At 35.7% G+C, this 72,089-nt stretch overlaps 1 protein-coding gene across 1 annotated transcript; it reads left to right on the top strand.

Moving 5' to 3' along the window:
* The first annotated feature begins 25,973 nt into the window (after positions 1 to 25,973).
* NPTX2 (neuronal pentraxin 2) lies at positions 25,974 to 48,385 on the top strand. The gene is made up of 6 exons (XM_052000708.1): positions 25,974 to 26,072; positions 26,207 to 26,751; positions 29,131 to 29,347; positions 39,162 to 39,406; positions 41,850 to 42,029; positions 46,891 to 48,385. The coding sequence occupies exons 2-6, from the start codon at positions 26,272 to 26,274 to the stop codon at positions 47,116 to 47,118; spliced, it is 1,350 nt and encodes a 449-aa protein (XP_051856668.1). The 5' UTR covers positions 25,974 to 26,072; positions 26,207 to 26,271; the 3' UTR covers positions 47,119 to 48,385.
* Positions 48,386 to 72,089: the final 23,704 nt, after the last annotated feature.

Below are 72,089 nucleotides of genomic sequence, written 5' to 3'. Positions count from 1 at the left end.
GTGCAAAAAGATAGTTTATTTGGGGAGACAACATATACATGAAAAGATATAAAGAGATCAAGGGTCTTGTCCAGAGTCTTAACTAATATGGGGGCAACAGGAACTTTGCCCAAAGGTGCCAACATAGTATGGAGGCAAAGTGGCAGTGGTTCTTCATGATTAGAGTGGTCTTCCTTTTGGCAGAAGCAACTATATCAGGTGGGCTTTATCATAACGTCTTTGACTTCTCTGGGCTATTCCCATGTTTCTCTCTCTCTTTCTCTCTCTCTCTCTCTCTCTCTCTCTCTCTCTCTCTCTCTCTTCTCTTTCTCTTTCTCTCTCTCTCTCTCTCTCTCTCTCTCTCTCTCTCTCTCTCTCTCTCTCTCTCTGTTTCTGTCTCTGTGTTTGTATCTGTATGTCTTTGTCTATCTCTGCCTTTGTCTCTCTGTCTCTAATACACACATGAGTATGTGCACATACACACACACACACACAGTTTTCAGAGGAGGGAGATTAAGGATAGCTGGCTTGACATGGGGTATAAGGCCATATATAACCTCTTCCAGCTTGACTGACTCTTAACTTAAACTGTCTTCTGTATTGCCTGCATCTTTTCCAACTCCAGCTTAATTTGTTTTAAGCCCAAGAATTCTTGGTTACAGGTTTGGGAATCAGTTAATGATAATAGGGAATAGTGGGAAGAAGTTCCAAAGAACACAACAGAGCAAATGAAAAATAGGTTATAATCAGATGAAGAGTAAAACCGAGGTTGATAGCAAGGGGAAACGATATTTATTTCAGGAGATGGTTATTCTGCAGGTTGCAAGAATTTCTGGCTATGCATCTGGGCCAATAAATAATACTTGGTGAAGAGATTCCCTTAGGCTATACTGAACTCTTTCTGCAGTACCAGCTCTGTAACTTCATTCTAAGTAGGGAATAGCATAATGCCTTAGTTTCCCTGAATTGCTGGAGCCCTATAAAAGTCTCTGGAATTATTTGCTCAGTTGCTGGATGCTTTGAGACAAGAGTCCTATCCAAGTTGTTTGGCTAATATGGCTTCACCAGTCCAACTTCTCCATTATTAAAATATTAAAACCCTCTAAATCTGTCTTGCCTCAGTTTCTCCAGCATTACAATAGGGAGAAGAGGTGGAGGGAAAGATAGGGTTTATTCAGAAGGTATCTTTCACAAGGATTAAGGTTTCTTGTTCCTGGTCAGAGGAAATGGCTAGCCTTAAAATATCTTTGTTGCCAAATAAAATGAGTATTGGATTTAGGGTTTAGAGGACCTGAGTTTGAATCTTTGTCCTGGCAGTTATTACTGCTGTAACAAAAGGCAAATCACCATATCTTTCTAGCTCTCAATGTTTGCATCTGTAAATGAGTAGCATTTGAGGACTTTTTCATATTGAAATCTATGATCTTATAGTCTATATTGGTATTTTCTTTGTAAACTTATACTATGATAACATTCTTAAACATTTTGGTTCCAGAACCCTCCTTTTTAAAAAATGTGTATTATATCTATAGATATTAACTGTAGAAACAAAACATATTATTATATTATGATAATAGTTATCTCACAGACCCCCAAAAGAATCTCAAGGATCACACTTTGGAAACTACTGTGCTACTAGTTTATTATTATATAAGAAGTTCAGGATTTTATTCAACCTCCCCCCCAAATTAAGGTCTAAATCATTGTATCTTAAATCTTTTGTCTTCACCTCATTTCAAAATTTTTAAATTAGGCTCAAATTTTCAGTCTTGGCCTTTTGCTAAAACACAAAGAGGAAATGTTCCCCTGTATAAGTTTATCTACTAAGTTTGGAAGGTATTTTCTCCAAATGTAATCTTAGTGGAATTTTTTTCTTTTAAATGTGCCCAGTTGCCCTTCCCCAGAAATTACCTTGTGAACTTTCACATCCTAGAACAAATTGCGAGTTCTTTGAGCAAGGGTACAGTGAAGGTACTGTATCTCCATTTTCTCATTTCTATTCTACTTGTACCATTTAAGAGCTGGATACTTATGGAGTAGGGGTTGTAGTTCCCCCAAATGGTTTCAGTATCTTTATTGTTCTTTTCACAATCTAGGTAAGAAGCAAAACTAGGATAGTTCAGGGACCCAGGAATAGTCTATATTCCATTTATCTCTAGTTCAGGAAGTCAAGCTGCAGTGAAGGTTTTAAAGAACAAGAGATTTTGATGTCTCATGGCCAGTTATTGATTGAATGAAGTTGAATTATCAAAAGGATAAGCATCTGTATTGGAGTGATGAAAAATAGAGGAGAGTATTAGGAAATGAATGTCACTACTCTAGAAGGAAAGGAAGAAAGAAGAAAAGAAGGAAATGAGAAAGAAAGGGAGGGAGGGAAGAAAGAATAAAAGAAGGAAAGAAGGGAAGGAAAAAGGAAGGAAAGAAGAAAGAAAAGGAAGGGAAGGAAAGAATGAAAAGGAGGGAGGAAAGGAAATAGGGAAGAAAGGGAGAAAAAAGAGAAGAAGGAGGGAAGAAGAGAGGAAAAGAAGGGGAAAAAAGGGAAGGGATGGAGGAAAAGAAAAGAAAAAAGAGAAGAGGGTGGGGAGAGAGGGAGAAAGGGAGAAAGGAAGGAAGGAATTGTTTGTTAAGTATTTAATATGTGCCAGGTACCATTGTAAACAATGGGGAAACACACAAGCAAAAAGACAATTCCTAACTACCCTTGAAGAAGTTATATTCCAGAAGGTCAGGAACAGGATGTATACCTTTGGTAAGGGAATGAAGACAGGTTGCTTTTAACTTCTCTACAAAAAGGATCCCTCAGGAGGTATTCACTAGTAGGAGAAGGGAACAACCCTCCCTTCCAAACTACTTTGCATTTAATTACTTTGTGTCTAACATATCTATTTATTAACTTTATAGTTACATGCATTGTCTCCCACATCAGAATGTAAACTGTAGGGATTATTTCAGGGATTTTTTAACTTGTATTTCCAGTGCACCATGCCTGGTACCTTGAGAGCACTTCATAAAACATGATCAAAAACATGTGATTAGTACAGTTGCCACATATATTTATATGCATTTACTGTCTCCCACATCAGAATGTAAATTGTAGGGATTATTTCAGGGTTTTTTGTACTTGTACTTCTAGTGCCCTATGCCTGGTACCTTGAAAGCACTTACTCCTCCCTTTTTTTCCTCCCTTCCTTCCCACCCCCCCATATTTCTCCCTTAGTTGGAGAATAACTGCTTAAGTTTTATAACTTAGGGCTTCCATAACTGCCAAAGGAAAAAAGCAATAGGCTTGGTATTAGGATATGTAGGTTTTAATTCCAAATTATTATTTTTCAATGGGTCCAATAAGACAGGGAAGTCAGTGTGGCAATTGAGCAACTTTAAAATTAACCTAAATGGGGCATCCAGGTGGCACAGTAGATAGAGCACCAGCCAAATCAGGAGGACCTGAGTTCAAATCTAGTCTCAGACACTTAACACTTTCTAGCTGTGTGACTTTGGGCAAGTCACTTAACCCCAATTGCCTCAGGGGACAGAGAGAGAGAGAGAAGAGAGAGAGAGAGAGAGAGAGAGAGAGAGAGAGAGAGAGAGAGAGAGAGAGAGAGAGAGAGAGAGAATGAGAATTAACCCAAGTGCTGATTTACAACAGGGGAGGGAAGTTTCCACAACTCATGAAAAAGCAGGTCAGGACAAAAAAATGGATTATAGATTTAAAGTTGGAAAGAATCTTTTTAAAAATTTTTATTTTTTATTCTTAAAATTTATTTTATTTTTTGTGGAAAAAACTTTAAAGACTATTTTATCTGACTTTCTCAATTTATAATATGTAAACTAAGATTTAGAGAGGCTAATTATTAGTTGGTATAATGGGTAGAGTGCTGGACCTGGAGTCAGAAAGTTCAGATCCAGTCTTAGACATATTTCCCAGTTTTATGAAACCCTGGGCAAGTCACTCAACCTTTGTCTGACTCATTTTCCTTATCTGTAAAAATGGGTCTAATACAATACCTACCTCCCAGCGTTGTTCTAAGGATAAAATGAGGAAACATGCAAACATTATAGTAATAAAATAAAATCAATGAAACCAAAATTAAAAGGAAAGCAGAAAACTGGGGAAAATATTTCACATCAAATATCTCTGTTAAAGGCCTCATTCTCAGAGAACTGAATCAACTTTATAAAAATACAAGTCATTCCCCAACTGATAAATGGTCAAAGGATATGAACATATAATTTTCAAAAGAAGAAATCAAAACTATCTATAGTCATAGGAAAAATGCTCTAAATCACTATTGATTAAGAAAATGCAAATTAAAACAATATTAAAATTTTTGTCCGCCTGCATTTTTTATTTCCTTCACAGGCTAATAGTCCACTATTTCAAAGTCCAATTCTTTTTGCACAGCAAAATAACTGTTAGGACATGTATACTTATATTGTATTTAATTTATACTTTAACATATTTAACATGTATTGGTCAACCTGCCATCTGGGGGAAGGGGTGGGGGGAAGGAGGGGAAAAGTTGGAACAAAAGGTTTGGCAATTGTCAATGCTGTAAAATTGCCCATGCATATAACTTGTAAATAAAAAGCTATAATAAAAAAATAAATTTAATAAAAAGCTATAATAAAAAAATATTAAGATACCACCTTATACCTATCAGATTAGCTAATATAAAAAATGATAAATGATAATGTTGGAGGAGAGGTGGGAAAACTGGGATATTAATGCTTAGATCTGTGAACTAATCCAACTCTTCTGGAGAGCAATTTGGAACTATGCCCAAAGACTACAAAACTATACATTCCCTTTGACCCAGTGATATTATTAGGGTCTATATCCTAAAGACATTTTTAAAAAGGGAAAAGGATCTATTTGTACAAAAATATTTATAGTCATTCTTTTTGAGGTGACTAAGAATTGGAATTGAAGGATGCCCATCAATTGGGGAATTGCTAAACAAAGTGTAGTATATGATTGTGATGGAATATTGTTATAAGAAGTGACAGGATGACTTTAGAAAGCAGGATGCCTTCAAAAAACCTGGAAAAGCTTGCATGAACTGATGAAAAGTGAAGTGAACAGAACCAGAAGAATGTAACAGCAATAATGTATGATGAAGAACTGTGAATAGCTATTTTCAGCAACACAATAATCCAAGACAATCCCAAAGAACTAATGATGAAGCATATTATCTGTCTCCCGAGAAAGAACTGATATTGTCTGAATACAGGAAGCATTTTCTTCCTTTCATTCTTTTTATTTGAGTGTTCTTATACAAAATGATTCATATGAAAATATTTTACATGATTGCATATGTATAATCTATATCAAATTATTTATCATGGTGGGGGAAGGGAGTAAAGAGAAGAGGGATGGAGAGAGGGATAGAATTTGAAACTTAAAACTTCTAAAAATGTTTTTAAAATTATTTTAACACATAATTGAGGAAAAATAAAATATTAAAATGTTTTTAAAATTTTGGTCTATATGTAACAGAAAAATAAAATGAAAATTAAATCTTAAAGAAAATGACACAGAGATAGTTAATAATAGAGTTAAGATTTATGCTCTGGTCCTCTGATAGCAAACCTAATGTTCTTTCCATTGAACCACAGAAAGCACAGGTGGGGCATTCTATTAGAAGCAATATGCACAACAATGATATGGTACTTGATAGTCTTCTATACTGAATAAGTCATGTAATAAGGGGTTTCCTAGAGGCTGCTCTATCTTGGAAGAGTTTACTGCTAAATTTTCAGTGTAAATGTTTATGCCTCATAAATGAACAATATCTACAAATCCAGGCTTGATTTATTATTATTATTATTGAATGTCTAGAAAGTGTCACTAATGAAGATTAAACTTAGATGTTTTGTTTGCATAATTTTCACCCTCAGACCCTGGCTATTAAACATTTCCCAGCACACCCCTGTACAGTTATGTAAACATTGCTTGTGCTCAGCAGGAATGCAATAAAAGACTCAGGGTATGAAGTTATCCCTAGATTGGAAGTCTGGTGACCATAAGCTGTCATTGCTACTAACAACAATAACAGTAACAATAACAGTAACTGGTATTCATATACTCGTTGAGCAGCTAAGTGGTGCAGTAGATGGAGTTCTGTACCTGAAGTCAGGAAGATTCATCTTCCCAAGTCCAAATCTGGTCTCAGACTCTCACCAGCTATGTGACTCTGGAACTTTGCTTCCTTAGTTCCTCATCTGAGTTGTAGAAGGAAATGGCAAACTATCTTGGTTTCTTTGTCAAGAAAACCCCAACTAGGATCACAAAGAATTGAACATGACTGAAGCAGCTAGATAACAATAAATATAATATTTCAAAATTTTCAAAATGTTTTACATCTATTTCCTTATTTGTGAGGACAAGGACCTTTCATGAAATTCAGTATGAGAAAGCTATTTCTAGAATAGAATTCAAAAGATGGTGAAATTCTGGTGTATCAAGATTTTTAAAATTGGGCTTAAAACCTTACCTCAAAGTCAGAATGTAGTCATTATAAATTGACAGCATTAAAAATGGGCACTGATTCCCATGAGTAATCTTTCATCTCATAATACTTTTTTGAACTCCCAACATCATATTAGGTTTTTTTTTTCTGTTATTCAAAGAAAAACCTGTCACATTGCAATATGGCCCAGCTGAACTACTAAATCTTTAAGCTATTTGACATGACCTCCAGGATCATACACCACAGACAGCAATTTTACATTTATTTTCCCAGTGCTTCCATAGGTACTGAAAAAGATTTGAAATTTTGCTGGGCAGACCCTCCTTCTCGCTCTGTCGCTTACAATTCTAATTTTTGCTCTCTGCTTTGGACAGCATGATGTGTTGTGAAATTGAGTTTCAATATAATTCCCTTCAAATCCATCAGTCCAGACGCTGAACATAGAACAGGTCAATGTAAAATTTATTGGCAAAATTATCTCTCTTTTCAAGGTTTTTCTAAAGGTAGGTATTTTTATGTGAAGATTTAAGGTCAACCTCATTCAGATCACCTCCAATTCAGGTTGGACTTTAACATTGATTAGTTACCAATATTAACTTACTTAGATTTAGAACTAGAAATTGTTCTTCTCAAACTTAGTTCATCTATCTATGGTGTTAATATCCCCAAATTATGTGCTTAAAATGAAGTTTTTAAAGATAGGAACCAGAATAATATAGTAGAAGAACTGTGGAGACCATAGATTAACATGGTAGTGCTAACATTTACTAGCTGTTTCACATGGGAAAAGTCACTCTTTGAACTCCAGTTTTTGTATCTTTTAAAATGGGGACACATTAAACCTTAAGGTTCTAGATAGATATAGTGCAAATGATGGTTGAAAGATTGTTTTTGTTTATTTCTTTATACTTTTGAGTTTAAACCTCCAGTCTCCATTTGTGTGTATTGTCTCTAGTGGGAACAGAGGGTGGGTACTGGAGTTGAAATAGAAATGGAAAAGAAGATGAGGGTAGAAAGGAGAACTAAGAGGACAACATGCATTACAAAAGAAATTAGGAACAATTTAGTACTATGGGCACTCAGAAATAGTGGTGTTCTATTAAAAAATGGAGAGGTAAGAATCTATGGTCTCTCTCCCTTTTTCAACCAATGTTATCATGGGCTGAATTTTCCAGAGGATTGATTAAATTGGCTGTTAAATTTTGGCCTGGCTGGGCTGACACTGGGCAACTGGACTGTGATAAGGCTCGAAGGAACATTGGATGATATGGAAAATATACTCCCATCTCACTTTTCTTTCTCTCCTTTGCATATTTGCAAAGAAGAAGGTCACAGGAAGCAGTCAAAATGCAAAATATGGATTAGTGACCCTAAATATGGAGAAACCTTGGACAATGCTGAATTGTTAGATGGCTGCTTAGTATCTTGTAAAAGGAATCCAGGTGTCCTTGAATGTCCTAACTAAAACAATGTAGTCATGACTCTGGCGTAAGTGGAGGAATAAATGAAAAGTGCTCTAAGATTCTGTGAACAGAAAAGCTCTCGATGCCTTTCATGATGATTAATGCCTTACCTGAATCAATGCCCCTTCTTTGAATGATTCTAGAGTCATCTAGAAAAAGAAAAACATTTTTGCATCTCCAATTCCTTACTGTACATCTTCAACTAGACATACTGAAACATCTTCAACTCAACATATTCAGAACTGAGTTCATTTCTTTCCCCTTCCTGTCTTCTGAACTTTTCATACTGTAGAGGGCAATACCATCTTCTCAGTCACCCATGCTTGTAACTTAGGTATCACTTTCAACTCCTCACTTTCATACTACAAATCCAGTCAGTTGCTAAATCCAAGCAATTGTGTCTTGGCTTTTGTATGTGCCCCATTCTCTCCCTTGACAGTATAACCACCTTGGTGCTGACCCTTATCACCTCATACCTGGAGTACTGCAATAGTCTTCTGATTGAATTCTCTTTCTCAAGTCTCTGCCCATTCCAGTCCATCTTCTACTTAGGAATCAAACATATCTTTCCCATTAAACTATGATCTCCTTGAGAACATGGACTGTTTTTTGCTTTTCTTTGTATTCCCAGTATTTTGCATAGTTTCTGGCACAAGAAAGAGTTTAATAAACATTTATTAACTTAACTTTCCTTTTTCTAACTTGCTATGGAAATAAACAATGTGATATTAAAAATACAACACATTAATTTACCCTTCGGGGTAAGAGAGACATTTTCAAGCTGCCAGAAACTCTTCAGGGTTAGGGAGTTGGAAGCCCTGGGTTAAGCCATTAATCCGCCTCTCTATTTTCAGAATCATATTTATTATATAATTAAAAAATGCAACCAGTGTTGCATGACAACGCATCCTTAATTTAACAGCTGATATAACATTTTTCCTGCCAGTCTTCTTCATGAAAACAACTCTAAGCAAAATTTGAAATATCAAAGATCATATTTATGAAATTATTTGAGAAGTTTTTGATGCATAACCATAGAATTCAATGATAGTTTCCTTTTCCCTCCTTTGGTCTGAGTAGATTTCAAATAATTGGTTATGAAGGTATTTATTTGTTTAAAATAAAGATTAAGCAACATAATATCAGAAGCAGTTTTAAGTAGCACATTTAGTGCATGTTTATCTTGTTCAGGGGGGTTAGAAATTAGAAGAAGTCTTTCAATCTTGAAGAAGCAAAGAAAACTATAGAGTATGATAAAGAAAATGAGTGTTAGTGTTAGACCCAGCATATCACATATCATAAGACTTAGAATCTGCTATCTTTTACATACAAAGATTTTTTCGGGGGGGGGGGGGGAGGTTGCTATCAAATTGACCTTAACTGCCAAACACAAAGACTCAGGACTGTGATACAGCATAATATCTTAGTTCTGGTAACTCATTTACTGCTTTATGTTATTATTAGGAAATTAGATATATATTTTTTCCATTATAATGTAGCATTATTTTCCCCTAAAAGATAGTTCTTTGAATGTAAGTTTCTTTTTTTTAAAATATTTTTCTTGGGAAAAAATGTATCCTACATAGGGATTCACAATGGAGAGAGCACTGGCTCTGAAGGCAGGAAAAACCTAAGTTCAAATCTAGTCTCAGACATTAGCTGAATCATCCTTGGTAAGTCAATTAACACTGTTTGCCTCCGTTTTCTTATTTGTAAAATGAACTGGGGAAGGAAATGTCAAACCATTGTGCTGTCTTTGCCAAGAAAACTGCAAAGGATGTCCTAGACTGTTGGACATGATTGAAATAATATAAACAAGCAGATACTGAGAATAGTGTCCTCTGCAGCAGAACCAGAAACATATGTATGTATACAAGCCAAGATTGTCCTCTCAGCTCTTCCCCCAGAAATAGACCTCCATCTGTAACAGTTCAGGATCACATCCTCAGTAACTTGTTGCATTTCTCTCAAATGGTGAATTATTGACTTGATGACCCATTAGATAGCCATACCTGAATTCAAAACTCAAAACAATATTAATTATAGTCCTAAGATAGCAAATTTCACTAATCACAGCTTTGAGTTAGAAACAATATACACATGTACACACATATTACACATGTATATACATATACATATGTACATATGTATGCATATTGAAATATATATTCCAATGTAATGTTTATTTTTTAAGGGATAGACTAGAGATAACATGAAAGCATTTGGTATATAGACTTACATCTTTTCCAAATGGGTGCTAGTATAGCTCTTCTTTGACTAGTTATCTTAATATGAAATTTATTTATGTTTCTCATTCAGTTAACAAGCTAGTCCAAGAATGACTTTAGGATTCTAGTGGGGATGGATGATTTAGTTGAGATAAAAGAACTGGATAATCATCTTTATTCAAAACTCAAGGCTAAATTGAATATAATCTTTTGAAGGTTTCAAAGATAAATTCACTAAACTGAAAGATTAGTTAACTCCGACACTTTTCTTCTAACTTCAGTTTTTTCTTAGGAAATGGGAAAGCTAAGAAATCTTCAAAAAACCTATTATATTGGAATTTCTTATATAACTCAGTGCCATAATATAAAGCTTACAAATAACAGTGATCAAAAATAACCCAACTCAATACAACAATAATGAAAAGACCCACTCTATTGTCTTAAAATTTCCATCTAGATCTCCAGATGGAATTTTTAAAAGTCTGGAATATGTAGATATTTTAGTAATTAATTTCAAATTTGCTTTATTCAGTTCACAACTTAACTTTTTTTTTCTGTTCAACTACTGTGTTTTTTTTTTAATTTGGAAAATAACTATTCCTTTTCATACCATGGCCAAGACTAACATTTTCTCTCCTTTTAGGCTCATATAGCAGTGAATTCCAATGGACCTGATAGACATATAGACAAAAAATAAATATATCCCTAAAAATAAATGATGGCTTAGCATGAGGGATTGAAATCTTTTCACTAAGGTTTCAACTTCTTTTATCCTCTTTACTTTCTATCCCTCTAGCTCCTACTGATCCTTAAGAGCTTAGTTTAATTTTCACCTCCTTTAGGAAGTCTTTTTTTTTTTTTTAAATCTTTTTGAAACATAGTAATCTCTCCATCATATGAATCTAAAAAACTTATTGTCTGTGATGCTCATTTAGTATTTAATCATGTTTGTCTTGATGATGCTTTTTATACAGCATTTTTCAAAAATCTTAAACTTCAGTCTTAAAAGTTTTTGTGTTGAAAACTGAATTAATATGGGACTTTTTGTCTTGTTAAACAAAGTTATTTAACTTTTCATGTGTAAATGCATTGACTCCTTATGTAAATTATGAATTCTTGCGGGGCAGGAGCTTATACTTCTTTGTATCCTCATCAGAGGCTAATAAAGTTATTGCTTCAAAGCTCATCCAACCATCTACCCTGAACATTTTCCTGCCATCCATTATCATTACCCAGGTAAGGAAATTACCAGTACTTGAATCGGTCCTTTGACTTTGCTTTCCAAAGGCCTCTGTTAAATGTACCTATTATTAGATTGAGACGAAATGGTTTGACTTTCCATTCCTTTCCATGAACATACTAGTGTGAATTACTTTATCAGATTGAAGGGTTGGATTGGACATTTCTAAGGCCGCTCTTATAGCTCCAGTGCCAAGTTATTTATATAAGTAGCAAGATGGCTTCTTGTAATCTAGCAAAAACTGGAACCTGTTGTTGTTTTTTGTTTTTCACCAAGAGAACAGAACATGCTATCTGAATTTTATTTCTCGTTGGGCTTAAGGCAAACTTACTTACCTCTAAAATGAGGGAGTTGGGTTAAGTGATCTTCATAATCCTTTTAAGCTATAATTTTTGTAATTCTATGGTTCTTCCAAACTACCTGCATTTAATCTTATTGCAACTACAATAATTTCCATGGCTTATAACTATATTTTCTAAAGTTGATAAAATACAAGGCAATTATAATACTTCCAGAAAGAAGGAATCTTGGTAGAAGGCTTTTCATAGATGTCATACTTTTATCAGAATTGAGGGCTCCACAGTTAGGTTCAAAGTAAATTTTAGGACATTCTTATAAAATGAGTCATGTTGGGGGAGCCCTAAAACCCTGAACTTTGAGATAAATTTATAGAAACAGAAGCTCAGAACTTATACTTAGTTGAATAATTTAAATCCAACCTTGTTCTGCTATTAGAAATTGCTTTTATCACACCCAAGAGATCACAAGGGGATTCCCTTGCTTTTCCTATTGTATTGGATCAACAAACATTTCCTTAAACTATCATTCAGTGGTCATATATGATAATGTAATTTTTTCAGTGACATACCTAAAGTTCCAAATCTCAAAACACAGTCTGTAAAAACTGAATTACAAGTATGTCAAGATGAATACAAATGCTTTTAAGGGAAGATAGTTAATATTTTCAGGGGCATAAATCAGAAGAGAACCTAGAGCAATACAGAGTCAGAATCCTTGAAAATTGAAGTATTCACTACACTTTAATGCAGCAGAAAGGATCCATACATTATTTTAGGTTGATGTGGGAATGAGATAATAGATAAATGGTACCATGAATAAAACTCTAGGAGTAGAGTCAGTAAAATTTGAATTCAAATCCAGCTGCATTTACTTACTAGCTATGTGACTTTAGATGGGGATAATAATAAAACCTACTTCCTAGGCTGTTGAGAATTAAAGGGATAATATTTTTGAACACTTAGCACAATACCTGGAATATAGTAGGTGCCCTTAAATGCTAATTATTATAATTATTGTCTGGAAGAGACCTTAGAAACCATTTGGTCAAAACTCTCATTTTACACATGAGGAAACTGAGGCCCATAAAGGCAATGCATTTTGAATGCATATTTTCATTCATATGAATGTACTGTACTGTACCATACTAATTCCTAGGTGAAGAAAGGAACATTTAAAAATTATTTAAGCTAATATTTCATTAATAAATGTAATAGCTATCTTCTTTTATTGAAATAAAAAACAAAATGCTTTTAGTTTGGGCATTTATTTTTTAATTTATTAAAGCTTTTTATTTACAAAACATATGCATGGGTAATTTTTCAACACTGACCTTTGCAAAGCCTTCTGTTTCAAATTATCCCCTCTTCCCCCCTCCGATAGCAGGTAGTTCAATATGTGTTAAATATGTTAAAATATATGTTAAATCCAACATATATATATATACATATTTATACAGTTATCTTGCTGCACAAGAAAAATCAGATCAAGAAGGAAGAAAAAAAAGCCAAGAAAGAAAACAAAATGCAAGCAAACAACAACAGAAAGAGTGAGAATGCTATGTTGTGGTCCACACTCAGTTACCACGGTTCTCTCTCTGGCTGTAGATAGTTCTCTTCATCACTAAACAACTGGAACTGGTTTTAATCAATTGTTGAAGAGAGCCACGTCCATCAGAATTAATCATTGGATAGTCTTGTTGTTGCCGTGTAAAATGATCTTCTGGTTCTGCTCATTTCATTTAGCATCATATAGTTCATATAAGTCTCTCCAGGCCTCTCTGAAATCATTCTGCTGGTCATTTCTTACAGAACAATAATATTCCATAACATTCATATACCATAATTTATTCAGCCATTCTCCAATTGATGGGCATCCATTCAGTTTCTTGTTAATTGACACTACAAAAAGGGCATTTTTGTACATTTTTGCACATGTGAATCCCTTTCCCTCCTTTAAGATCTCTTTGGGATGTAATCCCAGTAGAAACATTGCTGGGTCAAAGGGTATGCACAGGTTGATAACTTTTTGAGCATAAGTCCAAATTGCTCTCCAGAAAGGTTGGATCTGTTCACAGTTCTACCAACAATGTATCAGTGTCCCAGTTTTCCTACATCCCCTCCATTGTTTGTCATTATCTTTTCCTATCATTTTAGTGACATGTGTTTAGTAGTATCTCATAGTAGTCTTAATTTGTATTTCTCTGATCAATAGTGATTTAGAGCACCTTTTCATATGACTACAAATAGTTTCAATTTCTTCATCTGAAAATTGTCTGTTCATATCCTTTGACCATTTATCTACTGGAGAATGGCTTGAATTCTCAGAAATTTGAGTCAATTCTCTATATATTTTAGAAATGAAGCCTTTATCAGAACTTTTGAATGTAAAAATCTTTTCCCAGTTTATTGCTTCCCTTCTAATCTTGTCTGCATTAATTTTGTTTGTACAAAAACCTTTTAACTTAATATAATCAAGATTATCTATTTTGTGATCAATAATGATCTCTAGTTCTTCTTTGGTCACATATTCCTTCCTCCTCCACAGGTCTGAGAGGTAAACTATCCTATGTTCTTCTAATTTGTTTATAATATCATCCATTATATCTAGATCATAAATCCATTTGGATCTTATCTTGGTATATGATGCTAAGTGTGGGTCAATGCCTAGTTTCTGCCATACTAGTTTCCAATTTTCCTAGCAGTTTTTGTCAAATAATGAATTCTTATCCCAAAAAGCTGGGAGCTTGGAGTAACAAAATGCTTTTTAAAAATAGAAAACTAGGCAATCTCTCTTTTCCTGAAAAAACAAAGAGATTATCTGAAGTTCTCTTCTGCCTTTTCCCCAAGGAGGTTGGACTGCACCCATTTGGCCTCCCTCTTCAAGTAGAAAATTGTTTTTCAAGAAATATTTGCTTTTTCTTGTCTTGATTAACATTAAAAAGATATAGTAGATAATCAAATTAAGGAACATCTCCCTTTGCTTTATCTTTTCTTTTGAACCAATAATAGATTCTAATTTTTTAAAGAAACATCCTTAAAATATCCCAGCTCTGATCTACACTCGACTACAAATTCAAAGGAATTAATTAGCTTAACCTGATGAAAAAATCTTGTTTGAGAAGGATTCTAGTGTCTTTGTAAGTCCTAAGAATAGGATAAAACTATATTAGTTGGGGATTTTTGAGCCTTCATATTCTATTGTTTTTGCACAGTTGAACAAACAACTGTATTTTCCCTTTAAATTGAAATTCAGCACTGAGGACCGTTCCTTAATCACGTTTTTATAGAACTGGATGAATTGTCCTTGGGCCAAGGGCTATCAGCTTTCACACCAATTCTTGAATCTCCTCCCCCAGACTCTACAACATATAAGAAACAAATTGGAAAACTTAATCTGGGCCCTTTGACAACACAGTGGAAATTAGCACACATCCCATGAGACCAAAATAAAAATGCACATGAGAAAAAACTGGGACCAAATAAAAAGAATACAACAGATGGGACAATAAAAGAGGAAAGAGAATGAGCTAATGAGGTTCCCCTATGCTTGGCTTTGGATTCATATTCTTAGACTGACCTGATGTTAAGGATAAGTAATAACATGAGTGGCTAGCTGTTCTGAGACTATAATCTACACTTGTCATGACAAGATCAGTTTTGTAGAAAGACTTGATGAATCTGCTTTAATGGGGCAAATCTGCATAGGAGCAGCAGGAAACCTAACAGTACTGGTCTTTACAGTTTATAAAGTGATTATCCTAAGATATGAGAATAAGACTTGAAAATTCAATCAATAAACCAACAAATAGCATAGGAAATCCAACAATAACTTTTTTAAAAGCTTCTTCCCTCAAGAAACTTTCATTCTAATGATGGATACAACATCATATAGGTAGAATAAATAGAATTGGGAAGGAGTACACTTATAGTTGAGGTGGGAAATTAAATTTAGTTAGAAGGTAGTGATTGAGCTATTATATACTTGAAGAAAATCAGGGTTTCCTAGAAGCAGAAGTAAGGAAAAAATAAATTCTGGGCATGAAGAATGGCCAATGCAAGGGGGAAATAGTCACAGGAATCAAAGATGATTCTGAGGATTTGATGATGGTATTATAGGAATAATGGTGATGCCATTAGCAGAAGTATGAAAGTTTAAAAGAAGGAGGATTTGGCAAGAGGACAAGGGAAGATAGTAAGTTCTGTTTATGGCTTGTTGAGTTTGAGAGATCTATGGGAGATTCATTTTGAAATATCAATAAGCAGCTTATGATATGGAACTAGACCTCAGGAAAAAGACTGAGTGGATATATAAATCTGAGTGTCATTGGCATAGGGATAACAATGGACCCTTGGGAGCTGTTGAAGATGCAAAATGACAGAGTATGGAGAGGAAAGAAAAAAAGAGCATTGAGAAGAGCCTTTGGGGAAACATATAATTAGTGGGAATGGCATAGATGATGAATAAGCGAAGGAGATTGAGGAAAAATTAGACAAATAAGAGAAGAACCAGGAGAGAGTAGTCTTACAAAAATCCAGAGAGGGGAAATATCCAAGAGAAGAAAGTAGTTAAAACTGCTTTGAAGACGTTAAAAATGGAGATTGAGAACAGACCATTAGATTTAGCAATTAACATATCATTGTTAATTTTAGAGAGCTGTTTTCATTGAGTGATGAATTCAGAGGTTAATTTGCAAAGGATTTAGAAGAGAATTATAAGATAGAAAGTGTAAGTACCAAGTGTAGACAGCTTTCTCAAGGTTATCCTTGAAGAGTCAGTCAATCAATATACATTTATGAAGTACCTACCGTGTTTCCCTGATAATAAGACACTGTCTTATCAAAATTTTTTTTTTTTGGACAGAAAAACACCAGAGGACTTATTTTCAGGGGAGGGCTTATTTTAATGAACATTGACAGCAATTTTAATAAACAGGTAAATGTGAACCAAAAAAAAGTACCTTTATTCAATAATGACCATGTCATCTTCTTCAACAACATCATCGTAAGTGTCCATACCCTGAATTCCATCCTGGATGTTTTGCGCCTCTATTTCCTTCAGAAGAAGTGGACCCAATCTGTCATGTCCAGCAATATAGCTCTCTTTAAATGAACATGTCTTGTCCAGGTAACCTGCTTGTAGTGCCTTGGCGACACAGCTGTCAGTAATTTTATCCCATGACTTCTTCACCCAAGTCACGACCTCTTGCAGACAGGGCTTCACAAAGTTTCCACGCTGATTTCTTTCCATTCTATTTTCAATGTAGTCATTGACTTCCATGCACAAATGGTCCTTGAATGGCTTGTTTATTGCAATATCAAGGGTCTGGAGATAGGCAGTCATTCCTGCAGGAATCATTACTTGATCTATTCTTCTCTCTGCAAGGAAGTTCTTCATTTCTTTAGCGTGGTGAGTGCTGGCTGAGTTCTTCTTTTATCCTCCATCATGCCCCTTTTATCCTCCATCATGCCCCTTTTATTCTCCATCATGCCCCCTCACTCCCACTTACATACCAGGTTTTTATGTTGTCCTGCCTCAGCTCTCCTCCGCGGCACTGCTCTCAATGGCGCTAGCAAGCAAATCACTGGGGAAGAACAGGATGACGCGCTCGCTGCTGCAGCTCTGATTGGATGCAGCTCGGAGCTCGGCGTGCGTTTCACCCGGGAGGGGGGAGGGGGGACGGGGACGGTGCATACAGAGGGTACCATAATGTGGTGTGTAGCGCAGGGGATCACCTTCACTACAGTAGCAATCTCAATAGGGCTTATTTTCGGGGGAGGGCTTATTTTAGAGGAATCTTATACAGTAAGGGGAAGGCTTATTTTCGGGATAGATCTTGTTATCAGGGAAACACGGTATTATGTGCCAGGCACTATGCTAAATTCTAAGGAATATAAAGAAAGGCGAAAGACAGTCCCTACCCTCAAGGGGTTCACAATCTAATGGAGAAGATGATATAATAATATACTACTTCTGTGTGTATATGTGTGTGTGTGTGTGTGTGTGTGTGTGTGTGTGTGTGTGTAATATAGCACGGATAGTAAGATGAAATTAGTTTTTTTTTAAAGGAAGGGGAAGATATGAGTGTATTTGTAGCAAGGAAGAAACTAGTAGATAGGGAGAGAATGAATAAATAGAAAGAGAGACAGAGAGGGAGAAAAAGAAAATGATAGTGGAGATAATCTGCTAATAAGACAGGAATAATAGGATCAATAATGCATGTAGAGGAAATGAGAAGAGACCTCTTCCTCTGAGACTTGCAATTGGACTGATAATCTAATTTGTTTTGTATTGTATTGTCATGTATATAAATTCAATATGGTTTTCATATGATTAGGATTAGATTGGAATAGGAGACTATCTGTATGCCACTTCAGTATCCAATCAATTCAGTCACTATCTTACCCCTTAGTCTATTTGGTTGCCAGATAGCTATTTCTATCAATGGTGCCATCATTCTATCACCCACCCAGTCTCAAAACCTAAAAATCATTTGTGTTTCTTCCCTCCTCTTCTACCACCCACATCTAATCAGTCATCAAGTTCTTTGTAAATTCGCAGTATCTTTGACATATTTCCTCTTCTTTTCATTTCTCCGCCACCACTCACATCTTTATTTGTCACCTGAACTGTAACAGTCTCTTAATTGGTATGTCTTATGGGCAGTGACTCAAAACAAAGATGATGATGATGATGATAATAATAATAATAAGCATTTATATGCTTTAAGATCTTTTGTACAGTACTTCATTTTTTTATCATTTATTTTTATTTTTTAATTTAATTTTATCATTATAATAGCCCTGTAAGATAAGTGCTATTATTATCCTGATTTAAGAATTGAGGAAACTAAAGCTGGTAAGGGTTTAGTGATCTGCCCAGAGTCATACAGCTAGTAACTGTTTGAAGCTGGATTTGAACTCAGATCCTCCTATCTCCAAGCTTAACCTTTAAGGGGAAAAGACAAGTAACATCCAAACTACAAAGGCAGAGTTATTTCTAATTGTCTTTAGAGAATGTGAACTATTTTATTCCTATAGCAATTAGTGCTATAAATTTTAAAGTAGGTACTATTCTACCATGCATTAGTGGAGGGAGGTTCTTCACCTGGAATTTCCTGTAACTCTATGTGTGTGTACATATATACATATAAACATAATACATTTGTATATACATACATAATACAATGTTGCACTGTTCTGTGATAATCTTATAGAGAGTTGCATATAGTAAATACCAAATAGAACTTGCTGAATAAAATAGGCATAATTATATAATATGTCTTTTCTTTTAACATCTTAGTAATATGAATACACAGCTATATAATCTTTACACACACACACACACACACACACATATATATATATATTTCCTAGATTTACTGCGTCCCCCCACTCTTACTTCAGGCTATAACTTCCTTTAGCATATACAAAAGATTTGTAAAATTAGTTTCACTAAAATCCTTGGCATTGTCAAACTATTCAACATCATAAATGTATAAGGTTTTATCAATGGAAATGATACTAAATAAGATATATTATGCCCTGCTTCGCTGCTATACCCTAAGAACCTTTTCTTCTGACTTGTAGATAAAGTTTCCTATATCTATTTTCTCCCTTATTAGAATATAAGCTCCATGAAAGTAGAAACTCTGCTTTTTTTCTTTGTATCCCCAGTGCTCAGCAGAGTTGTTTGACTATAGCAAGTGCTTAATAAATACTTTTCCTTTCATTTATTTGATGATACATAATACTGTTAAGAGTATTTGATATTACTGTATGCCATGCACAAAGAAAAATTATTCTCTCTTTCTCTTAGTCTTCCTAACAAGAAGAGAATCAAACTAATAATATCTATTGCACCTGGGGCTCTCTAACACATATGGACCCTCAATGATTCTATTCTAGATTCCAGGTCAACATATCCACTCAAATTTATAGCTTGCAAGCGCTCACTGATGTATTACTTTTACCACCCAACCCCACAAATTCAAAACTAAATATATTTAATCAATCAATACAGTAAAATGACAAGAATCTTGTCTTGTCAATATCCAATCAATGCAGTCAATTTCTTTCCTCCCTCCCCCTTGCATATATAAATGTACAGTCTAGTACAAATTAAAACACTACCACTAGAGAAGAGTAAGCACACAGATAATATGTGTGATCCATATATGGAGGAAACATGGGGAAGAGGTGCTCTCCAGAAATCCATCTAGTCAGGATATACAAATGAAAAGTAAGCATGTGGCAAATTTACTTGTATAATGCTGTCCTATTTCCTTTAAACATATTTTGGGGACTCTACCTCCCCTCTCACTTCCAATTTAGGAACTCTGTTAAGATACTAACAATGACTATGAAGTCAATCTTATTTCCAAGATCCTTAGTGACATTTAATGAAGCTAGAAATAAGGAAAAAGCCAAGAGAAACAGACAAGATCCATGTTCTAGCCATTATTATGTACATTAAAAAAGAAAGAAAACAATCTATGATGTCATTGTATATTCTGACTAACCCAAACCTTCCTGGTCTTCTTATGTTTCATAGTATAGGATCATAGCATTTTAGAGTTGTAAGAAACCTGGGATATCACCTAGCTCAATTCCCTTATTTTATAGATGTGGAAATGAGATCTGGAAAGGTGGTGATGATGCAAGTCATATTGTTTAGTGGCAGATTTAGGAATAAAATCTATATTTTTCCATCTTATTCCAGTGCTCTGTTGATTTTACTATTTATGGTAACAGAATTTTTGTTAAACTAAGACCCCATAAAATGATACCAAAATTAATGTTCAAATAAAAAAATAGTTATTTTGAATACCTTGGATTTTCATTCTCTGCCCCTACATTTTGAAAAGTTCCCTATTTATTTCTAACATGGTTATTTCTTTGTGAAAGTTTGGAGGATTTTTTTTTGAGGTCACTTTTATTTATAGTACTTTCATACACTGAAAGGAATTGTGGGGAGATGCATATCATCATGTTCTCTGTGTGATAAAATAGGATGAGATAACACTTATATGAGAAGTAATATTATGCCATACCATGTGATGAAGATTTTTCTAACACCTATGTGTGTTCAACACCAAAAATATGGATTATAACTTAAAAATTCAGACAATCACCTGGGCATCTCCAAGTAGGAAGTTTGGTATTAATCTGAAGAGATAAACCAAGATTTTACATTTTCTATGATGTTTCACAAAAATCTTACACTGCTATCTTAGCATGACATAGAATTGAGCTTTAAATTCTCAAAATTTTGAGTTCTGGGTTCTTAAAACATATGATAACAAAATGCAAGCTTTTACTAAACTAGAAGGCTTTTTACCATTCCCTAGGTGCTAGGAGGTAACTAGATGGTTCAGTAAATAGAGCATGACTGGAGTCAGGAGGACCTGAGCTTAAACCTAGCCTCAGACACTTATTAGCTGTGTGACATTGGACAAATCACTTAACCTCTGCTTTAATCTACTGGAAAAGGAAATGGCAAACCATTCCAGTACTTTTGCTGTAAAATTCTTATGGACAATACTGAACCAGGTTTCTGGTGGATAGAGTATACCCATTAGGAATCAGAAAGACCAAAGTTTAAATCCTGCCTCAGATCCTTACTAGTTGTATAGCCAACAGGCAAGTCATTTAAATTTTCTCAGCCTCAGTTTCCTCATTGTTAAAATGGGAATAATAATAGAATCTAATTCACAATGTTTTTGTAGGGATTTTGTGAGATAACAGGAAAATGGTTTTGCAAAACTTAAAAAGCTATATAAATTCATTCATTTGAATGTTCTCTAGAGTCTTTGTCAAACTGCCATTTTTCATACTTGATAAATTACTTTTTGAAAATACTCAAAAATAATTAATTGATATTTAAGAAGTATTAGAAGGCTGTTCAGCACTACTCAGAGGAGGGGAATAAGTATTCTTAAACAAAATATAATCTAAGTGTAAAGAATAAAGTCTTTCCCTTCATCTCTATTCTCTATAGTCCTTTGTAAGTATCTGCATTGTTGTTTATGAAAATTTTAGATGGTATAAACTATTTTGACATCTTCCACCTCTATGTTTTTGTCTGCATTTTCTTCTCACCATCTTTTAAAGTCTCCTACATAATGCCTTTCCTGGTGCCTCTAATTGTTAGTGCTCCTCAAAATTATTTTGCATTTATTTTGTGCATAGTTTGCATTTTGTACATATACATGTTCCCCACCCTCTACCTGTCATACTTCTACATTATATTTTTCTCTTTTAAATCCTCTACCACAATGCATGGCACAAAGTAAGTATTTAATAAATGCTTGTTATTTATTGATCCAAATATCTATTGTCCTAGGATCACCTGACTTATTACAGTAAGATTCATCATCTATTACAACATGGCTCACTAAGTTATGAATTGATTTGGATATAATGACCCATGAAAGAGAAATGATTGTACCCTTTTCCCACATCCATAGAGATGTTATCAGAGAGATAGAAAGGGAGATATGTGTTAAGGATCACACATTTAAATATATGGATATTAATTTTACCCTTGTTACTTTCAATCTGTAATTAAAGTGTTGATGTGGTGTGTAAGGTGTTCAAAGAAGACTAGCACCTCTTTTTCAGGGCTTCACATCCACATTTGCTGTTTACTTCTCATCTAACTCTCACCTGGATCACTAAGAAGCTATAACACGTGCAACAGCCACACCCCAGTAGACTACCTTGGCAGATGGGCTAAACCAGATTAAGGGTAACTAATAAGATTAAACCCATTGGTGAGTTAGGACGATGTCTACCCCAAGCATATGAAGACTTTCCCCATGGTAGATGGAATGGGCAAATGAGAACAACTGAGAAGAAAATAAGAACAACTGCCATTAAAGCATCTGCAGCAGGTGTTGTAGAGTGCTTAGATAGAGCTTGGTCAAACACCAATGACACCAAGGTTATCAGCTGCATCATGGGCCACCATCCATGACTTTTGTCTTGTTTTGATTTTTGTCTTGCCACTGGATTTTGATGACTCTGAAAGAGGGAGTGAAACTGATGATGAAAGTGATGCAACTGCCTCACTTAAATCCAATTCACAAGCAAGTGGAGAGAACATATTGTACTATGATTGGTTCTTTTTCAAAACAATGAACATGATGATACTTAGATAAGAAGTATATAGGAAAAGAAGGCACAGTTGCTATTAATACTAGTGGAGAGAATATCCAGGGTTAGAATGACAGATTGATTAAATGATTCAATTATGGTGATTTCACAATTTACTAGTTGTTATAATCTTTTCTCTGGTCTCCATTTTACTTGAGCCAATCTGATGTAAGATAAAGGCAGGAAAAACTGGATGTAGAAGAAAAAAGACTGAAGACACGTCTATTGTTTCACCTTTGCTTTTGAAGAAGACCAAAGACATCATAAAGAAATATCTTTGCTCTTGAATGAATTGGATTTAAGTGAGGTAGAGGTGCACAAAATCATCAGCCTCTCTCTTTCTTCCAGAGTTACTGAAGTCCAGTGTCAAAACAAAAGAATGACTGACTATGTACTGGGATGTAGTGGATGACCTTGAACATATTTATAATGGTAAAGTTCTTCAACTCTCTATGATTTGTTTTTCAGGTTTCAGGTTCTGGAGAATTTTCACCATGCAAATCTTTTTATGAATAGTTCTTTTTCCCCCACAGTAGTTTGAAATACTGTCCTTGGAAAACCCACAATTATTTACATAACAAAAGCTATTGTTTGAAGTGCAAAGCAGGTCAAAGTTTGGTTCTTGGAGATTAATCACTGCAGTCTGGTTTATATTATAATCATTTCATTTATTTCAATAAACTTTGCTTTCTGAATCCTCATTTGCTTTCATGTAAAAGTGACAAATCCATTTATTTCTGGCATAATGGATAATGTGATCAATGACCTTGCAACAGGATTTCTTTTTTTTAAAAAAGAACAAAAAAGAAAAGCAAAAAACTAGAGGAAAAACAAAAACAGAAACATTTCTATTTATAATACAATTCACCAGCCCAAGCTATAGTTGTACAGTAAATCCTCCCTAGATTTGACTATATAAACAAGTGTTCAGGGTTCTTATAGTATTGGAATTTCACTTAGACCTTTTTCCTCAAGAGCCTATCTAAGACTGGACAGAAGTTTGAACTGAGAAAACTGCATTCTAATTTCAGCAAGAGCCAAGGGACTCTGTTTGACTCTGTGCCACCTCACCAGCACAAGTATCAACTGCCCATAGCAATGTGCTGGGTAAAAGAGTTTATGCCATATAAATTGTTCACGTTGACAGTGACATGGTCTATTGAGGATCAAGATAATAAATAATATGGCAGGAGAGATCTTCTTTATATTCAGGGTACTACATTTTGTTAAGCTGCTAATCCCTCTTTCTAAAGTGCCTTAAAAAGCCTGTTGGTCCCTAAAAATCAGAGAGTTATTTTTAATTATTTGCAGAAGGTGGGATAGTTTTGAGATAGGAGGGAGTCAGTCAGTCATCTATTAATTGGCTAATTTATCTATTAATTAACATTTATTAATTGACTAATATGTGCCAGTCACTGTGTTAAGTGCTAGAGATACAAAAGAAAGACAGTAAAGGGTAGCTCTGGAGGAGCTTTTGATTTAATGCGAGAGGTGTGTTTCATTCCGTTCTGTAATCATGTTATGGAATTGTTAGTCTATTTTGGTTTTGCTATTTTAAAAATCTTCTTTTTACAGTAGAGTAGATTTGCTGATGAAAAGCACTCATGATGTTACAGAGAAAATAATACTACAAACATTTGTGTTTGAGCAAAAAAATATTCTGGTAGTACTAGTTTACTGGTTTAGGTATCAAGGATAACATTGGTTGTATTCCAGTAAGCTGTATTTATTTTTTGATTGGGGAAGGGAGAATCTTCTGGGGTTGTGAGAATTTATGGATGGGTAGGGAAAGCTGTGGATAAGTAAGGGGAAAGGAGGACTTCCCAAGATACCTCTAACCTCGTGATTCTTAATCTTTTTTTATGACATGGATCCCTTTAGCAGTCTGGTTTACTGGTGAAGCTTGGAGACCTTTTTTCAAAAGAACGTTTTTAAATGCACAAAATACATAGGATTGCAAAAGAAATTAATATAAACATAGTTAACAAAATATTCACGAAGGAAGTCCCGCAGAAACCCCGTGCTGGACAGTTGACTTTTTCCACACCCATGCTGTTACAGGGGGAAAATGTCAGGGTAAAGAAGTGACACTGTGAGATTTCAGGTCAAGTCAGTCTACGTGACTCCTCCCTATCCAAGTCAAACCCTTTATCCAGCTGCTCATTCTCGGTGCCGATGCCCGTGGCTTGAAGGCTGACGCTATCCAAAGAGGTGCGTGGGAAGCTTTACAGAGGCGAATATGGACTGGGTCCCACAGGGAAGAGTCCCTGGGTTTCCTTTCCTTCTTTCCTTCTTTCCAACTAGAGGTATCCAGGGTTCCACATCTGAATAACTGTTTTCCTTTCATCTTTACACAGAGATTTTAGCTTCTAGTGTTTTCCTGTTGAGAAAGCAAAGCCTAGAAGAGTGAAGGATAGGACGGGGGATGGGTTGGGGAATAGGAATGCACGGAATGGGGTAGAAAAGATGCTAAGAGGCTCACCCCCTCCTGTTTTTACCTTAGGAAATAGATTTTAAGACTAGTTGATCGTCTTTAAATGGAAGTGTCCTGATAGCGCTGGAGATGAGTTGCGCCTGGGTAAAGAGTTCTGTCAAAGAATATAGCTACTGGGCTGAAGCCCCCTTCTGCTTCTCTCCTCCGGACCTGAGTCAGTAGAATCCAGGCTGCAGTCACTGGTCTTTCCAACCCGCCTCCCCCGCTCCCATCATTAGCTCTGGAAAGAAGCAAACGCGCCACTCGGAACCTCTAGTACCAGTGCGCTACAGTTGCCTATCACCTGCTCCTATTCTCTTTCTTTATTCCCCCGCCCTCCTCACCGCCCCCAGACTGCCCTCCCACCACCATCAGTCCAGCACGCGCAGCCTGGGCCGCAGCCAATAGGAAACCCGGGGGCCCGCCACTCCATCCTTATATTGTCCGCCCCTCCCCAGCCCTCAGCTCTGGTCCTCCCAGCTCTGTTGTGCACAGGGGACCCACATGACGCGCGGCCCCAGCTCGGGCCAATCAGGGCTCGCCAGTGACAGCGCCCCGCACGCCTTCCTCTAGCTTTAAGAATGGGAGAGCGCGCTGAGTCTGACTGGAGAGCACCGCTCAGTGCCCAGCAGCTAGAAGTCCAGCTTAAGACGCTTTTAGGAGCAAACAAGTAGCCGCGCAGAAGTGTGAGCCTCGGCTGGACTCTTGGTCTCTGCGAACAATTACGGTTCTCATTTGGAGGGAAGGGACAAGTCTCTTGGAAGAGGTAAAGCTTAGGACTTTGATGCTGTTTCTGGAAGATTTTGCAAAAAGCCTTTGCTCCAGCGCAAAGTGGCGCCCTCGGGGAGTACAGCGGATCTGTGCCTAACTTCTCCATCTCTTTCCCCTCTCTTTCCCCAGTGCTACGCGACACCACAGTGGAAGTGTGAAGTGAGTTGTGCTCTCCCTCAGTTAGATCTGGAAGGATGCTGACGCTGCTGGCCACAAGCTTAGCGTTCTTGGTGGTCTCCGGAGGTAAGTGGGGGATCGGCGTGAGGAGTCAGGAGAACCCGGCGCCTCCCGGGAGCCGTTTCGTGTGTACTTCACTGCCCCTGGACGCCACTAGCGCGGGCTGTCCACTCCCAGCAGTCCCTGTTCAGGGCGGTGCTCTGACCCCCGAAGAGGAGCTCAAAGCTACTGTGTTGCAGCTGCGGGAGACCATCCTGCAGCAGAAGGAGACTATTGGCAACCAGCGAGAGACTATCCGCGAACTGACCGGCAAGCTGACCCGCTGTGAGAGTCTGGCGGGCGGTGCGGACGGCAAGTCCGGCCCCTGGAGGAAGGAGTACAGCAAAACTGGAACCGGCAAGGATACCATGGGTGATCTTCCCCGAGATCCCGGTCAAGTCATTGACCAACTGAGCCGGACCATGCAGAGTCTGAAGGACCGACTGGAAGCCCTCGAGGTATTAAGAGTTGGGATGGAGATGGTATCCTGCGAGATGTTAGCTACCCAGGGCTGAGGTTGTTGTGGGGGGATGGGAGGGAGGAGAGGGGAAGGAAAGTCCCCTGAGCTCAGCCTTGAGGCGGATTGGGGATTGGGATCCTTACCTCCGACTCAAGAGATTAGTCTCCAGGTGCTAAATCACCCGGAGGTTTCCCTCTGAACTTGAGGGGAGCATAAAGAAGGGAGGGAAGTGGAGAAAGGATGATTTATGTTGGGAGAGTTGTGGAGGTGTCCCTGGCAGCACGGACAAGATTGTGTACGTGTTGGGGTTGCAGTTGTGTGTGAAATTAACTTATAATGTTCGTACATGTGTTTATATTTGTATTCACCTGCTTGTGTAACAGAAACAAGACACTGAAAGAGGGAAGGAGGACAGAGGAAAAAGAAGAAAGGAATTGAAAAGAGAAGGAACGCTATAAAGGGAGGAGAAGAAAAAGCGGGGAGAGGAGGATAAGCGGGGGAGAGAAGAGAAAAAGAACGACACGGAGAGAGGGATAGAGAGATGAGGAAAGGGAACAGATATGGGCTAATAGGGAAAAGAGATGAATAAAGGAAGAAAGACAGAGACGGAGAGATGAAGAGACACTTAGAGATTGGTTCCTAATTGAAAATTGTATCGAACAAATTGCCATTTGTGCGGTTTGGGGATGGGTCGGAGAAAGGGAAACTCAGTGCCTCGATGCGGATCCATAAATCTAGTCTCGCCTCCTAGCTGCCATTCTGAAGTTACATTTGGTTCTCTAAATGGTGCTTGAGAAAACTCTTTTCTTTCTTCCCCTTCGCCCTTCTCTGATATCATAATTTCAATAGACCGAATCTTCTTTTCACTGTCTTCTTGAAAGAGTTAATATTCAGTTCCCTACCTTTACTGTGATAATCGAAGTATCTTGTTTTGTTTCCTAAGGACTCCAGTGTTTGAATGTAAGATGCTTTTTTTTTTTTTTAAAGACTATATTTTTGGAATTTCTTTTTCTGGTTTGAGGGATTTTGTATATGTTTCTGGGTTTCATTAAAAAAAAAAAAATTCCTTGATCTCTCCTATCTGAGCCCAGACTCTCCTTTAGGTTTGTGATACTGACATGTGGGATCACATGACATTGGCATATGGTGTATCCTTTAATAGAGCAGTAGAGGGCTGGAACAGAAGTGGTAAAAAAAAAAAAAAAAAAAAAAAAAAAAAAGATATTTCAGAAATATGTGAAAATGTGTGTCTGTGTTATTTCACACACTTCACACTGTACTTACTAAAATTAAATTGGAAGGTCTTATGAATGTACCTACCATGAATGGATTGCCAAGACTGGGATTGCTAAGAGAACTCCATGTAGAAAGAAAATTATCTCATTAATTTCAAAAGAATGAATGCTAATATGTTGTGAAATCTAACAAGTAATTTTAAGGTGTGATTCTTGATTTCAAAGGAGGGAAAGAAGCCATCCATTCTCATTTAAGAAATTATCCCTTAATCTTCAGAATAGTTTTGAACTTTTATGGAGGGAAAAAAAAGGCTTTGGTCTCTAATATGACCTTAATTTGCTAGGGAATTTGTCTCATGGTTCAATTGAGGTTTAAACCTCAGATGATAATATCCCAAATAAAATTCCCAAATAGGAATTGGAGTTTTCTGCATTTCAGAATAAATAGAAAATTATTGACAGAATTTCTCTATCAACTACACATAAGATTCAAATTACATTGAATAATTAGCATAAAATCACTTCAGAGCTTTCTTGGGAATATGTCTAAATATAAGAGGAAATGTAGCTATTTAATACATCACTTAATGATGGTAAGGAATTCAATAGAAATAAGGATTGAGATTCTTAATAACATTTAAAATATTAATTTCTAGGATTTAAATTCCAAATTACAATAATGTCTTCATAATGCATATTCATCTATTTTTGTACAATGTTCAAGATTTAGGCCTGTTGTTATAATTTCTGTATTAATTTTGAATGAATTTTGATTACCAATTTAAAAAATAATTGCTTCTTTGGTGGGGAAAGGGGGCAATTATTACCCCAAGAGGTTGTGGTAAGCAACAATAGTTGATTTAGAAGTTTGCCTGTTTAGTGAGACAAACAACTCAAAAACTTTTGCAAGAGATAAAGAGATTTATAAATTTCAAATATTGTAGGAAAAAAAAATCTTACCCTGATGAAAGTCATTTTCAACAGAGCATAAGTAAATCATTACCTTCCCACTGTTGGTATAATTGAATGCTTATGTTTTGGAAACTCTTCTCCCTGGTGGTTGTGCCATTGGATCCTAATTTCACAGTTTTTCTTTTTAACTGTTATAAATACTTTTTTCTCTCTTTTTCTTATTTTTAAAGCACCAACTACGTGTCAATGTGTCATATGCAATTCTGCCTAATGACTTTCGAGAGATGCTTCAGAGGAGGCTTGGGGAGTTAGAACGCCAGCTTTTGAGCAAAGTGGCTGAACTTGAGGATGAGAAATCTTTGCTTCATAATGAGACTTCAGCTCATCGACAGAAGACAGAGACGGCATTGAATGCACTCCTGGAAAGAGTTTCTGAATTAGAAAGAGGTAACCGTTTTTTACATCTTTTTCTTTCTTAGTACATAGGATTTGGAGCTTGGATATTATCATCTGAGGTTTAAACCTCAGTGCTCATCTCATTTGACTTCTTCAGTTTTGCAGGTGAGAGAAGTGACTTGAAGTTGAGTCCTTTCAGTCATGTCCAACTCTTTGTGACCCCATTTGGGGTTTTCTTGACATAGATATTAGAGTGCCTTTTTTGCCACTGCCTTTTTCATCTCATTTTTCAGATGAAGGGAACTGAAGCAAACAGGATGAAGAAACTTGCCCAGAATCCCACAACCACAAAGTGTGTGAGGCCACATTTGAACTCAGGAAGATGAGTTTTCCTGATTCCAAGCCCAGTGCTCTATCCACTGCATTGCCACTTAGCTTTCCAAGATAATTTTGCTCTAATTGTTATTCTAGGAAATTGCTTAGAAAGGGTAGATAGGACAGTTTTGAAGTCCTCGAAGGCCATCTTTGGCCAACATGACCAACATGATCATCTTTGTAACTTTTACTTTGTAGTGCAGATCCTTTTCACACAATAGGTATTTGGTAAATATTTGTTAAATTTATGAATGTGCTAGCTAGAATCTTTTTCACCATCTTTAATGACTAAGTTATTCAGAGTGGTGAAAATCTCCAACTTTTAAAATTGGAGAAAATATAGTTGGTTTTGAAGTTCACACAACTCAGTCTTTCTCCAATAAGGTGGTAAAACAGATAAGTGCACTGGGACTGGAGTTGAGAATTCCTGAGTAGAAATCTGACCTCAGATACTTACTATTTTTATGATTCTGGACTAGTCATTTAATCTCTATTTGCTTTAGTGTCCTCATCTGTAAAGTAGGGGCAATAGTAGTACCTACCTTCTAGGTTGTTATGAGGATAAAATATTTGTAAAAATGTTTAGCATAGTGCCTGGCACATGATAGTTGCTTAATAAATTATGTCTCCTTCCTAATTGCATTTAGTGAAGCTTCATTTATTTCAGAACTTGATTGGTTTCTGATTGATATAAAAGCCAAATAATTTTTTTTCTTTTTCTTCTATCAGTAGGGCAATTTTACTTTTAAGAATCCACTATGACTTCACAGGAGTCAAGTATAAACATGTAGTTTGACCTATAAGAGACTATCGGTATTGCTCTTATTTATAGGCCAATCCAAAGACTCAGATTCGTGGTAACCTTAGGGATCATTTAGTACAAGGCTTTATTCCCATTTTTCTCCTCTCTTTTTTTTCAATAGAGGAGGAAATCTAGGCCCACCATGAGGAAATTACTTAGCAATAGGCAGATAACTAGTTAGTGGGTGAACTGGCCTAGGTCCCAATTCTCTTGACTGAGTTCAGTGCTCTTCCATCCATCTATTCATCCATCCATCTAGCTTCTCCTTCAGTAAACCTTAATTAAGCTTCTATTCTGTGGAGAATACTTGTGCTAGATGCCACAGTGCCTCTTTTATTATTTATAATCAGATATTCTATTTGACTTTATTGTTCTAAGTGATCTCAGGAAACTCAAGTTAGGGGCTGCTATTTAGGCAAATGACAATAAGATAAATTATTGGCAAAATATTAAAGAATTATTGTCAACTTCTTTTGTAAAATGGATAGTAATAAGTGAAATTAATGGATAATGCCTAAACTTCATGTTGGTTAAAAATTTTAAACTTCTTCTCAACTGGACCAAAACTGGACTCAAGTTCAGATACTTTGCTCAAAAGCTGGCGTTCTAGCTCCCCAAATATAGCAAATAATATACTTCTTTTTTTCCTTTATTTTACATGTGAATGGATATGTTAATTAGCAATATAGAGGAACAAACATCAACAGAATGCCTGGACAATTCACAATATTATTCTTTAAATAATTAAATTAACTTTGAAATATAGGACAAGTTTCATGAATATAACAATTTTAACATATTAACTTTTTTAGCTTTTGTATCATAGACTTAGAAATAGAAGTGATATTCAAAATGATCTTGTCTGGACCTAATAAACTCAAATAAAAAGCAAAGCCACTAAAACACATATGGGCAGTTAGGTGATACAGTAAATCAAGGACTGAGCTTGGAATTAAGACAACTCACCTCGCTAAATTCAAATCCATCCTCAGACACTTAATGGTTGTGTAACTCTGGGCAAGTTACTTAATTCTATTTGCCTCAGTTTCCTAAAATAAGCTGGAGAAGAAATGACAAATCATTAGTTAAGAAAACCTCAAATGGGATTGTAAAGAGTTGGAGACAACCAAACAACAACTCTCATGTTAATTTGGAAAACCACATAGTGACAATATCTACATTTTATTTTATTAAAAAAAAATTTCCAATTACATTGTAATCTGATTTGGTATGCACTCTGGAGCATTCAGTAGATCTTGTGTTTGATACCTCTGACTTAGTTGATTTACTCATTTTACAGATGAAGAAATGAAGTTTTAGAGGGGATAAATGATTCAAATTCAGTTTTATTTGTCTTCTGTCCAGTCTTCTAGCCTACTTAGCTGCCTCTGGATCTGGGATTTCATGGTCCTTTTACAGGAAATTCCTGGCCTGACCTTGATACAAACTAATTGCATAAAAAAGGCTCAGCCTTTTTGATTCCTCAGTTTTCCATGCAAAATGTAATTAATTTTACTTTGTCTACCCTCAATCTACTCTCATACTTGCTGTTGTCAACTGGCACCATAATAAGAATTGCTCATATTTCTATAACATTTTATGTTTTTTATAAGACACCTTTTCTTACAACAGCCAGTCTCTGTGGGTAAATTGCATGAATTTTATTATCCTCATTTTATGGATGAGGAAAAAAAAAGCATTCAAAGAGGTACAAGTGAGGACTTAGACACTTTCTGATTATATGACCCTGGGCAAATCTCCATTCTTTAAAGTAAAATTTCCCTATTGATAGAAGAAAAAGAAAAAAAAATCAGAAACCAATCAAGTTCTGAAATAAATGAAGCTTCACTAAACTTCACTTAAACTTTCCATATCTATAAAATGGAGATGATTATAGTACCTGCCTCCAAGATTGTTTTGAGGATAAAATGATACAACCTTTATAAAATTTGTATAAATCTTAAAGCCCTATATGAATACAAGCTATAATTATTATAACAACATAATAATCTTATTATATAGTTAATATATAAAGTATGTAAAGACAGATTTATTATATGATTGTTATAATAATTATGATATAGTATTTATGTATATGTAATCATATATAATTATATATAATACATACTTTCTAATAATGATTATTATCTATTATCTAACTATTATCTAACTATATTAACTATTATCTAACTAACCCATACTTGAACAAGAGTATCTTCTATAAAATCTATGACAAATTGATATTCCATTATATTTTTAAACCTTCTTGAAGGTGATCCTTTAACCTCCTGAAGCAGGCTTTTCCACTGTTAGATTGCTCCATTTATAAAGAACATCTTCTTTACATGTTACCTAAAACTCCCCTTTTGCTATTTCAACCTACTGCAGTTTATAATTCTTCTTTCCAATGATAGTCTTCTGGATCTTTGAAGATACCTCTCATAATTTCCCAATCCCCCACCTAAATCTTCTCTTCTTGAGGCTTAAAATTCTTAATTCCTTTCCTTTCCATCAGTTTTTCCTTATATGCTACTACCAAAGGTCCCCCTACCTTCCACTTCCTCTGAATATTCTTCAAGTTCTATTTCTCTTTCCCTGGGCCTGTCCCTCCCTCTCTGTCTCTATCTCTGTCTCTGTCTCTGTCTCTCTCTATCTCTGTCTCTCTCTGTCTCTCTGTTTCTCTGTCTCTCTGTCTCTCTGTCTCTCTCTCTCTGTCTCTCTGTTTCTGACTGTCTGTCTTTCTGTCTGTCTCTGTCTCTCTCTCCTCCTCCTTCCTTCCCCACTCCCCCTTCTCTCTCTCTCTCTCTCTCTCTCTCTCCTCTCTCTCTCTCTCTCTCTCTCTCTCTCCCTCTCTGTCTCTCCCCCTCCTTCCTTCCCCTCTCCCCCTTCTCTTTGTGTCTCTCTGTCTCTCTGTGTCTCTCTGTGTCTCCTTCCCCTCTCCCCTCCCTCTCTTCCTCTTCTTCTCTCTCTGTCTCTGTCTGTCTCTTTCTCTCTCTGTCTCTCTTTCTGTCTCCTTTCTCTTCCTTCTCTGCATCCCCTCCTCCTTCCCCCTCTTCTTCTTCCACTTTCTCTGTTTCTGTGTGTGTGTGTGTGTGTGTGTGTGTGTGTGTGTGTGTGTGTGTGTATCTCTGTCTCTTTCTCTTTCAGCACATTTAGCAAATGTCTTAGAACAAATGTTCTGGCTTCTGGAATCTTGAGAGATTACCAGCCTTATCCTCTATTTTACTGTGTAACCATTAGGACGAACCTGTTCATATTTCCTGATATGAGATTTATTATTTGCCATCCTTCACCAAGGTCATCTAGGTGGTATGGTAGATAGGGCACTGAGCTTGGAATCAGAAAGCTTCATCTTCATGAGTTCAAATCCAGCCTCAGATACTTATTAGCTATGTGACCCTGGAAAGTCAGTTAACATTGTTTGTTTCAGTTCTTCATATTTAAAATGAGCTGCATAAGGAAATGGCAAACCACTCTAGTATCTTTGCCAAGAAAACTCCAAATGACGAGTTGAATGTGACTAAAATGACACAATATCCTTCATCATTACTCTCACTGGCATTTTAAACAGTGCTGTAAGATGGTCTATATTCTTGAAAAGGTTAGTGTAAATATGCCTTTTTCTTCTTTTTTCACTAAAAGTAGGGCATATAAACAAATGAAATTAGACTTATTGATAGTTGGTTTTAAGTTTTGAAAAGAGTTGGGCAAGATTCAAGGTCTTATTAGATCTCATAACAATGATCACCCAAAATTTTCTAATTTCATTAAGTGAAAACCCTCCTCTGTCTTTACCTTGTGGAAATTTGAATTCCCATTGAGTCTTTTCAAAATGAAATATGCCTGTTAAAAAAGATCCTAAACTCCATGTCTTTCAAATACATCATGAATGAAGAATTTATTTTATTTAAAAATGTCTAGTTGAGAATAAAAGTTTAGAAAGTGACCTCTGGTAATTATAATGACCAAGGAGTGCCCCTAGAGAATAATTAAGAAAAAACATTTTCCATCATCCCCTCAATTCCCTTTTTTTGAAAAGGTAGGGGATTGTGAGTGGGAAATATTGCATTTCCTGTCAGGCTTGACTGATGTGATTGGTTTTGTTAAATTTATTTTTTATTTTTAATTTATTTTTAATTTTATTATTATTATTTATTTTAAATTTATTTTTCATTCTTTGTTACAAGGGATGGCACACTGGGTAGGGAAGGATCAATGATAGATTCAGAAAAGGTGATGTAAAAACCAAAAGATGCCAATAAAAATTTTTGAAATAATATAAGAATAACAAAAAGATAATGAAGGAAGTTTAAAGAGAGATGACTATACTACAAAAGCAACAATGAGACATTCATAAAAGAAGAGAAAGAGGGTATACATGAACCATATGGCCAAGAGGAGATTATTCTGAGAGAAAAACCTTACTTGGTGGAAGTTATTCCCTCTTCCACCTCCTTACCCCAGGAATTTTAGGCAACTCTTTTGTCACATTTTCTGTTTTCTAGCCTAACTGTTGTGTTTTGTTTTTGACCTGACATACACGTGCCCATATTTTTCTACCTTTCTACCCTATAGAACTGCCTGGATGGAAAATATGTCACTCCCTTCCCTCAATAACAACAAAACCCAAAAAACAACAACCCATGGTGAGAGATCCCAAAGCAATCAAGCACTTAAGTTCCCAGAGAGTCTAATCAAACTAATTTCTCTTCACTGGAAATCCTGCTCCATCTGTGACTACATTTAGGGCAAACTGGGCACAGGATCTGCTGTGGGAGAGCCTGGAGCCACAAATGAGACTAAATTGTTTTTTCTTTGCTCCGCTTTCCTTCTCCCTGCTGGCCACCTGCAGCTTCTGATGTATCTCGCTGACCTTTTAATTTCTTAATTGGCCTTCAGTAGGTTTCTTTTGGACTCATAAGATTATTGTAGTTACATAAAAGGTACTGGCTATCATATCGTTCATGGCACCCCTCCCCTAACTGCTCCCAGCTCTAATTAAGCCTGTTTTCACTACATTACTGATACTTCAGATGGTGAGTCTTATTAAATTAGGGAGTCCACCCACCCCCTAGGGCAGGAAGAGTAATTTTTTTTTATTAGATGGCAATATCTTCATTAAGAACATAGTCATTTGTTCTTTGCTGTTAAAAAAAAAAATCTAAGGGCACATTGAATTAGAAAATCATGGTTTTGTTAAGGGTCCCTTCTTCAAAAATTAAAGGGATAGAGAATAGACCTGTGATTTATGACAGGGGCAACTTCAAGATGAGGAAACTCCTGTCAAGGCAAGTTAGCACCTTTGCAGTAACTTAGATAGTTGTTTTGGATAGTGAGATTAAGTGTGACTCAGGGTCACACCGCTGATGTGTATTAGAAAACAGACTTGAACCATGTACATATGTGTGTGTATTTAAATTTTAAGGCAACCTGGTGAATAGGGTACTAGCCTGTGATCAGGAAGATTTGAATTTACTTTTGACTTCTGATACTAGATCTTTTGGAAGTTACTTAACCTCTGCCTGAGTTTTCTTAATTGTAAAATGAGCATAATAATAATATCCACTTCCTAAGTATCTAGTAGGTGTTTAATAAGTGCTTATTTTCTTCCTCTTTTCATTTAAATCTGGAAATCAAGGTTATCTGTTCTCCTTTTTTCAGTCTTGTCTCAAACTAGCTTGGGGGAAAGTGATATCTTATTTCTCTGCCTGGATTTTTTTCACCTACAAAATCAAGTCAACACTCTTATCTTTCCAAGGGCTTAGTAACACTTTGCCACTAAAAAAAAAAAAAGACTTTTGTATAGGCATGTACCTAGCTTTAGGAAAAAGAGATAAATCAGAGAAGGTAGTTCATTTATTTAACAAATATTGATTGAGTGCAAAGCCCAGATTCTCCTATCACCAAAGGCTTCTTTTAAGCAAAAAGTAATCTTCCTCTTAAGTACTTGTTTACAGATCACTCAGTCCTTTGCAGAGTTTAGCAGCAACTCAACTAGCAGGAGATGTTCCAATTTAGATCAATTAAAAATGAAGATAATCTCCAAAAGAATAATGTAAATCAATGAGGGAAAGAAGCCATTCTCCAAAATTCAAATTTTGCAAATTTGAGGAACATTTCTGTTATCTAAAGGCTGACTGACTTGTCTTCTAGAATCTTAGAATTAATAGCCATTTATTAATCACCTCCTATGTGTCAGGCATACAGGGCAGCTAAGTATCAGTGCCAAGCCTGGAGTGAGCAAGACTCATCTTCATGAGTTCATATCTGGCCTCAGACACTTCTTAGCTGTGTGACTCTGGGAAAATCACTTGACCCTATTTGCCTCGGTTTCCAATCTATAAAATGAGCCAGAGAAGAAAATGGCAAACCACTCCAGTATTTTTGCCAAGAAAACTCCAAATGGAGTCATGAGTTGAAAGCCACTTAACAACAGTGTGCTAGGCACAGCGTTAGGGACTAAAGATCATAGATTTAGTGTTGTTCTAAGTCTGTTTCCTTTTTGTTGAATAAAGTAGATCTTCAGTGTTTTCTAGTTGACAAGACTTCCTTGACATAATGCTGTGCCTCTCTGTCCTTTGAAAGTGATGTTACTTTTCTTTATAGATATTTCAAAATGTAGTTTCCCCCCCTCAGCAAGTCAGACTGGCCTTCTCTCTCATTTAGTCCAAAGTACAAAAAAATTCTCATAGCCCAGGAAAAAAAAAATTAACTTTAGAAGTCATTTATTTCAATTCTTTTTTTTTTTTTAAACATAAAGTAATAGTTCTTATAGGGTAGTTGAGTAGCATAGTGACTACAGCACTGGATTTGTTTTTTTGTTTTTTTATTTTAAACATTCATTTTATTTTTTTCATAATTATAACTTTTTATTGATAGAACCCATGCCTGGGTAATTTTTCACAACATTATCCCTTGTACTCACTTCTGTTCTGACTTTTCCCCTCCCTCCCTCCACTCCCTCCCCCATATGGCAAGCAGTCCTATATATATTAAATATGTCACAGTATATCCTAGATACAATATATGTGTGTGAAGAACCAAACAGTTCTCTTGTTACACAGAAAGAATTGGATTCAGAAGGTAAAAATAACCCGGGAATGTAATGACTGCGTATTTTAAAATTGGGACCTCAGTGCATCAACTTGAGCTTCAGCCCATTACACGGGAAGAAAAACAAAAATACAGACAGTTTACATTCATTTCTCAGTGTTCTTTCTTTGGATGTAGTTGCTTCTGTCCATCATTGATCAATTGAAACTGAGTTAGATCTCTTTGTTGAAGAAATCCACTTCCATCAGAATACACCCTCATACAGTATCCTTGTTGAAGTATTTAATGATCTGCCCACGAAAATTTTCACTAAATTACAATGATAATTTCAATTGTATATTCTAAACGTTTGCATTCACTAACTCAATTAACTTGAACTCTCTGTTAACTGGAATCTCTCAAACTTCTCCTCCTGGCCATTTCTTTTAGAGCAAAAATGGTTGAGTTCCTAGTCATGATTTATTTGCTTATATTTGAATAAATTTTATTTTTTTTTTTTGTTTAGGCTAAATGGAATTTATTTCTTTAACTAATACCATGAATTTCTTTAACTAATGTGACTTCCAGACCTCATGTTATTCTGGTCATACTCTGGACACACTGTGGTTGTGAATAAATCTTTTAAAAGGTGGAACTCAGAATGGTGTGTGATCCTCCAAGTGTGGTTAGACTAGTTAAGAAAAATAAATGATTCAATTAATTGTTCCAGATACTCAATTTCTATCAATTCAGCTCTATATCCCCCAAACTAGTGTGACTAAACATTCATTCATTTCATTTAGTTTGTCATATTTATTGGCAAACAGTTGGGCAAAATAGCTCCTAATGATCGATTCAATTTCCCTTTCATTGGTAAATTCATCCTTTTCATTTCTGATATTTGCATTTTGTTTTTCTTCTTTCTTTTTTTCTAATCAAATTAATGAAAGCTTTATTTATTTGCTTTTAAAAAAATAAATCAGCTCTGTTTTATTAATTCAATAGTTTTCTTAATTTCAGTTTTATTCATATCTCTTTTGATTATCAGAATTTCTAATCGGAGATTTTTAGTTTGTTCTTTTTTTAGCTTTTAGAGTTGTACACCCAATGCTGATTGGTATTTTTCTGATCTCCTTTCTCTGTTTTATTCATGTAAGCATTTAGGGATATACAATTTTTCCTAAGTGTTATTTTGGCTGTAGTCCATAAGTTTGGCCATTTTGTCTCATTATTGCCATTTTCTTTGATGAAATTATTGTTTCTATGATTTGTTGTTTAACCCACCCATTTTTTAGGATTAGATTATTTAGATTCCAATTACTTTTTAGTCTGTCTTTCCCTGGCATGTAATTTTTATTGCATCAGGATCTGAAAAAGATGCATTTGTTATGTCTGCCTTTATTAATTTGATTGTGAGGTTTTAATGCTCTAATATATGGTCAATTTTAGGTAGGTGCCATATACCACTGAGAAAAGGTTTATTCCTTTCTATCCCTTTTCAGTGTTCTCTAGAAACCTATCACATCTAACTTTTCTAAAATTCTCTTCACCTTTTTAACTTCTTTCTTGTTTATTTTACAAACCAATGTGACTGAGAAATGAATTGTGGAAACTATGCTGTGGACTAAAAAGGTGTCTTCCTCTCCACAACTCTAGGTAATAGTGCATTTAAATCACCTGATGCATTTAAAGTATCTCTTCCTCTTCGAACGAATTACTTATATGGAAAGATTAAGAAGACCCTCCCTGAACTGTATGCCTTTACCATATGCTTGTGGCTCAGATCTAGTGCTTCCCCAGGCATTGGGACTCCATTTTCCTATGCTGTATCTGGCCAGGCCAATGAGATTGTGCTAATTGAATGGGGCAATAATCCAATTGAATTGCTAATTAATGACAAGGTAAGATCTACTTATGATTTTTTTTTGTATACAATGCAAGTAAAAAGTACATTCTGGGATGGTAGAAAAATAGGTTTAAAATAAAATTTAAGAAATATGAAAGACTTGTATACTATCATGGCAAAGAAAGAAAAAATAGCCTTGCTGGAAGAGTCTAATTATACAGCCATGTGTATAAAGCATCTCAGCCTAAAAGTCTCTCCTAGCTCTCTCCCCAGTCATGTTCAGAGGACCTAGGTTCAAATCTTTTCTGCCTTGGATAAATCACTTTGTCTCAGTTTCCTCCTCTGAAAAATGAGGAAGCTTGTAAGATCTCTTTTAGCCCTAGAGCACATGTAATAATAACTTTTAACAACATTCTGTCTTCTGTCTACAAAGAAGCTACCAGTCCCCTGTGAACAAAGTTGTTTTTATTCCAGTAATGGAAATGGGTTTGCTCCATGTTTTCTCTACCCCCCTCCTCTATTTCATCTTTCTTCCCTTCCTCCATCCTGTCTGTCTGACTAAAGTTAAAGTTAGAGTCTGAATCCATGAAATAGAGCAAAGCTAACTAGCCTATGTGGGAATGAAATCCCTTGTGCAGGTTCTTAACCAACTAAGCTAATCAGCCATAATGGTAATAACTTGTATTAGGCTAGCCATCTTTTCTGCTCACAAACTGTTGCTTACCCTAGATTAGAAAAACTACTCTTATTCTACATCAATCTATTTGGTGCATATCTGTGGGTACAAATGCAAATATAATTCTTGGTTTATTCATTATAAGAATTAATTTGACTTTATATGTAATGCCAGATACATTCCAAAAATTGTCTTCTTGATCAATAAGCATTTATCAAGTGTTTATTATGTGCCAGGCACTGTATTAAGTACTAAGGATATAAAGAAAGGCAAAAAAAAAAAAAATTAGTCCCTGCCCTCAAGAAGTGGACATTCTAATAAGAAATGCAGCATATAAATAACAAGTTACATATATGGAAGGCATATACTGTGTAAATGGAATCACAGAGGAAAAGGGGAGAGATGGTGATGAAGAACTGGGAAAGGCCCCCTCCAAAAAATGGGATTTGAGCTGAGATAAGAAGCTAGAGAAACTAGAATTAGGTGACTAGTTCTTTGATCTAAGTAGAATTCATCCATTAGGGTCCAATCAGCTTCTTAGAATATTAAGGATCCTTGGAATGGGAGTAATTTTAATTCTGCTTATTGTCTTATCTGAGTAATTTTGTGTATATGTGTGGAAGTGTATTTCCTTAAGGCTGAGATGTCATGGAATCTTCCCACTGTGTTCATTATTTCATAAGGCACCTTCTGGATAAGATATTAATTATTTTTAAAATAACATCATTGGGTGCATTCAAATTCACAGTAGGACACAGGACCTTGTTTTCTTCTCAATTTAGTCCTCTTGTAAACACCTAATCCCTGGGAGGATAGCACCAGAGGGTTGCTAGGAGACATACAGTAGCATTCAGATGTTTCATGGTCATTCTTGCTTGTTAAGAATACTTACAAAGATCTCTTACTAATGTGTTTTCTGAGTTGGAATTTACTTCCTTGAGTCAATTACAATTTAAAATCTCTATTCCCTCCTCTTAATTTAAAGACCCTTTTAGTCCATTATACCAATCATTTGTACAGGTGAACTTTCAATATTTATTGTTTGCTCATCAGGTTAGCTGTTTTTTTCATTTGGAGCCTAAGATACAGTGTTAGGATATAGAACTCCTGGTCAGGAGAGTAGGGGATTCATGCCAATGTTGGCAAAAAAAATTTTTTTTGGATCAATGAACAAAGGGAACTTTCTAAAAGAGAACTGCTAGGAATTTTTGAAATGAATTTTAGTGGAAAGGATGAATTACTTAGAATTATCTGACCAGTGGTTCATCTTGGCCAAGTAAAATGGTGGTTTTTCTCTGGGTAGACCATGCTAACTTTAGAAAGAGTATCCACTATATCCATCTCTACCATCTGCCCTATAACATAGAAAAGTATTACATAACTAGTTTGGGGTCAGAAATCAAGGTATCTAAAGGAAATCCTTAATGCTACCTTATATTTTTACACCATTCTCCCATCATCACATTTTTCAAGGTACAAATATCAGCTCTTTTTTTTTTTTCCTCTCAGTATTTTCTGTGGGGCAGACATTTTGATTTCTATTTTTCAGATAAGGCAACTCAGGCTCAGGATCAAGTGATTTGCCCAGGTTGACATAGCTGGTTATTGGTAGAGTTAGTGCTAGAATCCAGAACTCTTGACTCCTGACTAGTGTGCTTTTCAAAACAAATCATATTCTTTCTTATTTGTCCTTCCTTTCTTCTCCATTCTCTTTTGAATTATATTTGTATTGTGGATTCAGGACAGGCAGACATTATGCCAGATAAAACTTGATTATTGTTCTACTCCTTAAACTACATTCTCTTCTATTGTTTTAATACAGGTGGCTCAGCTCCCTCTATTCGTTAGCGATGGAAAATGGCATCATATCTGTGTCACCTGGACAACAAGGGATGGGATGTGGGAAGCCTTTCAGGATGGAGAGAAACTTGGCACTGGGGAAAATCTCGCTCCTTGGCACCCAATTAAGCCTGGAGGAGTCCTGATTCTTGGACAAGAGCAGGTGAGTATAGACAGGAGCATTTCTTTCCTGAGGCAAGGTATTGAAGAAGGAAAATTAGCAATTCAGCCACAGTTATTATTATTATTTCAAGTTCTCACTAACTTTTCAAGGGTTGTGTTGATGATGGCCTGTCACTTCTTCTATTTTAATCTTCAGGGAGCCAGTGTATAATTGGCATTTAGCATGTTACAAGGATCTCATTAAACACGCAGTGTTTTAAATATACAGAGTATAAATACTTTAATTAATTGCAAAGTAAATTTTTGATGTTAATGATATTTCTACCTAAGTTGTGCCAAATGTCGTGCATTTGGCACAACATTTTCAGTGGCATGACATTATAAAATGCCTCTACAGGAGGAGAATAATTGAATTGTCCAAATTTTAAGGGCCTCTAAAAATGAGTGGGGCCTCCTGGCCAAGTCCAGTTTGGCACTTGAGTCAGTTCTTTGAAACCCTTTTTGTTGTCATGCAGTACAAAGAAATCTAGTACAGTCTCTCTCTGGTTTTATTGCCTAGGATGAATGGAAAATTATGATTTTTTTCTTTAAAAAAGGACATAGGCATGCTTTATATTTGTTAAGATTTTTTCATGAAGTTTTTTTTTTTTCATTTATCAAGAATTTATTTTCTTTTCCTTTCATCTCTACCTTTCACTGGAAAAAAAGAAAAAGGAAAAAGAAAAACAAATCTCTTGTAACAAATATGCATAATCAAGTAAAGCAAACCCCCACATTGTACATATCCCCCAAAAATATGATGTATTCTATACCTTGAGCCCATCATCTTTCTGTCAGAAGATGGATAGCATGCTCTTCATTGATTCTATGGGATCATAGTTTGTCATTATATCAAATCAGAGATCTTAAGTCTTTCAAGCTATTTATCTTTATGATTCTATCATTGTTTTTGTTTAATTTTTTCAAATTTTCTATATCATGTACTTCACACATTTGGAATTTGGGAGCCCAACAGAGATGCTTTTCATATCCACAATGCCTCTTAACAATTTCCCTAGCCTTTAACCTCACCATGCTACCCATTTCATTTTTAAGTCCAGACTGTCAGAAAACCTCTTAAAATACCACTTTTATCATGTCTTTCCCTTACTCAGAAATGTCTAATTGTTTCTTCTTGCCTACAGAAGCAAGCTCAAGCAACTTAGGTTGATGGTAGAGATTTTCCACTATTTTCTCTTATTCTTCCTATCCAATTTTATCTCCACTGTTTTCTAATAAAAATGTTCTGCTTTAACCAAACCTCTTTCTCTGTTGCTCTCTAAATGTGACCATTAGTTTTTGCAAATTTTGTTCATCCTGCTTCTCCTTTTGCATATTCAAGTTCTACTGCTCCTTCAAGTTCAATATTCTTTTCCTCCAAAGACTGGGTATTCTGCTTCCTAGTGATCTTTTCTTTTTCTTAATGTCTCTAGCAGGAACTGTCTACACATTTCAGTACAAAGATAAACCCTGCCCTCAAGGAGCTTACAGTCTAATGAGGGAGGAAACATGTAGGTGGCCAGGGATGGAAATTTTGGATCAGAAAATGATATGAATAGAAAGTGGGGCTACTATTCATTCTATCCAGTAATATTTTATTCAACAGAACTGATGATCATGGTTCAGGGTTTCAAAACTGTGGGAGCAGAGAAAAGAATAGGGAAGGATAATTCAGAGCCAAGTGCCATATCATGCAAGTTAGACTTTAAGTGAAGAAGGCTTCACAAAGAAGGTTGGACTTACAGTGGTATTGTTGACACAGTGATATTTGCCCTAAAAATTATGGCAACACCTAACTCCATCCTACTCGTAATTTCTATCTTAAAAATAAATTACTGATGAATATATATATATATGGGGGGGGTGTATGTATGTAATGTCTCTCTCTGTGTGTATGTGTATATATAAATACATTCACACACATCATTTTCCAACAAACATACCTTACCTCCAGGGTACTTCTTGCTTATAACAAAATTTTGTTACAAAAACCAAATCAATATATTGCCCATCACATGCTTTATGGCCAATTCTCTGAAATCAAAGTAGGTGATCACATCAATTAGGATTTTGTTGTCTTTCATTGTGACTTTACTTTTTCATCATTGATGTCATTGTATGAATGTTCTCCTGGTTCTGTTCACTTTCCATTATATTCATTCATGCAAGTCTTTGCAAGTTTCTCCGAATTCTTCATAATGGCATTTCTTACTGTATGACAGAGTTGATTATCAAAAATTATTGAGTTATTCCCTGACTGATGATTAGCTTTCCTTTTTAAAATGCCTCAGATCATCAAGGGAAAGGTCAGTCTTGTAGGGAGGCAGCATGGTGCATTATCTAAAATGATTATCCACCCAAGTCTATTTCTACCAATGCTAGTGCTGGTGTAAGAGTTTGCTTTGGCTGGATAGCCCTGGATGGATCACAGAAATACACAATGCAGGGCTGATGAATTGTGACAAACGTCAGCAGATGTGCTTCTGGAATCTGTTTGTACTTTCCTTGCCTAGTGACATTCATTTTTTCAGGGCCATTAGCACTTACACGAGCTGCTTTTTGTGTTTGTTTTTTGGTTAAAAGCTATTTGGAATGAGACATGAGTTAGATGACCTTGGAAGACATTAGCTAAAGCTGAGGCAAGAACAGCTCTAATCTCCCGAGCTTTACATTTTTTTTCCCAGTGAAGTATGCTGCACATATATCTTAACACTCCATGTATTCACAGAGATGTGTTTGTGCCATTGTTAGGAGCTCCTCTCGTCCCTGGAACTAGATCTTGAGTTTTGACAACAAGACATTTTTAAAGGTGTTAAAGAAAGTCATCCTGGTGTCAAGGAAAAAATACTGCCTGGGGAATTAGGAAACCTCAGTTTTAATATTGGCTCTGTGACTTGCCAGATGTGTGACTCTGGCAAAGTAGTTTTGCTTTCCAATTGTTTCATCTATAAAATCAGATTGGATTCTGTAATCTCCATTAGACTGTAAACTCCACAAGGGCAGGGGAATAATGTCATATTTATACTTTGCATCTCTTCCTGACATAGATCTTTGTACACAATAGGTCCTGAACAAACATTTGTTAAATTGAATTTATTGAATCTCTAAGGCTTCTTCTTGTTTTTGAGTGAATTTCGACCTTTTCAAAGACAAAACAAATAGACAAAGCAAACCCCACTCCAAAAGCACCAGTGAAACAGCAGGGCTCTTGTTTTGGTTTTCGGCTGCATGTGATGTTTATGTCCCTTGTTTCCTTCAGTACTCAGCTCAGGTATCCCTTTTGACCGTGAAGTCTTCACTGAACCTCCAGGCTCCTGCTTAGTTGGGTGCATCAATCAATATTTATTGAATACTAGCTTCAAGATATAGTTGATGCCTTAAAGGCACTTGAAATCTCTTTGGCAATAGTGTGATTCCAAGAAAAAAATCAGTCAGATTGGTTGGTTGGCATTGTGTGGAATAAACAATTATAGCAACTATTTAACTGAAGTTTTTTCCCCAACTGATTTTTAATTTGCATAGATCCTACCTCAATCTTAAGGTAGAACAGGGACTACAAGGGAAGCAACATTTGGATTGTTCATGTGTGAATAATAGTGATTGTTAACATATACACACATCTCTACACCCCTATATGTATATATATATGGTATATGTATGTGTATGGCTTTAAGGTTTGCAAAGTTTATACATACACACACACACACCCCTATATGTGTGTGTGTGTGTATGTATAGCTTTAAGATTTGCAAAATGGTACACACATACAATCTCATTTGATCCTCACAACAATCCCATTTTATAGATGAGGACAATGAAGTTGAGAAGGTAGTATCTGCAGAAAGATTTGAACTTGGGTTTTCCTGATTTCAGGCCCAGCACTCTACTAAGTCACTTATCTATCAGTAAACACCTCAGAAGAAGCTGTCTTGTCTTTTTCTAACTACTTCCTTTCCTTCCTTCCTTTCTTCTTTCCTTTTATTCTTTCTTCCTTCTTTCCTTCCTTCCTTCCTTCCTTCCTTCCTTCCTTCCTTCCTTCCTTCCTTCCTTCCTTCCTTCCTTCCTTCTCTTCCTTCATTCCTCCTTTCCTTCTGTCCTTCCTGCCTGCCTTTCTTTCTTCCTCCTTCCCTCCCTCCCTCTCTCTTTTCCTTCCTCCCTCCTTTCCTTCCTTCATCCTTCTCTTTCTTTTCAAGAAAACTAGTATCCTTTTGCACTTGTAATTTAGACTTTGAGGTTATTCTCCAAAATCACATTAATTAGTAAATTGGGTTTTCTGAAGAAAATCTCCTCCTTCTCTTCAGGATTCTATAGATAACTAGGAAGTTAGGATGTGGATGTGTTACTAAGTCACACCAAATCAGATTATCATTATTATCCTTTCTTTTTACTCCCTTCTTTCCTCACTTATTTCCTTCCTCCCTCCATTTGTCCTTCCTTTCTTGCTTGTTTGCTTCCTTCCTTCTTTTTTCTTTCTTCTTTTCTCGTCTCCAAGCTCTTTTCTTCTTTTTATTTCTTTTTTCATCTATCTATCTATCTATCTATTTTCCGTCTGTCTGTCTGTCTTGTATCTGTCTCTTCTTTGAGGCAAAAAAACACAATTTTAAACTAATACTAGAATGGGAGCCAGGAGAACTGGGTTCTAATCTCTGCTCTGCTTATAGGTACCTTTTATCTTGCTGATCTTAATTTCTTCATATGTAAAAACATGACAGGATTGGCCTTTGGGAATCTCTGAATTAGGAGAAGGAATGATGTTCCAAGCCTCTGCTATGGACAATCCTTCAGCTCAAGACTGTCCCCAAGAAGTAGTTTGCACAGTAGGTAACATATCCTAACCATAATCCATTGTTTTATTTTCAAAGGATACCGTGGGCGGAAGATTTGATGCTACTCAAGCCTTTGTTGGAGAATTAAGTCAGTTTAATATATGGGATCGGGTTTTAAAAGCTCAAGAAATCATGAATATTGCTAACTGTTCCACCAACATGCCAGGCAATATCATTCCCTGGGTCGATAACAACGTGGATGTGTTTGGAGGTGCAACCAAATGGCCCGTGGAGACTTGCGAAGAGCGTTTGCTCGATTTATAGCTACAATCATTCTCCACTGAAGTGTCCCAGTTTCTCAAGACAATCTCTTTTGAGGTTTGTGGGCACTTATTTCCCCAGATGAAGTTCCTTCAAACCGTTCTGAAGTGTGCTGAGTACAAGCTAAGTTCATAGTTGTTGGTATGAAACTTTCAGGTGAAAGAAATACCTCTAAGGCCATATCATAGCATCTTTCATCTATTTTATCTAATTCATTAGCAAGAATCAAACATCTTTCTTGCCAAGATAGTGTATTGTCGATCTTCTGGGGGAGAAGTCACATGTAAACATCTTTTGCCATAAGTGACTAAACTGCCCGTTTAATAAAAGTATGTGGAGCCAAGAGTCATTAAGCACCTCAGAGGTTTGTAAGAGCCAATATAAATGCTAGTGGAGTCCCCTGTTCAGTCCTAATCCTTCATGTGTTGTGTGCAATATTTTTTATATGTCCTTTAAAAAGGCTCTGTCACTCTTGGGCTGCAGCTACCATTCTCTTTCATGTCAAATGCTTCAGCATCGCAGCAAACCGTTTCCTGTATTGCAAAGGTTTTTTCTTTATATTTTTGTGTATTCTAAGTCAGTTTTGTGAAACTACAAAGACTAGAAACGTCAAAAGATGTATCTGCCCTGGTTAACCAGGAACTGCTGGGGATGAGTGAGAAGTTCATGAATGCTAGAAACTATTAAGTAGTATGTGTGGATCTTGGAAATATAAAACTTTGCTCCTGATCACTCCTGATGCTGTCATCTGCTTTTCATATAAAACACTTTCCAAGTGAGTCATCATTTGGTTTGGCTTTGAAAGGCCTTTTTCTAAGCCAGTGCCAAAGTTCACTTTTAGCTCTTACAACAAATCAATATGTTTTTTGCCAACAGTACAAAGAAGTAGCCATTTTAAAGCCTCTTGATGTGGATTGTTCTCTTCCCACCAAGATAGGAATGCTTGTTTCTAATTCATGTTTATTTCTGTAAGGATTTGACAATTTCCACGAAGTATTTTTTCCCAGTACTTTTGCAGAAATGGTTGTCACTTGGTTGGTGGTTGCAGACTGCTTAATGTAACAAAGTTAATATTTTATTCTAAAGATAAAGTAATTAAATGGGAAACATTTATAAAGCTAAATATTATATATTTTATTTTTCATAAATGTTTGAAGTGTAAATCTGTGAAAATTCCATTTGTAAAATAAAGTTGACATATTCCCATTCAAACATATTATGCTATAAGAATTCTTCTTATACCAAAATTTTAATTAAAAATGCACTGGAAGACTGTGTCTGTATTTATTTTCCACATGGGCCATGCACTGACTTTGTCAAATTTTTGGTGGCAGAGATTAGTCAAGTCCTTTTGCAGTTTTAGTTCAAATTTTAAGGCTACTCTCTTAGATCACATTGGATTAGCAGATTGGGTCTTCAGAGGAAAAACTCTGCCTCAAGTTAACTGATAAATAACTGAAAGACTAAAAAGTGGATCTACTGCTATAGTTCATTAGCCTCATCATTGTGCTCCCTCTCTGATTATAGTTGTATCAATTAGCCAGATTTAGTTAGCTTTAAGAAATGAGTATTTACTTATGTAATATAATAAGAACAGTTTCTACAAAAACATCTGTTATAAAATTGAGTGGATGTGCTTTCCCAAAAGTACATATATAGTCCAGGTGAAAGTGGGCTTTAGATATGGTGTAACTTTCTTCATAAGAGGTTTCCTTTCCTCCATGTCAAGTTTGTCTAAAGCTTGCAATGTAGACATTGCTGTCATTTGATGCTTTTCCAGGGTCACTGCTAGGATACCCATGAAAATCTAAAATTGTCCAATTTTTCAAAGGTCATGAAATCTGGCTGTGATTCATGGGAAGTAGGGGAAGACTCAGAGGCTTTAATTCTTCCCCTTTTCACTCTCCCAAAGCAATTTCCTCTCATGTACTTAGATGAATCTTTTCTTTCTAAGCTGTATTGCCACTGGCATCTTGGATTGTCACCTTGTCACCACAGGGTATGACTGAACCTCTCTAGCCAATTTTGACATACTTCCTGTGCATCATCAAATGGCTTTCCTCAATTCCAAATGGATTAGGGATTATTCACACCTAGTTTAATGCTTTTGATTGATTGATTCATTAGAGGTGACAGAAATAACAGGGCTATAGACTGTTAAGATTGACATAGTTGCCTCTCCCTGCATAATTTTATAATTGCTTTTATACATCATACACATTAAATACCTACAATGAGTGGCACTATATACAAAGCTTAGATAAGACACAATTTCTATTCTCATGAAACTTTTAGACTAGGAAAGGAATAAACATAAAATGGCTATAAATACATAAGAGTAATTCAAGGAAAATATAAAGTGAGGTATAAAGAGAGAAAAGTCATTACCAAGCAGAAAGGTTTCCTGAAAGTGGCAGTGTTTGGGCCAGGCTTTTAAAAATGGATAGTAATTCAATAGAAAAAGGAGAAGAGGAGAAAAAAAACTCCACTAAAGTTGGATGGTATATGGTGGTGGGAATGAGGGAACTATAGGAACATGGGTATAGAATTGGGAAGAACTTTACAATTTAGCCCAATCCCATCGTCTCACAATTTCACAATCTAAAGAATTGGGACAGCTAGGTACCCTAGTAGATAGAGCACTGGGCTTGGAATTAGGAACATTCATTTTCCTAAATTAAAATATGGCCTCAGACACTTCCTAGCTGTGTGACCGTGAGTTAGTCACTTCACTCTGTTTACCTCAGTTTCCTTATCTGTAAAATGAGCTGGAGAAGGAAATGCCAAACTCTACAATGGGGTCACAAAGAAATAGGACCTGAGTGAAGTAATTGAACAATAGCTGACAAAAGAAGATTTGTTGTAGATTATAAGGGTAGTAAATGGAAAAACCTAGGTCCAATGACGACAAATTCATTGTTCTTTCTACTGAATCATTCTAGGAAGTCATAGCATGATTTGCCTGGAGAGAGAATCAATCGACAAGCATTTCTTAAGCAATTACTATGTGCTAGATACTTTGCTAGGTCTATGATACAGTGACAAGGATGAAATAATTTCTGTCCCAAGAAGTTTTAGTTCCATCAAAAGAGATACCTATAAATATATATGTATGTACAAAGTAAATACATGGTGGGAAGAGAGAAGCAGGGAGTGAGTGGTTCAAGGGTTATTTCTAGCAATTGGTGGGTCTATGCCATGACTGCTCCAGCTGAGCTTTGAAGTCAACAAAGGATTCTCAGACACCAAGGTAAGTAAAGAATCCACTCCAAGAATGGATGATGATTGCCTTTGCAAAGGCATGGAGCAGAAGATGGAGTATTGCAAAAGATTAATCAATTTAGTCAACAAGTATTTATTAAGAACCTGTTATTTTCCAAATATTGTGCTAGGTACAGTCAGTGCAAAGAACAGAGAAGGGGAATGAAGTGATGTGTATGAGAAAAAGGAGGGCAATTTAAGCATGAAAGGCAAAACAAACATGATTGTAGTACTCCTCAGATATGGTAATGAAGGAATGCACTAACATGATGACAATAGGAATAGAAATCCTTCTTGGTGCAACTTTGCCCATTTCTCTCAATACATTTGCTATACTACTTTTGGAAGAATTTGATTTTGGAGCAATGCAGAACATCAATTGGCTAAAGACACAAGAGAATCCTAGAACATTAATACTAGAAACAACATCAGAGTGCTTGAACTGAATCTAAAAGGAGATCAGAGGCAGAAATGAGGAGGGAGTGCATCCTAGGCATTGGAGGCAGCCAGATGGAAAAATCAAGTGATGTGTATGAAGAGTATGGAGGACACTTTAAACATGTGTAATATGACTGAAAAGGTAGAATCGAGATTAGGTGGTGAAGGACTTTAAATGCTAAACAAAGGGGAGATGGTTATGATTTATCTTAGTGGCAATAGGGAGCCATTGGAGTTTATTGAAAAGGGAATAGACCTGAACTTCAGAAAAATCATTCTGGCAACTATATGTGAATTTGTGATTTGATCAGAAAATAAATAGAACTTTGGGACAAATTACTTTCATACTTTTGGTATTCTTGAGAGATATGCTACAAATAATATACTAACATCTACTAAACAAAATATTGAGTCATTTAAATTTTCTGGAACAAAGGTTCAGTGATGTCAAATTATTTTTATTTGATAAGAATCGAACATCAATAGTCTATTAGGTGCTGGACAGAAAATGTAATTAGGCAAGGTTTCTTGCCTGGGGGCCTTTGGACTTAATATTAGAGAGGAAAGCTGAACAATCTACATGAAACTAGCTCTCTTGAACCTCCTTGGTGGTTAATAACCCAACAAAACCCTGAAAAAAAAAGCTATTCAGATCTGGCCAGTACAAGGCATTGAGAGATTTATTGAATAAGAAGTTTATAGAAGCTACTTTTTTAATAGGAAAGATACCGCAGTCATTGATGTGTCATTTCTAAGTAATGGAGAAAATTCCCATCTATTCCACATTAAAGCAGTGAAATCCAAGTCATTTGGCCAAAATGTTCCTCAATGATATGATTCAGTTCTGTCTAAGTGTAAGTAGTCTAATGTTTGGCTTAAAAGGGATTCTATCATATCTGTCCTGGCCCCAGGCTCTTTATAGGATCATTATAGTTTTGTGTTGGTATAGTCCTCTTCATTGGGGGTTTTCCCAGCATAAAAGGACATACTATAAACATTTATGTCAATCAAATACACTTACTGTGCTTTATGTCCTTCATTTCAGAGTCTGAGAGAAACTAAAATCCTAGGTTATCTTTTAATCTACTCCAACTTCTACTCTTGTTTAGAATTTGATGGACGGCCAAACTGGGCAAATAGTTAAACTCAGTTGACCCAGTACAAGGATGGTATGGAAATAATATTTGTAAAGTATTTAGCACAGTGTCTGACATATAGTAAGTATTTAATAAATGTTTGTTTCTTTTCTTCCTTTCCCTGGAGATTTAGTGTAATATAGTAGACATGGAGCTAGAAAGGATCTGATTTTGATTCTCATCTCTGGGACTAACTAGCTGTGCAAATTTAGTCAAATCCCATTTTCTCTGATGTAGTTTCCTTATCTGTGGGTACAGAGTCTGCATGGTATAGTAGAGAGAGCACTATTTAGATTTGGAGTCAGAGAAACAAGTTAAATTCCAACCTTAGACACTGACAAGTTATATGACCCTGGTTAAAACACAAGTTCTCTGTGCCTCAGTTTCCTCATCTATAATCTGAGGGGCTAGATTTGATGGCCTCTGAGGTCTTTTCCAGTTTTAAATCTGTGATCTTATGTTGCCTATTCTGGGCCCTAGAGTTCCTATCTTGCAGTGAGGATCAATTAGAGAGTATAGTTAAAATGCTTTCCATACCTTAAAAATAATCATTTATTGTTGTTAAGTTCTTTTCAGTTGTATCTGATTCTTCATGACTCCATTTTGGAGTTTTCTTGGCAAATATACTGGAGTGGTTTGCCATTTCCTTCTCCAGCTCATTTTGCAAATGGGGAAACTGAGGCAAACAGGTTTAAGCAACTTGCACAGGATCGCACAGCTGGTAAGTGTATAAGGTTGGATTTGAACTCAGGAAGACAGATTTTCATGACTCCACTGTGTCACCCAACTACAAAATATTCTTTATTTTCTTTGTCTTTTATTTTCAGAGAAGACCAGTGGCATCCTGGTTGATGACTTGACTTGTGTGTGAATTGGATTTGAGTGAGACTAGTTGCACCAAGTCATCAGCATCACTCTTTATTACAGAATCACTGAGGTCCAGTAGCAAGACTAAAGTTAGGACAACTGGTAATGGCCCAGGATGCAATGGATGACCTTGGTGCCTTTGATGCTTGACCAACTTCTAAACTCTCCACAATAATTGGTTCATCCACCTTTTTGGACATTGGACCAAATCACTCCCATTCATCCATTCCACTGGAGAAAGTCTTTATATGCTTAGGGCAGACATTCCCCTAAGTCACTGACAGATTTGAATCTTGTCATTTACCCTTAACCTGATTTAGCCCATCTGCCCAAATGGTTTACTGGAGTGTGGTCTCTACACAGGCTACATACAGCTTCTTGGAGCCACAAGTCAGATTTGGGGAAGGTGGGCATATATTAAAGCTTTTAAATAGTGCTTTAAGATTTGGTTCTTCACAAATATTATCTGAACCTCACAGATATCATCATTACAGATTTTTTTTTACAGATTTTAAATTTTACAAATGAGGAAACTCTTTGTCCTTACTTCCTTACTCTTTGTCCAGTACTCCATCCATTATGCTATCTAAATGTCATCAATTATTTCAGTTAGATGACAGTTGATCACTTTTATAGAATTAGAATGAGGAAAAAAATACAAATAGTTCCAAAGCGTCAATCAATCAAATGATCAATATTTATTAAACATTATTATGTACCAGGCATTGTGCTGAGTTCCCAGGATACAAAAGGAGACAAAAGACAGGCTTTGCTCTCAATGAGCTCACAGACTAATGGGGGAGATGACAAACAAATATACACAAATAAACTATGCAAAAGAAAGAGGAAGTGACTAACAGAGTACCAGAATTAGGGGGAGTTGGCACAGAACTGGACAAAAATTGATTCTCTAACAATTAAGGCCACTTGAGACTGTTTGGGGCCTCATAGTAACTACCTTGAGCATCAGTTCTCAGCAATAAAAATAAAAATAAAAATCAGTTATTTCAGCTTTTTGGTTGTTCACTTCTCTGATGATTCAGCTTTACTGTGCCCTGATATGTTCTTTAGGATGTTCACTGAAGTCCAGGCTTTGTCTTACTTTATAAGGCCACTGAATCATAGATATTCATAGAATCATTGAAGAGAAAGGAAGAGAAGGAAAGTACTTTTACCTATAAAGTGTCTTGTCCAAGGGAATATAAATAATTAGAAGCACAAATAGAATTGAAATATAAGTCCTTTCATTCTAAATGGAGTTGGGCAGCATGGAGTAGCATGTAACCTGGCCTTGAGTACAAATCCTATCTCTGATACTAGCCATGTAATCTTTTTAACGGTTTTGCAAGGGGAGTGTTTTGCATACTATGGTAATGTTACTAGAGGAGGCCGAGACTAGTGGATTGCTTGAGGTTGAGAGTTCTGAGTGAAAATCTAACAGTACTGTATTTAGTGTGGTGGGATACAGGTACAACAGCCCAGATGAGAAACCAAGTGAGTCAAAGCTAATATAGAAATGATGCAGTGGATAGATTCAGGAGGACCTCAATTCAAATCTGACCTCAGACACTTAACACTTACTAGCTGTGTGCTCCTAGGCAAATCACTTAAACCCAATTGCCTAGCAAAAAATAGCTAATACACAGGGATCAAAACATAGAATTTGAATATGACTTGAAGATAGTAGCTATGTAGTACAGAGGATAGTGTTGGCCCTGGAATCAAGAAGACTCATCTTCCTGAGTTCAAGTCTGGCCTCAGATATTAATTGGCCAAATTGATTCACTCTGCTTGCCTCAGTTTCCCCATCTGTGAAATGAATGGGAGAAAGAAATGGGAAACTATTCCAGTAACTTTGCCAAGGAAAACTAACTCCAAATGAAATCACAAAGAGTTGGATGCGACTGAAATAACTGAATAACAACATGGAGATAGGGAGACCCAGACTTCCCTGGAAACCCATCAATGTTTTGCTCTTAGCCAATAATTTAGGTTCGGGATGGGGAAGGGTCTTAGCTTCAACCACAGCTTTGTCTAATGGAATATTAGGAACCCAATTTCTAGGTAACCTGATAACAACTGGCATCTATGGGAGTATGGACACACATACAAATGTTCAGACTTTGGCTTACAGCTCTCAATTAGAAGTTCTTCAGGCATTTTAAAGGGAGGGCTTCGTAATTCATTGTATACCATTCCCCTTTTCCCACCTCTCCCTCCAAAAAAGACAGTTGATTGAAAGTATTTGATAGAAGGTATACCTCCCTGTACACAACAATGTTAGGGACTAGGACTGTGAGAAATAACTCCACTGGACTTGAAAGGGGTGAAGTTCAAATCTTTAATTTCACAACTATAAATGTGGGTGTTCTATATAACAGGAAAACTCAGAATCAGTTCTGGAATTCTTCTTTATCCCTGAACTGCAAGTCCCTCCCTTGATGGCTCATTGGCTGAGTATCAGAGGTCACAATCTATCAGGAGTGTGTAATCTCTCCACATGAGTGTGAATCTGCACTTATTTGGACTTATTTGAATAAATTCAGTCTTTCCTCTGGATTCTCTATTGGCTGAGTACTTTACTTTCTAAAGAGTCTAATTCCCCTGCCTGAGTCTAAGTCTCCCCTTCTGATCTGTTGTTTTCTTTCATACTGGTAGAGTACCAAAAGCACATCAACATGCTAAAATCAAGTTACAGTGTGCCCAATTTTGGCTGATCAGACCAATACGAGCTTGGAGAGCTCTGCCACAGGTTGGACACAAATAGTCCATGTGAACATTTGGGGTGGACTCTCTAATTTTTTGCATCTCACATTTCTTCTAGACTAATTCAATTCTGCTTTGTTCAAAGAGCACAGTGCTTTCTCTGATGAGGGCATGCCATATTGGGCAGTTCTATGCCAGTGTCTGGGGAAGAGGAGGAGTGGGGCACATGCCAGTAGTTCTCCATCTCTAATTCTTATTCTAAATTTGCAGCCTGATTACATTATCCTTTTTCTTTTTATAAGTCTGAATCTCCCAGCCCAATTGCATTTTCTCCTTTCTTTTGTTTTTATTTCCTTGTTCTGCTTAGGTTTCAATTTTCTAATGTGTTTCATTTCTCTGTATTTCTCTAATTCAATTTTCATAACTGTGAAAACTAAACAAACCTCCATTCAATTTTCACATGATGGAGAAAGACAATCAGAAGGAGGGCAAGAAGTGAACAAGCATTTATTAAATACCTAATATGTATGGTATTAATGAGTCAGTCACTGTATCAAGTGCCTCACAAATATTATCTTATTTGATCCTCATAACCACAGTGGGAGGTAAGTATCATTATTGCTCCCATTTTATAATAGAGAAAACAGGGAAAAAGAAGTCAAGTGACTTGCCCACAGTCATACAGCTGGTAAGTGTCTGAAATTAGATTTGAACTCAGGAAGATGAGTGTTCCTGACTCTAGGTCTGACACTCTATGCACTATGGCACCATTTAGCTGCCCCTCTGGCATATAGTAGGCATTTAATAAATGTTTATTGTAGTGTATTATTATTAAACCTCGTACTGGTGATCTGATCTTCGTGCCACTGCTCTTGCCAAGGGAATTATCCTTGAAAGAATTCTGGAGTTTTGTCATAGGAGCATTTGTAGCACTGTGCAAAAATATATTATTCAATCACTGAATTATGAACCCATTTCCCTTTTATTCATGTGGTCCAGGGATCAGGGTCTCATTTGAAAATTTTCTCTGAGAACATAGACCTGATGTATCACCTATACATTAAGGACCTGGAGAATAATGATGATGATGATAACTAGCTTTTATATTGGACCTACTATGTGCCTAGCATTGTGCTAAACACTTTACAAATATTATCTTTTTAATGTTCTAATAACAGAGCCTATGTCACCTATATTTCTTACATTTTTCTACTTAAAAACTCAACTCAGATGCCATCAACAATCAGGCATTTCCTGATTCCCCAATTGTTAGTGCTTCTCTCAATTGTTAGTGCTTATCCTCCCCAAAATGATTTTTAAATTTTATTTTGCATATATTTTATATTTAATTGTGAGTGTGTGTGTATGTATTATTTCTCTCTAGTGATATGAATTGCCTAGTAGAATGTAAGCTCTTTGAGGGCAAGGATGATTTCATTTTTATTTCCTTAACATCTGGCTCAATGTCTGGCAAATAGTAGGTACTTAATAAATGTTTGATTAATTGGTTGATTGGAGGGTGTGATTTTGCCAAACAATGTCTGGTTTTAAAAAGTAGTTCACAATTTCTTTCTTCTGAAAAGAAGAAAACAAAAGAGTTTGGTTCCCTCTATTCTAGAAACTTCCTGCTATGTAGCATATGCCATCATCAAGAAGTAAGACTTTATTTCTTTCAGATCTACTCCTAGGTAGGTCATGGAATCAAGGTAAACCTGGAGGTAGTTCAAATTGACTTTTACAACCAGATTGTAAAATTTTCCATATAAACATTTACATTTCAGAAAAAGACAAAAGCTATAAATCAAGACCCTGATTTATTGTTTTGTTGATTGCCTAGTTACAAAAATATGATAGAAAAAATGTTAAATTTGTAAATTAAATCTTAGAGTGGATTGTGTATACATTTTTCTTTATCTGAGAGTCAATTGTTAACATTTATTAGCACATCCTTGCCTATAACCCTCTAAGGGAACTTATCCATTGGTGAGAATTTAGGGAAGAGTTCAAAGGTATAAAAATGTATGCTGAACACAATTTTTAAGTTTAATCTGCATTGCTGCCATTTTGTCTATCAATTTTTAAAGTCTAGAGCATCAGTAGAGCAATAAATAAAGCTCAGGTTTATAGCATTTGCTAAGTATAAGTGCTTACATTGAAAATTTAACAATTGACTCTCTGAGGCAATTTGAGCAACTCTTGGAAGGGTTGATCCTCCTATTTAGAAATGATTCTATTAATTTTATATTTGACTTGTGACTGTCTAGCTTTAAGTTTCTCTTACAATCTGTCTACATTTGTTTACAGAAATACAAGGCAAATTTGCTGTGTTGCTTTATTTCAGCATTTAGAGTAGCCTTGCTTCCTCTCTTTATCTCTAGAAACCCATAGTCAGTGTAAATATACATGGGTAAATTTTTTAAAATCTTGTTTAAACAGGTACAAAACAAGCAACCTAGCTTGTGATTGAAGTAGACATTATAATAATCATACCCATTCATCCATTTGGCAAGGGAAGCTATTTTTTTCTGGGTAAAGAGTGGGGAGTGCTGATTTTATTTGCTTACAGATAGATCTCTGTATATCCTGAGGAGTAAACAGGATGGTGAAAAGAAAACAGGAAGAATAACAACAAAATTTGACCTAGCAAAGCTTGTATAGTGGTTTTTGAGGATGAACATAAAGTTGGGAGAGACCTTAAAGGTGACAGAGTCCAGGGGTTTCAAGCTCATATAGAAAGGGGGAGGGGTGATGCAAGCTTATTCATGAGACTTTTTGCAGTCTGTATATTGACTTAGTTATAAAATTTAATATTATCAATGTTTTATTGTACGTGAGCAGTGACACAGTGGACAGAGTATTGGGCTTACAATCAGGAAGACATCTTCATGATTTCAAATCTGGCTTCATACACTAGCTGTGTGATCTTGGATAAATTGCTTAATCCTGTTTGTCTCAGTTTCCTCCTTTGTAAAATGAATGGGAGGAGAAAATGGGAAATCACTCCAGTATTTTTGCCAAGAAAACCCCAAATGGGCTCATGAAAAAATTGACACAATTCAATAATAATAATGATTTTAATAAATCTTAATTAGTGTTTTGAATTGATTTGAGAAATGGGGTAATTGAGATTGGGAATATTGAATTAATGGCAGAAAGGGGATTAGAAATCAGAGTTCTTTATGCCCAAAGAGTTATAAAACTGTGCATACCTTTTGTTCCAACAGTGTCTCTACTGAGTCTGTGTCAAAGAGATCATAAAAGAGGGGAAAAGACTCACATGTGCAAAAATATTTGTAGTAGCTCTTTTTTGTAGTGGTAAGGAACAGGAAACTGAGTGGATGTCCATAGTTGGGGAATGGCTGAATAACTTATGGTCTCTAAATGTAATGAGATATTATTATTCCATATGAAATAATTTCAGAAAAGTCTGGAAAGACTTATATGAACTGATGCTGAGTGAAGTGAGCAGAACTAAGAGAACATTGTACACAGTAACAACAAGATCAATTGTTGACCAACTGTGATGGACTTGGATCTTTTCAACAATGTGGTGATTCAAAGCAATTTCAGTAGGCTTAGGATGAAATACGATAATACTTTGTGATATTGGGCCACCATTTATCTTCTCTAAACTTCAGTTTCCTTTAGGGGGCATCATCTGTGGTCACAGAAAACTAAGACTAGAACCCAAGGTTCTTGACTTCTCAGAGCAAGAGAATAATCATTTACTTAATACTTACTGTGTATCAGGCACTGTGCTAAGAATGTTTTTTTTTTTTTTTTTTTTTTTACAAATTTTGTCTCATTTTATTCTTACAACTATCCTAGGAAGTAGGTGCCATTGTCATTTTCATTTTATAGTGGAAGAAACTAAAGGAAATATAAGTTAAGTGATATGCCCAGGTTTTCACAATTAGTTAATAAGTGTTGATCCTGGATTTGAACTCTGGGATCAGCATTTTATCCTGTCATTTAAACTCTTAAAATTTTTACTCTTATTATTTTAAATTAATTTTTTCTTGATTAACAAGTATTTTTCTCGCCTTCCTATTCCTCCTCCCATTTCTCTTCTTCTCACTCCATCTCCCATAGAAAAATGTGTATGATTTGATGAAGAGTTAAGTAATATTATGAAAACAATATTGTAAAACTGAATAACTTGAAAAACTTAAGAACTCAGATTCTAGAAGACTAAGGATAAAGAATTCTACCCCTTTCCTAATGGAGAGTGATAGACAAAATATACAAAACGAGACTCACATTTTTGGACACAGCCAATGTGGGAATTTGTTACAAAATTTTCCTTTCCTTTTTTTTTTGTAACAAATTCCTACATTGGTTATATTCAAAAATGTGTGCCTCATTTTGTATATTTAATCTATGACTCCTCTCATAGGAAGAATCATGGTTAGTTTTCGCATTGATCAGAGTTCTTAAGTCTCAAAATTGTTCAATCTTGTTCCAAATTTTTCTCCTTCTTGCCTCCTTTCCTTTCTCTCCAAGACAACAAGCAATATAATACAGATTAAATATGTGCAATTTCCATATTTGTCATGCTGCACAAGAAAAATTAGATCAAAAGGGGGAAAAATATGAGGAAAACAAACAGACAGCAACAACAAAAGGTGAAAATACTAATCTTTGAGTCACATTCAGTCCCCATGGTCCTCTCTCTGGATGTAGATGACTCTTTCCATCACAAGTCTATTGGAATTTCCTTGAATCATCTCATTGTTGAAAAGAATCAAGTTCACCACAGTTGATCATCATGTAATCTTATTGTTACAATGTACAATATTCTCTCTGTTCTGCTCACTTCACTTGCATCAGTTCATGTAAGTCTTTCCAGGCTTTTCTAAAATCATCCTGCTGATCATTTCTTATAGAACAATAATCTTCCATAACATTCATATACCATAACTTATTCAGTCATTCTCCAACTGATGGGCATCCACTTGGTTTCCAGTTCCCTGCCACTACAGTGAGGGCTGCCACAAACATTTTTGCACATGCCCTTTTCCTCCTTTAAGATCTCTTTGGGATATAGCCTAGTAGAGACATTGCTGGATCAAAGGGTATACAGTTTGGGGCAAAATTCCAAATTGCTCTCCAGAATGGTTGGATCAAAATTGTTCAGTCTTACAATATAGTTTTCATAGTATAATTTATTCTCTTGCTTCTATTCTCACTTCACTCTTCCATGATTTTCTTTGGTGTTCATTCCTCTGTTTCATCTCCTAGTTATCTAAGAAAGATGTTGAAGTGTAGTGTGATCTCATTCTTGTCTTAGAGACAGGAAAACTTCCTCATTCATCTCTGTTATGTTGCTTATGTTGTTAGAATTAAAAGATACCTTTAAAGAATATGAAATCCAAGCCTTTTATTTTACAGATGAGGAACCTAGGCCCAAATTGGTTAAGTGCAGAGCTCAAGTTTACATGGATAGTAAATAATTGAGTCAGGATTTGAACCCAAGTCATCTGCTTTTGAATCCAAACTATTTGTATATGCCTGCGTTTCTTCATTTGGAGATGGTTGAAAAAAAAATAAAATGGATTTTATTATTTTATTTATTATTAAATAAAGCCAATATCAAAGCATGCAAGTAAGATATTATTCTCTCTGGGTCTTATATACCCCATTCTTTAAAATGAAGTTAATGTAATGGACTTGGCTCTTCTCAGCAATGAGATAATTCAAGGCAATTTCAATAGTCTTGTGATAGAAAGAGTCATCCACATGCAGAAAGAGAACTATGGAGACTGAATGTGGATCAAAGCGTAGTATTTTCACCTTTTTGTTGTTATTCTTTTCCTTTCTCAAGTTTTTTTCCCTTTTGATCTGATTTTTTTTTTTTGCAAAGTATGGCAAATATGGAAATATATTTAGAAGAAATGCACATTTAACCTATGTCAGATTGCTTGCTCTTTTGGGGAGGAGGAAGAGGAGAGAAGAGGGAGAAAATTTTGGAATACAAGGTTTTGCAAAAGTGAATGTTGAAAATTATCTTTGTGTGCTTGGGAAAAATAAAATACCATTAAAATGAAAAGTAAAATGAAATTAATAATACATCTCCACTATCTATATTTGTCAACAACTTATTCCATTCAGATGCCACTTCTTTCATAAAGCCTTCTCTTCAGCTAGAAATAATTTCCCACTAAGCCCATCAATTGGAGAATGGCTAAATAAACTGTGGCATATGAATATTATGGAATATTATTGTTTGGTAAGAGATGACCAGCGGGATGATTTCAGAAAGGCCTGGAGAGACTTACACGAACTGATGCTGAGTGAAATGAGCAGGGCCAGGACATCATTATATACTTCAACAACAATACTATACGATGATCAATTCTGATGGACCTGGCCATCTTCAGCAATGAGATGAACCAAATCAGTTCCAATGGAGCAGTAATGAACTGAACGAGCTACACCCAGGGAAAGAATTCGGGGAAATGAGTATGAATCATTACATAAAATTCCCAATTCCTCTATTTTTGTTGGCCTGCATTTTTGATTTCCTCCACAGGTTAATTGTACTCTTTTCAAAATCCGATTCTTTTTGTACAACAAAATAACGGTTTGGTCATGTATACTTATTTTGTATTTAATTTATACTTTAATATATCTAACATGTATTGGTCATCCTGCCATCTAGGGGAGGGGGTGGGGAAGGAGGGGAAAAATTGGAACAAAAGGTTTGGAAATTGTCAATGCTGTAAAATTACCCATGTATATAACTTGTAAATAAAAAGCTATTAGAAATAATTTCCCCTTTATGTGAGCTCATGGGACTTCATCCTCCTCTTATTCATGTCCACTATTTTGTCTCTCTTTATCTGTATGAATTCCTTATCAACACTAATAGACTATGAGTCTCTTGAAGCAAGGGGCTGCTCCTTATTTATCTTTGTATGTCTTCCCATCCCTTCACTGCAGCTTCTAATATACTGCAAGTCATTGTCTAGTAATAGAAAGTGCTATATTGCCCTAAGGAAAGATTGGAACATACCAGTCAAAAAAGTAAACCCTGACTAGGAGGAAAAGTAACCCTTAGAACAAGGAGATGAGACCTGAGTCAAGAGAAGAGACATAATTGAAAACTTTGGCTGAATCAGTGGTTGGAACAGTTTCAGAGCACTGAGATTGCTAGGAACACAGATGAGTAAGTGAATTACCTGCTGATCAAAGAGTTCAATTCTAAATGATTCTGCCAAGACAAGAAAGCCAGAATGCAGGGTCAAAGGAAGTCCAGTTCAGCTGAGTCAACTAGTATATTAAGCATCTCTTATGTGCCAAAGATTATGCTAAGTACCAGGGATACAAAATAAGGGAAAATTTGTTTTTGTTTTCTAGGAAGTCATAGTTTAGTAGAGGGGACAGCAAACAAACAACTATGTACGAAGAAAATATTCAGGAGATAATCTCAGAGGAAAAGTATTCACATAACAGAGGACTGGGAAAGACTGACAGAGTTTACACTTTATTTTGCATCTCTCTGGGGAATATCTCACCAGACTTCCAGTTCATGGCTATAGTATGGCTTTGGTAGAAGTACTCTATTATTTCTAGAGCTTCCACATACTTTCCTTGGAACTAGACCCTCCTTGTCCATTAGGTATTAGAAGCAGCCTGGTCACCTCAGCAAGCTATCTATCTATCTATCTGGAAAAGCTCTTCTTGTCAACCCAACATTTTGGTAGTGGACTAAGACTTGGAGGAGTAGCTTGATATTAAAATGAGTCGGTTTTAGCAAAGACTCTTATAAATACAGCATGAATACAGATTGAGGGTGACAATTCCTATTGCCTTCTCACTGCCAGAAAAGTACTTATCCTCCTTTTGGCCAGTTTTTAGGGAGGTCTACTTGTTCAGAGTTTGCAGATGTATAGCCACCCTTGCTGTCCTACACTCAAGGCTCCCCAGGAATACAATAGCAATTGACCCACTGATTTTTGTTACTTTGCTCATGGTAAGTCATTCAGAACAATGCAGTCATTAACTTCAGGGCTTATATTGTGTTCATTTGGTATGGGAGAAAAAGCTTAAGTCATGTGGAGGGTCACATTTATAATTGATAAGTGGATTGGGAAATTGTATCAAGAATTCCATGTTGGGCAAAAGAGTAATCCAATCATGCTGATAATAAGAGCATCAGAGATTCTGTTTTAGGGATCAATTCATGGACTCTGCTTTCCATATAGGGTATAATAACTGGGTATAATAATTCACTATGAAAAGGTGAATCTTTACTGAAAATGCTACAAATAGAGCACTTCAGAAATATAAGATGAACTGGTGGTTCCAATTAGAGATCATGAGAGGGAAGGACATGGAAGTTAAAAGCTGAAAGAAACAGATCAGTTTGTTTTTCCTGTAGCAAAAATTCTTAACACATTTAATGAACGTTTGTTGAATTGAATTGTTGAAAGAGAGAAAGTGAATCACCTTGGTCAAGGTGTTTATTATCACCATGATGGCATTATACCTACTCTAAAATGGAGACAAGTCAATTATAAAATCTAGTATTGTTATGCCGCAGTTTCCTTTGATTGTTCTATCTCAGTTTCCCTGAATTGTTCTGTCTCAGACCCTCTGGTTGCAACACCCCCCCACCCCATTAGGACTGATATAATTTAGGGCTGGCTGCGCTAAGGTTATAGACTATAAATGTTTAATCTCAGTTAAGGGAAAGGTCTTCTATTTTAGACATCAGGGCTCCAGACCTTCCCAACTTATCAGAATGTCCAGTGCTCACTCTATCTTTGTTCTCTCTTATCACTAAAGTCCTATAAAGAATCTCTGGACTCTTAACATTCAATACTGGATACTTCAAGACTCGAGTCAGTCAATTAATTAAGTTCTCCAATAAATAAAATATTAAAACTCTCTAATCTCTATCTTGCCTTAGTTTCTCTGGCATTACAGTGTTACTTCCCCTGAGTGTCAACGAGGCTAGGGCACATTGATAGGAATTGCTATAAGTCTGCTGATTGGGCCACGGGTTCTTTGGCCCAAACAGATATTTCAATAGGATTTACCATTTGACATTAAATGGTAGTCATGGTTAATAGAAGCCAGAGGGGATGGATCATGTGTAAGAAAGGTTGCCATGGCTTTCTCTAAATCTACAGGCAGACATGGAATGATCCTTCAAAGTGAAATTACAGGAGCATATCAAATAGGCCTTTTCTTATGTACAATTGTTATTACCTTGTAGGGCACACATGACTGGATAGGTATTACATATCTGCTGCTGGCAAATTAAATCTAATAGTTCCAATTACGTTTAGTAGTTACAATAGATTGTCAATAACCTGTAGAAGAACCCACTGGGGGGAGTAGGAGAAGGAGGCCCAATATACAATATTTATAGTAGCTCTTTTTTGTGGTGGCAAAAAAAACCTGGAAACTAAGGGGATATCCATTAATTGAGGAATGACTGAGTAAGTTGTGATGTATGAATTTAATGAAATACTATTATGTTGTAAGAAATGAAACAGCTGCTTTCAAAAGACATGGAAAGACTTATATGTACTGATGTAGAGTGAAGCAAGTAGAAACAAGAAAATTAAATACTGATGTTTTACTGAACTTACTAATTGTTTCAACTTTTTTTCCATTAAATGTAGCTAATTACACTCGCGTAGCTTTTTCAGACAAGAGGCTATCTAACATGCCTCTTCTAGTCTATGAGAGATATTTATCCTATAAGTTGATGTTTTTAACTCAAATATAACATTTTATTTTTATCCCTATTGAATTTTATATCGTTAGATCCATCACAGTGCTTTGTCTAGGCCACTGAAATATTTGTAAATGAATTTAAGCTATTTGTCTATATTTTATTCAATTAAAAACATCCCATTTTATAGAGCAATTTCCAGGCAAGATGTTGAAGATGAAAATATGACTGAAATTGCCCCTTAAAATGGAATTTTTATAGAATGATATAAATATATTAAATTCACTGAAAAACATGTTGCCCACCTATTATTATCTGACAATATGAAGGAGAAGCACTTCACCATTATCTAATTTGTATATTTCAGTGACTGGAAAATGTTAAGTTTGAAAGGTTGGGTGTGATAGGAAAAGGATAATATTATGAGTCAGGCGAGCTCTGAATCTTATTCCCAAAATTCAGTAGATTTGCGATCATGAATAAATCAATTTCACCTATCTGACTCCAGTTTCCCCATCTATAGGACAGGAATTCAGTGTATATGAATGTAATGGTATAATACTATTGTGCTACAAGAAATGATGTGCATGATAATTATAGCGAAGCATGGAAAGATCTATATAAATTGATGCAGAATGAAGAAAACAATAGAAACAATAACTATAACAATGTAAATGGGAAGAATCTCATTCCCCAAGTTAAAAATAAATTTAACAAAATTTATAAAGGTCAAATGGGACTTAAATGAAGAGATATGAAAAGACACCCTGAGCTTACCTTATTGTGGAGGTGGGAGGCCTATAGGTATCACACATTTTACATATTCTCAGACTTTCTTAATGTATTGATCAACTGTGTTGACTTTTTTTTTCCTTCTGTAAAAAATTAGTCATAGGGGATAACTTTCAGGGAGAGAATAGGGGAGAAAGAGAGTTACATGGAAGACCATGGTAATGTAAAAAATAGGAAAGATCAATGAACATTTTATATATATATATATGTATATTTTCAATATGTACGTATATTATATATGTAAAATAGAAACTAAGTAAATGAAATATAAATACAAATAGAATTTGCTTTATGTTGTTGTATCTAATGAGATAATAATACAAAGAGCTTTGTAAACTTTATAATTCTATACAAAAATCAGCTTTATCAAACAAATTAAGGTAATTCATCTAATATAGTGTTGTAGTGGAGTGCTAGATCTGAACCAGGAAGACCTGAGTTCATACCCAACTTTTGTGACACTGGGCAAATGACTTTTTTTTATTATCTCAATTTCCTCATCTATAAATTGTAGATAATAATAGCACCTGGCATGCTCTTGAGTTGTTGGAAAATCAAATGAATTAATAATTCTTAAGTGCTTGGCATAGTGCCTAGCACATAGCAAGTGCTATATACATTGTTATTATTATTATTATTACTATGACAATTATTTATTAATATATAAACTGAACATATAATAATTTAGGTAACCCAAATGAATTAATGTATTTTAGCATAAATTTTTACATGCATAGTAACTAAAAACCAAAGTAAAGAAAAAGTGATATTAAATTGTTTTAAATAAAATGGAATTAATTAAATTGTTTTTAGCTATGTTTGCTTTGAAAAATTAAAAAAAAACTTGTTTAAATTTATTAAATCTCAAATTATTATCATAGAATAAAATTGCACATTGCAGGTAGATATTATTTGAGCAAAGTTCCATGTCCTCTATAAAGTCTCCTCTGAAAACTAACTCTTTTCTCAACTCTTGTAGCATTTATCTCTCCTGGGTAGCTAGGTGACTCAATGGAGAGAGTTAAGATAAGACATCTTCCTGAGTTTGAATTTGGTCTCAGACATTTAAGTCATTTTTTTTCTATTTATTTCAGTTTTTGCTTCTGTAAAGTGAGTGAGCTAAAGAAGGAACTGCTGTTCCTACTGGGCCTATATCCCAAAGAGATCTTAAAGGAGGGAAAAAGACCCACATGTGCAAAAATGTTTGTGGCTGCCCTTTTTGTAGTGGCAAGAAACTGGAAACTGAATGGATGCCCATCAGTTGGTGAATGGTTGGGTAAATCGTGGTATATGAATGTTATGGAATACTATTGTTCTGTAAGAAATGACCAGCTAGATGAATACAGAGAGGCCTGGGGAGACTTATATGAACCAATGCTAAGTGAAATGAGCAGAATCAGGAGATCATTATACACAGCAACAACAAGACTATACAATGAACAGTCCTGATGGATGTGGCTCTTTCCAACAATGAGATGACTCAGGCCAGTTCCAATGGTCTTATGACAGAGAGAGCCATCTACACTCAGAGAGAGGACTGTGGGAACATAGCATTTTTATTTCTTCTGTTATTGTTTGCTAGAATTTTATTTTCTTTCTCATTTTTTTTCCTTTTTGATGTGATTTTTCTTGTGCAGCAAGATAAGTATATAAATACATATGCCTTTATTGGATTTAATATGCATTTTTTACCATGTTTAACATATATTGGTTGCTTGCCCTTTAGGGGAAGTAGTAGGAGGAAGAGAACACGGGGTTTTGTAGGTGTCAATGTTGAAAAATTATCCTTGCATATGTTTTGAAAATTAAAAAATAAAAACTTCAATAAAAAAATCTTTAAAAAGAAAGAACTGGCAAGCCACTTTAGTATTTTTTCAAGAAAGGTAAAAATTGGGTAATGAATATGAAAGTCCTTTTAGATTTCAAAAACTTCTAAACAAATGGGAGGTATTAAGGAGAGAACTGAGGCAAATTTCTAGAGTATTTAAGCAACAACAACAAAAAGACCACCTTCACCTGAAATAGGGTCACAAAAATTAGATGTCACTGAACAGCATAGCACTTATCTTGACTCATAGATTGAGTGATTTGCCTACTGTCATACAACTAGTATGTGTCAGAAACAGGACCTGAAATCAAATCTTCTTGACTCTGAGGCCAGGTCTTTGTGTTGTTTAGGTATTTTGCCGTGATACAACAGTAGCTGATGAGGTCTTACTGAGGCATGATTTTTACTATTTCAAAACTTTTCCTATACTCTACTATGGCAACCTGGATAAAAAAAAATTGCTAGGGAATAAATAAAATTTCTCAGTGAGAACATTTCTGCATTAATTACTACTTTAACCCCAGAAAAAAGAATGGAATCACCACAAGAACCACCAGGGATGTTGAAAAACTTAATAAATGAAGTGAAAGAAGACATAAGGAGGGGAATTAGAACTCTTAATGGAAACCTAATAAGAATCTATGGTTTTTCATACAGAAACTAAAAGATATTAATTAACAAACCCACAAATATCCTGAAAAAGAGAATACATGATTGAGCTAAAAATAAAAATAAAATAAAATTCAAACCAAAATGAATGAATTACATTTTTAATGCACTGACAATTCATAAAAATGGTTTAGCTTTTCTATAAGCAACAGTAATTTTTATTGTTGCTTTTTACTGGACATATGATTACAAAGAACTTACAGTGATGGAGCTTCCTTTTCTAATACAGATAAATACCTACTCTGCCATTTATAATCTTAGTGAATTACTGTGGAAAACCAAAGTCAAACAGTCAGTCTATGTCAGGGATCTGACTTAAACCTTAGTCTCCCTGATGTACCTAGCTCTCTAAGCAATATTCCATACTATGCCTCAATAATTAGAATAATAATCACAACTGACATTTATGTAATGTTTTATAGTTTTAAAAGCATTTAAAATACATTGTCTTATTTGACTCTTACAATAAACCTTCTGAGAACTTTTCTAATTCTCAATTTATGACCTTATATGTGGTAGTACAATCATTGTTGTTGTTGTTCCTCATTTTACCGATGAATAAACTAAGCCAAATAAAGTCTAAGTGACTTGTCCATGATCTTACAGACTGAATGTGGAGATGTACTTTTTTTCTCATGTTTGGAACTCTTCTTTAACTTTTTTACATTCTATCTTGGAGCATAGCTCTTTATTTCAACATTTCATATTTCAACATGCATAACATCCATATTAGATTATTTCCCTTGGAGGAAAAGACTATATTATTTTTCATTTTTATATCCCATAATTTAGCATAGTGATAACACAAAGAAAAATAGGTGGCCCACTGAATAAAGAACTGGATCCAGAGAGTCAGGAAAACCTGAGTTAAACTTTAGTTTCAGATACTTGGTAATTGTGTGAATAGATAAGTTATTTAACTTCTTTTTGTCTCAGTTTCCTTATTTGTAAAAAAAAATGGGGATAATAATAGCAGCCACTCCAGAGGTTATAAATATTTAAAATAAATATTTGTGTTTAACTAGCTCTCCAGAAAAAAAAAATGTTTTGTTTTGTTTTTTGGCATTTTCTTCTTTAGTTAATTTTACAAATGAGGCAAACAAGGTTGACTTAAGTGCTAGTAAGTGTCTGAGGTCAGATTTGAACTTTGAGAGATAAGTCTGATTCTAGGCCCACCTATGTACCTCCCCATAGTAAATTTAAGATCACTTGATATATTTTGGGGAGTCTTTATGGTGGGATTTGGGAGATGAAAATGAATCATTTCAATGATTCATTACTTCATTTTCACTCCATTTTTCCTAGCTAAAGATGGTCAGATTTGCATAGGAAAAAATTGGATCATGAATATGAAAATCCTTTTAGACTTAATAAAAAAAAAAAACCCTAAACAAATGGGAAATATTAAGTGGAGGACTGAGGCAAATTTTCAGAGTATTCAAGCAACAACAACAAAACCATTTTCACCTTAAATGTCCATACAGTCAGGCTTTGGTGACTTGAGATTATGAATTATCTAGATAATTGCCTCATTTCTCAAGTTCATTTTGTAAATGGAACATTGTTACTTGAACAAATCCTCCTTGTGTCTCCCTGTTGCATAGAACAATACATGCAGTAGTCACTAGGTAAGTACCTGTCAACTGATGATGAGGATGACGCTGTCATTATTGGTTTTGTTGCTTGTCAGCAGCCTGAGGGGACAAGAATCATTCAAATCTAGCATAGCACAGGACAAAAAGGAAACATCTACAGGATTTGGAGATTTTTCAGAATTTTTACATCAAAATTTTGCTTCTTCCATTTCTTCAGTCCATTCTCCACAAAGCTATCAGAATAATCTTTCTAAGACACAGCTCTGACCATGTCATTATCATATTCAAAAATGTACAGCAGTTCCTGTTATCTCTATTATAATGAAAAATAAACTTCTTAGTTGGGCATTCAAGGATCTCTACAATCTAGCTTCAGCTTACTCTATTCCACTAATGTATATATTTATTCCTGCCAACTTGGACTACTGACTGGTTCCCAAATTTAATATCCCATCTCTTGTTTCTTGCTCATCCCCTATTCCTATGTCTTCACTATTCTTTCTCTTCCAATTCCTCATCTTCCTCCAAGGGTCCTCTCAGGTACCCCTCCTTCAGGAAGTCTTTCTGTAATATTAAACTTTTCACTCTCCTCAGATTATTTGTCTTTATTAATCTGAGCACATGTGCATCCTCCAGGTAGATTGTAAGATTGTGGAAGTCAGGACCCATCTTAGTATCCCCACTGCCTACTGTGCTGTCAGACACATGTGTATGTGTATATGGGAGGAGGAGAGTTATGTATATGTGGAGTCAGTAAGAATCAGAAAGATCCAAATTCAAATATGACCTCAGTCTCTTACTAGCTATATGACCCTGGGCTTGTTACTTAACCCTATTTTATCTCAGTTTCATCAACTGTAAAATGAGCTGGAGAAGAAAATGGCAAGCCTGTACAAGAAAACCCCAAATGGTATCATGATGAATCAGAAACAACTAAACAATAACAAAAGGAATTACAATGATTACAATGGTGGAAGGCACTGATGGAGAGATAACACTCTTTGCCAATTAAGATGAACATCTCCTTTTCTTAGAGTCTTAGAGAGTTGTTTGGGGATATTTGAGTGGTTAAGTGACTTATCTAGAGTCATACAACAGTCTGTTTCAGAGGCAGGATTAAGTATAGGTGTTCCCGACTCAGACCAACTCTTTATCTACTGTGTCATGCCATTTTCTTTTCTTCTTCTTCTTCTTTTTTTTTTTTTTAATTATCATTATAGCTTTTAATTTACAAGAAATATGCATGGGTAATTTTTCAGCATTGACAATTGCCAAACCTTTTATTCCAATTTTTCCCCTCCTTCTCCCTACCCCTTCCCCCAGATGGAAGGTAGATCAATACATGTTAAATATGTTAAAGCATAAGTTAAATACAATATATGTATACATGTCCATACAGTTATTTTGTTGCACAAGAAGAATCGGACTTTGAAATAATGTACAATTAACTTGAGAAGGAAATCACAAATGCAGGTAGACAAAAACAGAGGGAGGGAAATGCTGTTGTGGTTTATATTCATTTCCCAGAGTTCTTTGCCTGGTTGTACCTGGTTCTCTTCATTATTGCTCTACTGGAACTGATTTGGTTCATCTCATTGTTGAGGAGGGCCACATCCATCAGAATTGATCATCATATAGTATTGTTGTTGAAGTATATAATGATCTCCTGGTCCTGCTCGTTTCACTCAGCATCAGTTCATGTAAATCTTTCCAGGCCTCTCTGAAATCATCCTGCTGGTCTTTTCTTACAGAACAATAATATTCTATAACATTCATATATCACAACTTATTCAGCCATTCTCCAATTGATGGACATCCATTCAGTTTCCAGTTTCTGGCCACTATAAAGAGGGCTGCCACAAACATTTTGTGCTATTTTCTTTTAATAAATTACAAATTAATTTAATTAATAAATTTAATAAATGAAAATAAATAAAGGCCTTCACCAGATGTGAAGTATTGACCCTTGGCAAAGCTGCAAGTTGGGGGTGAAG

Source organism: Antechinus flavipes, chromosome 1 (assembly GCF_016432865.1).
Source record: "Antechinus flavipes isolate AdamAnt ecotype Samford, QLD, Australia chromosome 1, AdamAnt_v2, whole genome shotgun sequence".
In the NCBI taxonomy this organism is placed as follows: domain Eukaryota; kingdom Metazoa; phylum Chordata; class Mammalia; order Dasyuromorphia; family Dasyuridae; genus Antechinus; species Antechinus flavipes.
The sequence above is the reverse complement of the archived record's forward strand: the minus strand, read 5'-3'. Positions and strand labels throughout refer to the sequence as shown.

Excerpts from the sequence above, each read along its gene's own strand:
- NPTX2 (XM_052000708.1), top strand. The coding sequence starts at position 26,272 with ATGCTGACGCTGCTGGCCACAAGCTTAGCGTTCTTGGTGGTCTCCGGA. Across the intron at positions 39,407-41,849 it reads AATTGCTAATTAATGACAAG|GTGGCTCAGCTCCCTCTATT; the intron begins GTAAGATCTACT and ends GTTTTAATACAG. Across the intron at positions 42,030-46,890 it reads TGATTCTTGGACAAGAGCAG|GATACCGTGGGCGGAAGATT; the intron begins GTGAGTATAGAC and ends TTATTTTCAAAG.